Source organism: Crotalus tigris, unplaced genomic scaffold (genome assembly GCF_016545835.1).
Source record: "Crotalus tigris isolate CLP2741 ecotype Arizona unplaced genomic scaffold, ASM1654583v1 scf7180000021401.42387113347:515327, whole genome shotgun sequence".
In the NCBI taxonomy this organism is placed as follows: Eukaryota; Metazoa; Chordata; class Lepidosauria; order Squamata; family Viperidae; genus Crotalus; species Crotalus tigris.
In genome coordinates this window covers 345,580-417,075 of record NW_024098493.1, presented here as the reverse complement: position 1 = coordinate 417,075, position 71,496 = coordinate 345,580, and the positions used below count along the sequence as shown (strand labels likewise).

The window sequence follows — 71,496 nt, the reverse complement described above, 5'->3', positions numbered from 1 at the left end:
GTTTGGGAAACACTGGTCTAGAGAAAAGAAGGAACAGGGGAGACATGACAAGAGTATTGGAGGGGCTGCCCCAAAGAAGAGGGGGTAACGTTATTCACCAGAACACCAGAGGGAAGGATGAGAAACAATGGTTGGAAGCTGATCAAGGAGAGAAGCAATCTGGAATTAAGGAGAAACTTCCTGACAGTGAGGACAATCAACCAGTGGAACAGCTTGCCACCAGAAATCATGGGTGCTCCATCACTGGAAGTTTTTAAAAAGAGACTGGACAGTCACTTGTCTTGAGATGGTATAAGACAGGTCCTCCTGCTTGAGCAGGGGGCTGGACTAGAAGACCTCCAAGGTCCCTTCCAGCTCTTTTCTATTCTGTTCTAAACCCATGGTGGCTTGTTCTGAGCAGCATCAAAGCTGCAGACGTTTCTTCCGCTTCCTGGGCTCAAAATAGATCAAATTGTTCTGATACATTAATTAGCCTTCATGTAGACGATGGCACTGTCTTATTTTTCAGGTCCGTTCAGGAAAACCTCTTCACCATTACAAAACGATGAAAGCAAACATCCATTATTTTGATGAGGACCCTTAAGCTGGTTGCTTTCTCTTTCGAGTGGAAGGAAGAGAGAAATTGCAAAACTATCAAGAACGTTCCAGAACAGCTTCCCTAAAGTCGAGAGATCCGTGGGACTACAGTTCCTGTGACTCACGATGGCACGGGCAAGTGCTTCTGGATTATATTTCGGCTTGGAAAATATTTTAGGTTATAAAGAATAGAATAGAATAGAATAGAATAGAATAGAATAGAATAGAATAGAATAGAATGGAATGGAATGGAATGGAATGGAATGGAATGGAATGGAATGGAATAGAATAGAATAGAATAGAATAGAATAGAATAGAATAGAATAGAATAGAAAATATGGAATGGAACGGAAGAGAACAGAATAGAAAATATGGAATGGAATAGAATAAAATAGAATAGAATAGAATAGAATAGAATAGAATAGAATAGAATAGAATAGAATAGAATAGAATAGAATGGAATAGAATAGAATAGAATGGAATAGAATAAAATAGAATGGAATAGAATAGAATGGAATGGAATAGAATAAAATAGAATGGAATGGAATGGAATAGAATAGAATAGAATAGAATAGAATAGAATAGAATAGAATAGAATAGAATAGAATAGAATAGAATAGATCAGTGATGGCAAACCTTTTAGAGACCGAGTGCCCAAACTGCAACCCAAAACCCACTTATGTATTGTTGTGTTCTGGGTGGGCACGGCCCCTTGGGTGGGCGTGAGCCCTTGGGTGGGTGTGGCCCCTTATGTGGACCTGGCCCATTGGGTGGGTGTGGCCCATTTGGTGGGCATGGCTGCGGTGGTTAACAGCCACCTGGGTGGGACTAAAAAGTTCAATCAATCAATTCCAACTTTGGGAGATCTTTTTTTTTTCCCCACAAGAAGTTGAAATTGATTGATTGATTGAACCCTTTTTTTTTTTTTTTTTTTTTTTTGCACATGGCAGCAGAGGCCTAAAGCGAAAAGATTTTATAAAACCCAGCTGAAGGCCTAGGACTGGGGCGACGGTGCGCGTGCCCACAGAGAGGGCTCTGAGTGCCACCTCTGGCACCCGTGCCATAGGTTCGCCACCACTGGCCTAAGGGCTATCACTGCTATCATGTCCCCCCTTGTCCTTCTCTTCATTAAACTGGACATTCCCGATTCCAGCAACCGTTCCTTATATGTTTTAGCCTCCAGTCCCGATCATCTTTGTTGCTCTTCTCTGTACTCTGTCTCAACATCTTTTTTACATCGTGGTGACCAAAACTGGATGCCGTATTCCAAGTGTGGCCTTACCAAGGCCTTGTAGAGTGGTATTAACACTTCACGGGATCTTGATTCTCTCCCTCTGTGAATGCAGCCCAGCACTGTGTTGGCTTTTTTGGCAGCTGCAGCCCACGGCTGGCTCCTATTTAAGGGATGGTCCACTAGGACTCCAAGATCCCTCTCACAGGGGCTCAGCGGGGGCTTCAAGACCTGCAAGAAGGGACTCGTAAATCAAGAGGCAACCGGGCTTTCTTTGTTTATTTTTTTCCTTGAAGAGCTTTCGCTTTTCATCCAAGAAGCTTCTTTGGTTCTACAAGACAGTCAGAACTGAAGAAGCTTCTTGGATGAGCAGCGAAACGTCTTCACGGGAAAAACGAAGAAAGTTCAGGTGCCTCTGGAAAAAAGCACCTTTGGGACAACCCGTGACCGGGATCAACAGAGCATCTCTGTAGACATTTGGTCATAAATCACTTTTTTTCTTTTTTCTTCCAGGGCCGTCGAAGCTTTGAACGGTCCTTCAATGAACGGTTGTTAGTCGGGGCGATTGCCTACATTCATGTCTCCCTCTTCGTTTTGTTGAAGGGAAAGTCTTCATCGTGGTTCAGTCCAAGCCGGGAATAAACAACACGGCGGCTGCTTTAGAAAGAAGGTTGCAGTTTATTGAAGAGGAGAGCCAGACAGGAAGAAGATGGCTCTGGCGGAAAAGAGGGGAAAAAAGGGCTGAGCGCATGTAGGGAGTGGGTTTTTATACCCTCTGGAGCCTTTTGTTTGGAGTTGTTTCCTGTGCCTGTTTGAGGCAATTTCCTGTGTCATGTATTCTGAGCTGAGTCTGGATGTGCCCCTTTGGCATCTGTGGGTTAATCCTATTATGTCCTGTCTTAGAGTTTGGATGGGGTATGTAGATTTTAGGTGTCTTTGTCTTCTTAATGTTCTAGCTCAGTGGTTCTCAACCGGTGGGTCGGGACCCCATTTGGGGTCGAACGACCATTTCACGGGGGTCGCCAAACAACGCAGTCCGCCATTTTTTTCCCCCTTTTCCTTAGCTGTGCTACTCCCTTTTATTCTATTGGCTTTTGAAAGCCAATAGAATAGACTGTCTTGAATAGAGTCTAATTCTATTGGCTTTCAAAAGCCAATAGGAATTGTCCAGGCTGTCTCTGCCCTGCTGAGCCCGCCAAAAGTCCCATTCTGCAAACGGTGCTGCACCAGTTGAGTAGTCCTCGACTTACGACCGGTTGAGTAGTCCTCGACTTATGACCGGTTGGGGGTCGCAGCATTAAAAAGGTTGAGAACCGCTGTTCTAGCTGAAGGCCTCCATCTGCATTGGTACAGAGCTGGTTTCTGCTTAGGGGAGGGAGACTCGGGGCTATTAAGAAAAACTGGGCATGCTTTTCTGCCTCTTTAAGATCCTTTGAGGAAATATATTTTTCTGCCCTTTTAATATTTCCTTCTCTGGGGAGCTGACGTCCCATAGTTTGCACAATGTTTTGGGGACGCCAGGTTAGCCTGGGATTAATGCGTGTGTGTTAGATGCCAAGGCGCTCGTCTCGTTTGATGCCAGCCTGTCCAAAGGAGAGAAGAAAGAGAATCAAATGTTGATCACAGCCAGTTGAGCAAACAATAAACAAACACTGAGGCTTACAAGCAGCTGTGAGTCAAACATGCTCAAGTGAGGCAGCGCCACGGATTTGGTGCACGCATAGATGATTAATTCCAACATAACAGCAATTAACGTTCGGTTAAAACGATCGGCGTGGGGCCAAAATGATGGCTTGTCAAAGGCCCCTGGCTCAAATTAGTCGGAGTTCAACCGGGCTGTCCCGACACCTTTTGTTCAAATCAGGGGGATGTGTGAGCCCCTCCCTGCCCATCACCTCCCAAATGCAGCTTTATTGACAGTTGCCACCTCTGCAACAAAGAATCAAGTAATGCACCATGCTAGCAACTGGGAGATGGGGAGTTCTAGTTTCGCCTTAGGCATGAAAGCCGGCTGGGTGACTTGGGGCCAATCACCGGGAGATGGTGAGTTCTAGTTCAACCTTAGGCACGAAAGCTGGCTGGGTGATTTTAGACCAATCACTGGGAGACAGTGAGTTCTAGTTCAACCTTAGGAACGAAAACTGGCTGGGTGATTTTAGGCCAATCACTGGGAGACAGTGAGTTCTAGTTCTGCCTTAGGAACGAAAGCCGGCTGGGTGATTTTAGACCAATCACTGGGAGACGGTGAGTTCTAGTTCCACCTTAGGAACGAAAGCCGGCTGGGTGACTTGGGGCCAATCACTGGGAGACGGTGAGTTCTAGTTCGACCTTAGGCACGAAAGCTGACTGGGTGACTTGGGGTCAATCACTGGGAGACGGTGAGTTCTAGTTCTGCCTTAGGAACGAAAGCCGGCTGGGTGATTTTAGACAAATCACTGGGAGACGGTGAGTTCTAGTTCGACCTTAGGCACGAAAGCTGCCTGGGTGACTTGGGGCCAATCACTGGGAGACGGTGAGTTCTAGTTCTGCCTTAGGAACGAAAGCCGGCTGGGTGACTTGGGGTCAATCATCAGGAGACAGTGAGTTCTAGTTCTGCCTTAGGAACGAAAGCCGGCTGGGTGATTTTAGACCAATCACCGGGAGACGGTGAGTTCTAGTTCGACCTTAGGCACGAAAGCTGGCTGGGTGACTTGGGGTCAATCACCAGGAGACAGTGAGTTGTAGTTCCACCTTAGGAACGAAAGCCGGCTGGGTGATTTTAGACCAATCACTGGGAGATGGTGAGTTCTAGTTCGACCTTAGGCATGAAAGCTGACTGGGTGATTTTAGGCCAATCACCAGGAGACGGTGAGTTCTAGTCCTGCCTTAGGCCTGAAAGTTCTTTTGAAGAGTTTCATCTGTCGGTACCATGACAAAATGTCAATGTCTGTTACCCCATCCCGTTTTTGGTTTTTGGTTTTTGCTTTTCTCGCAGTTGTAGATAAAGCCAATTGAGAGAGAAGGCAGACCACATCGTTTATCCAAGTTAAAGTAAAGGAAGAAGATGGCAAAACAGACCGCCAAGGGGCAACGTCAACTCCACTGAACAGGAAACCTGGAGTGAAAACTTTTCATCCGGTCCTTCAAAGGCAGGGTCTGAATTAAACACGGTTCTGGCCCAGAATAGCGAGGGATCAGCCCAGGTTGTTCTGTTCCTTGGCATCCAACCCATATTCAGAAAGATGAATTCGCATTTGTCCGATCCAGGAGAGGCGTCAGGATGGCGGGTTCCTCCCAGTGCGAAGCTTTCTGAGTTGCTGGTTGGAGGAGACGTGGACTTGAGAGTTTTCAAGGTTCTCGTTTTGGTTCCTGACAGGTTTTTATTCTTTCTCTTTTTCCTTTTTTCCTATTTTTAGAGATGCAAGCCGCTGAAAGTCAAGCGGCTATAAATGCAATCAACAAACAAATTTTTGCAATGGATGCTGGGAAAGATGGTCCTTTTTTTCCCAGGCCTTGCTCTCCTTCTGCATTCGCGTTGATTTTAAATATCCCTTCGGCATGAAGAAAGGAGATTTTGTTTCTTTGGCCATGTGTCAACAAGGTAATGTGTTTTCTCCCTCCCTCCCTCCCTCCCTCCCTCTTTCTTTCTTTTTCTTTCTTTCTTTCTTTCTTTCTTTCTTTCTTTCTTTCTTTTCATCTATACCTCCTTTCTCTTTCCTTTCTTTTCCTTCCTTCCTTCCTTCTCCCTCTCTCCTTCTCTCTCTTTTCTTTTCTTTGTTCTTTCCTTCCTCCTTCCCTCCCTCCCTCCCTCCTTTCTTTCTTTCTTTCCTTCCTTCCTTCCTTCCTTCTTTCCTTCCTTCCTTCCTTTCTTTCTTTTATAACTCATGGACTTCAACTCCCAGAATTCCTGAGCCAGCCATGCTGAGGGGAAAGGGAGAGGTTTCCAAGCTGAGCCAAGCTGGCTCAGGAATTCTGGGAGTTGAAGTCCACGAGTCATGAAAGAGCCATAGTTCCCCCATGTTGGCTGAGGAATTCTGGGAGTTGAAGTCCACGAGTCATGAAGGGACCATAGTTCCCCCATGCTGGCTGAGGAATTCTGGGAGTTGAAGTCTGCTAGTCATGAAGGGGCCACAGTTCCCCCATGCTGGCTCAGGAATTCTGGGAGCTGAGGTCCACAAGTCATAAAAGAGCCCAGGTTGCCTACCCCTGCCATAGACTCACTAGATTTTGAGAGACCTGGATTAGAACCTGGATTAGACCTGGATTTCAAAGAAGGGCTTGTTTTGAACTGCCCCTCCATTTTTGACACTGTTAAACATTTGTCCTGCAGGCAGCAAAGGGCTTCCCAAACTGGGGGGGGGGGAACCAAAAAAAACCCCAAAGGATTTTTGAAATCATTTCAAAAGTTCATTAACAAGCAAATTGCTGGCTTGTTTCGGATAATTGGCGAAGCTGAGATGCCAAAGGAGATTTGGGTTGTCTTCACATATGGATTGTTTGTGGAGGAAGTGATGCGTTCGTGGCGTTGGATTGTTTACTGACAAAGTGGAAAGATGTGAATATTAATCAAGGATCAACTCTGCTACAATCTGCCTGGAAGGCAAAGAAGCCTTGATGAGCTAAGAAAACAAGAAATGAAACTTTGGACATTTTCCAGATCAGATTTTTTTGTCTCTGCTCAGGCTGAGAATCTCATTTTGTTCCGCAGATATTTAATAATAGTAGTAGTAATAATAATAATAATAATAATAATAATAATAATAATAATAATAATAATAATAATAATAATGGTAGTACCAATAGTCATAGGCTCCTTGGGTGCAATCCCAAAACAACTGGAGCACCACTTGAACACCACTGGCATTGACAAATTCGCTATTAGTCAATTGCAAAAGGCGGCCTTACTAGGAACTGCTTCCATCCTGCGACGATACCTGTAATACCATCAAACATCCACATCTGCCTATCCCAGGTCCTGGGTAAGGACTCGATAGGTAGACAAAATGCCAAATCCAGTCTGAACATCTGGCTGACTGTGCGATGATCAATAATACATCAGATGGTTGAAGAAGAAAAAATGGCTTTGAAAGAATATCTGAAGAACAATGATGAAGATGCACTGAAATTAGTATATCAGGAAGGCTTACTGACTACTGGAGAGACCAAACTGGCCTACAAGAAAGACCAAATGAAGAACAGAATAGAGGCATGGGAAAACAAAGCACTACATGGGCAGTATATTAAAAAAATAGCTGGGAAAGCAGATATTAACAAGACCTGGCAATGGCTAAGAGCAGGAAAATTGAAGAAAAAGACCGAGGGACTAATTCTGGCTGCACAAGACCAAGCTTTAAGGACAAATGCATACAAAGTCAAAATTGAGAAGACAGCAACAGACAGTAAGTGCCGCCTATGCAAAGAAGCTGAAGAAACAGTGGACCACCTGGTAAGCTGTTGCAAGAAGATCGGCCAGACTGACTACAAGCAGCGGCATGACAAAGTAGCAACAATGGTGCATTGAAAGATCTCCAAGAAATATCATTTGCCTGTAAGCAAAAACTGGTGGGACCATAAAATAGAGAAAATCATAGAAAATGATAAAATTAAACTGCTCTGGGACTTCAGAATTCAAACAGACAAGCACCTGCAACATAACACCCCGACTTAACAACTGTCGATAAGAAAGACAAAAAAGTCTGGATAGTGGACGTGGCAGTGCCTGGAGACAGCAGAATAGACGAGAAAGAACTGGAGAAGATCACAAAATACAAAGACCTACAAATAGAAAAACTGTGGCAAAAGCAAGCAAGGGTAGTACCAATAGTCATAGGCTCCTCGGGTGCAATCCCAAAACAACTGGAGCACCACTTGAACACCATTGGCATTGACAAATTCGCTATTAGTCAATTGCAAAAGGCGGCCTTATTAGGAACTGCTTCCATCCTGCGACGATACCTGTAACACCATCAAACATCCACATCTGCCTATCCCAGGTCCTGGGTAAGGACTCGATAGGTAGACAAAATGCCAAATCCAGTCTGAATATCTGGCTGACTGTGCGATGATCCACAATAATAATAATAAATGTGGAAGGGACCTTGGAGGACGTCTAGTCCAACCTCCTGCTCAGGCAGGAAACCATATACCATTTCAGACATTTTACATTAGAGTTTGCACAAGCCATTATGACTTGCAGTGTTTCAATTAACAACTGCTGTGCTTCGCTTAACAAACAGGGCACATCAATCTCCCACTCCAGTCTACAATTGATCATATTACTTGGTTGGGTAATGAAACGTCTGCAAGAAAACAACACAGCTCAGAGAGCACCAAGGACCCCATAGTCTTCCTCTTCCTCCTCCCTCTTCCTCCTCCCTGTCCAATAGGCAGGACAAGAAACAATGGATGGAAACTAATCAAGGAGAGAAGCAACCTGGAATTAAGGAGGAATTTTCTGACGAGGACAATTAACCAGTGGAACTGCTTGCCACCAGAAGTTGTGGCTGTTCCATCACTGGAGGTTTTTAAGAAGAGATTGGACAGCCACTTGTCCGAAATGGTCTAGGGTCTCCTGCTTGAGCAGGGGGTTGGACCAGATGACCTCTAAGGTCCCTTCCAGCTGGCGAAGAAATATGAAATATAAATAAATCAATGAAATCAGGCATTTAAGAAATCTGAAATATAAATAAATCAATGAAATCGGGCAGTTAAGAAATCTGAAATATAAATAAATCAATGAAATCAGGAGGTTAAGAGATATGAAATATAAATAAACCAATGAAATCAGGAGGTTAAGAAATCTGAAATATAAATAAATCAATGAAATCAATGGTTAAGAGATATGAAATATAAATAAATCAATGAAATCAGGCAGTTAAAAAATCTGAAATATAAATAAATCAATGAAATCAACGGTTAAGAGATATGAAATATAAATGTCAATGAAATCAATGGTTAAGAGATATGAAATATAAATAAACCAATGAAATCAGGCAGTTAAGAAATCTGAAATATAAATAAATCAATGAAATCAACGGTTAAGAGATATGAAATATAAATAAATTAATGAAATCAATGGTTAAGAGATATGAAATATAAATAAACCGATGAAATCAGGAGGTTAAGAAATATGAAATATAAATAAATCAATGAAATCAGGCGGTTAAGAGCTATGAAATATAAATAAATCAATGAAATCAGGAGGTTAAGAAATCTGAAATATAAATAAATCAATAAAATCAGGCAATTAAGAGATACGAAATATAAATAAACAGACTTTTTTGCTGGGGAAAACAAAACCAAAAACCCTCAGGATGGAAGCTGCACCCTTCGCTGGCTTTCTGCTGGCTAATGACTGCTATAAAGTGATTTTTATTTGATTTGACCTTTCTCGCCAGCTTGTCACTTACAGCAAAAATCACGGGGTGACTTGCTGTTTGTGGGCTTATCAAAGCAGCCTCTTGAACAGCCACCCAGCTATCATGATTTACCGAGCATCGGAGGCCTCTTGGTGTGTTTGTGTGTGTGTGTCTGTGTGTTTGTGTGTGTGCCTGCCAGCCAGAGTCTTCCATTTTATTTATTTTTTTTTTGCAAACAGCCCCCCAAAGCCACAAAGTTTTGGCATTCTTCCCAATTTGTGTTCGGAGCGTGCGTCTTTTTTGGAGACATCATTAGGAGAAACCCAACTAGGACTCATTAGTGCTCCCAAGGATGGGTGTTTGTGTGTGTGTGTGTGTGTGTGTGTGTGTGTATTGCATGTGTGCATGTGGGGGCTGGTAGCTGAGGGGATTAATGATTCCCTGTCTTGCTCTGCCCTCTGATCTCTGCCATGAAACGTCTTCGAGCTCCAGCGAAGTCCTAATTGCTGTTTGCTTGAACCCTCAACAAGGGCAAGGAGCGGAGGAGCTGAGCAACTCATTAAGCCAAGCCAGGCTGAAGTTCTGAAGAAGTTCTCCAGGGAAGACGGCGGAGGAAGAGCCCTAAAAGTCAACCTCCTTTATTAGTTGGCACTATGGGTGGCGGCGGAGTGCCTGGAAGTCAACTCTTCACGCCTGGTGGTGACACCGTGGAGACATCCGGGCAGCATAATGGTTGGAACACCCCCACCTGGACTGACGCCCCTGAGATGTTCTGGCCGGGTGCAAAGATGGGAAGAATCAATCAATAAATAAATAAACACATTCCCTGCAGAATCTTGAGTTGTTACACCGACAGGTCCAGCAGAAGAGAAGATCGGCAGTTCCGAGCAGAAGGGTGGGGTCCCAGCTAAAGAAACCCTGGTGATGTTACCTAGTTGGGTAAGGAAAGGTCTTCAAGAGAACAAGCCAGCTCAGAGAGGGCCAAAGACTCCAAAGTTGTCTTCGTCGTTATCCTTGTGGTCCTTCTGCTGTCCACAATCTCAACTAGTGCTAGAAGGAGCTGTATATAAACAGAGAGTGACCCTCCTCCCTTCTACCACTGATGATGTTACCTAGTTGGGTAATGAAAGGAAACATCTGCAAGAAAACCACCCAGCTCAGAGAGCCCCAAGGAGTCCACAGTCCTCCTTCTCTACTTCTTCTTCTTCTTCTTCTTCTTCTTCTTCTTCTTCTTCTTCTTCTTCTTCTTCTTCTTCTTCTTCTTCTTCTTCTTCTTCTTCTTCTTCTTCTCTTTCCTCCTCTCCTCCTCTCCTCCTCCTCTTCTTCTTCTTCTTCTTCTTCTTCTTCTTCTTCTTCTTCTTCTTCTTCTTCTTCTTCTTCTTCTTCTTCTTCTTCTCTCCTCCTCCTCCTCCTCCTCCTCCTCCTCCTCCTCTTCTTCTTCTTCTTCTTCTTCTTCTTCTTCTTCTTCTTCTTCTTCTTCTTCTTCTTCTTCTTCTTCTTCTTCTTCTTCTTCTTCTTCTTCTTCTTCTTCTCCTCCTCTCTCCTCCCCTCCTCCCCTTCTTCTCCTTCTTCTCCTGCTCCTCCTCCTCTTCTTCTTCTTCTTCTTCTTCTTCTTCTTCTCCTCCTCCTCCTCCTCCTCCTCCTTCTCCTCCCCTTCTTCTCCTTCTCCTCCTGCTCCTCCTCCTCTTCTTCTTCTTCTTCTTCTTCTTCTTCTTCTTCTTCTTCTTCTTCTTCTTCTTCTCCTCCTCCCCTTCTTCTTCTCCTTCTCCTCCTGCTCCTCCTCCTCCTCCTCCTCTTCTTCTTCTTCTTCTTCTTCTCCTCCTCCTCCTCCTCCTCCTCCCCTTCTTCTTCTCCTTCTCCTTCTCCTTCTCCTTCTCCTCCTGCTCCTCCTCCTCTTCTTCTTCTTCTTCTTCTTCTTCTTCTTCTTCTTCTTCTTCTTCTTCTTCTTCTTCTTCTCCTTCTCCTTCTCCTTCTTCTCCTCCTCCTCCTCCTCCTCCTCTTCCTCTTCTTCCTCCTCCTCCTCCTTCTCCTCCTCCCTGCATACCCCACATGCTTCTAGCACTGACAAGCAAAGTCAATGAGGGGAAGCCGGATTCGCTTAACGACCGTGTTACTAACTGAACAGCTGCGGTGACTCGCTTAAGAACCGTGGCGAGAAAAGTTGTAAAATGGGGCAAAAGTCGCTTGAGGTGCCTTGCTTAGCCACAGAAATTTGGGGGGGGGGTCAGTTATGGTCATGAGTTGAAGACGACCTGTAGAAACCAGAGAAAATTATAGAGAGGAGGAGGAGGAGGAGGAAAAGGACTGCGGAGTCCTTGGTACTGTCTGAGCTTGGTGGTTTTCTGGCAAACATTTCATGACCCAACTAGGTAACATCATCAGTGCTAGAAGGGGAGGAGGAGGAGGACGACTGTGGGGTCCTTGGTGTCTTCTGAGCTTGCTTGTTTTCTTGCAGAGGTTTCATTACCCAGCTAGTAACGTCATCAGTTGCAGGTGCCACAATTCAACCCAGAGCTACCAATATTCTCTTCTATTGATGGATAAATTATCTATTATTAGATAATTTATTATAATTTCTATTGATGGATAAATGATCTATTATCTATTATTCTAGATTATCTCTCCTTAGTCTAGACCAGGGGTAGACAACCTTGGTCTTTTATGACTTGAGGACTTCAACTCCCAGAATTCCTCAGCCAGCATGGGGGAACTGTGGCCCCTTCATGACTCGTGGTCTTCAACTCCCAGAATTCCTCAGCCAGCATGGGGGAACTATGGCCCCTTCATGACTCATGGACTTCAACTCCCAGAATTCCTCAGCCAGCTTGGGGGAACTGTGGCCCCTTCATGACTTGTGGACTTCAACTCCCAGAATTCCTCAGCCAGCTTGGGGAAACTGTGGCCCCTTCATGACTTGTGGACTTCAACTCCCAGAATTCCTCAGCCAGCTTGGGGGAACTGTGGCCCCTTCATGACTTGTGGACTTCAACTCCCAGAATTTCTCAGCCAGCATGGGGGAACTAGGGCCCCCTCCATGACTCGTGGACTTCAACTCCCAGAATTCCTCAGCCAGCTTGGGGGAACTGTGGCCCCTTCATGACTTGTGGACTTCAACTCCCACAATTCCTCAGCCAGCATGGGGGAACTAGGGCCCCCTCCATGACTTGTGGACTTCAACTCCCAGAATTCCTCAGCCAGCATGGGGGAACTATGGCCCCTTCATGACTTGTGGACTTCAACTCCCAGAATTCCTCAGCCAGCATGGGGGACCTATGGCCCCTTCATGACTTGTGGACTTCAACTCCCAGAATTCCTCAGCCAGCATGGGGGAACTAGGGCCCCCTCATGACTCAGCTTGGAAACCTCTCCCTTTCCCCTCAGCTGGCTGGCTCAGGAATTCTGGGAGTTGAAGTCCACCAGTCATAAAAGAGCCAAGGTTGCCTACCCTTGGCCTAGTCCTTCAGGCCTTCCCCAAATAGGAAAGACAAGAACTTTATTACGGAAATCAAGAGAAACGGTACCTTAAAAGAAAGCAAAAAAAAAAAAAAAAAAAAAGGTGGGGGGAAATACCGAGAAAATTGTCAAAAATACATAGACCTGCAAAAAATAAATAAACGAAAAAAAATCCCGCCCCTCGCCCTAGAATTGATGAGGTTTGATTACTAAATTAAAACTAGACCTCCTGGAAACTGAAAGAGCTCTGGAAAATCTTGCCAACCCCCGAAACCACAGGAGTTGATAAAATATCTAACGATTTAAATGTTTACAAAACGAGGCCGTTAAAAATGTTACGGGCTCTTCGTTAGGTGGGTACAACATTGCCAGCCGTGCCCAAGAAAGTGGAAAATATCAATCTATATTCCGACACCCACCGAGAACAAAGCTTAAGAAGAGAATCTTTGTCCCTTCGGAACGGGGGCCCTCATCCCACCTTTTAGCACGAGAACACTGAAGATTTTTGCACCTCCCAGCCAACAATATACACGACACCTGAAATGCCAGATTGGGACACCTGGAATCGCTTCGACGGCCTCTGACGGACGAGGCAAAAAAGGCAAAGGACAGCTACTTCAACTTGATTGATTACACCAGGCTTTGGAGTGAGACTTCAGTAAGTGATAACCTACTACTTGACAAGATAGAAAAATGTGGGGTAGAAAGCATCACCACCAGATGGATCCATAGCTGGCTGACTGGCCATACTCAGCGAGTGGTCCTCAATGGAACTGCATCTACATGGAGGGAAGTGTGTAGTGGGGTGCCCCAGGGGTCTGTTCTGGGCCCAGGGCTCTTCAACATCTTCATCAATGATTTGGATGAAGGGATAGATGGGGAATTCATCAAATTTGCAGACGACACCAAGCTGGCAGGAATAGCCAACGCTCCAGAAGACAGGCTTAAGATACAGAAGGATCTGGACAGACTTGAACACTGGGCGCTATCTAACAAAATGAAATTCAGTGGTGAAAAAAGCAAGGTTCTCCATTTAGGCAAGAAAAACCAAATGCACAGGTATAGTATAGGGGGTACCTTGCTCAATAGTAGTAACTGTGAGAGGGACCTCGGAGTCCTAGTGGACAATCACCTAAATATGAGCCAGCCGTGTGCTGCAGCTGCCAAAAAGGCCAACACAGTGTTAGGCTGCATTAACAGAGGGAGAGAATCAAGATCAGGTGGAGTGTTAATACCACTTTACAAGGCCTTGGTAAGGCCACACTTGGAATCCTGCATCCAGTTTTGGTCACCACGATATAAAAAAGATGTTGAGACTCTAGAAAGAGTCCAGAGAAGAGCAACAAAGATGATTAGGGGACTGGAGGCTAAAGCATATAAGGAATGGTTGCTGGAATTGGGTATGTCTAGTTTAACGAAGAGAAGGACGAGGGGGGACAGGATAACAACATTCCACTATCTCAGGGGCTGCCCCAAAGAAGAGGGAGTCAAGCTATTTTCCAAGGCGCCTGAAGGCAGGACAAGAAGCAAGCAATGGAAACTCACCAAGGAGAGAAGCAACCTAGAACTAAGGAGAAACTTCCTGACAGAACAATTAACCAGTGGAACAACTTGCCTCCAGAAGTAGTGAATGTTCCAGCACTGGAGGTTTTTAGGAAGAGACTGGACAGCCATTTGTCCGAAATGATCTAGGGTTCCTGCCTGAGCAGGGGGTTGGACTAGATGACCTCCAGTGTCCCTTCTATCTTTACTATTATTATTATTATTAACATCACACACACACATACACACACAAAAAAAATTGTGGCTTTCCGTGCACCAGGGTATCTCAGCCTGCCCTTGTGAACAATTGTTTGGATGATCAGAAAGGGTGAGAATGGAATACAAAAAAGGATGAAATGTTCAGAAAGGAGAAAGACGTGGGGCCCAAAGCCCCCCCCCAGCCAGCCAGATTTCGGGACTAGAGCTCACTGTCTCCTAGTGATTGGTCCACAGTCACCCAGCGGGCAAGAAGATCAGTCAATGAGAATAGAGCCGGAAGGGACCTTGGAGGTCCTCTAGTCCAACCCCCTGCTCAAGCAGGAGACCCCCTACCATTTCAGACAAGTGGCTGTCCAGTCTCTTCTTTAAAATCTCCAGTATTGAAGCACCCATAACCTCTGGTGGCAAGTGGTTCCACTGGTTAATTGTCCTCACAGTGAGGAAGTTTCTCCTTAATTCCAGGTTGCTTCTCTTTTTGATCAGTTTCCAACCATCGTTTCTCGCCCTTCTCTCTGGTGCTTTGGAGAATAGCTTGACCCCCTCTTCTTTGGGGCAGCCCCTCAGATACTGGAATGCTGCTATCATGTCTCCCCTATTTCCAAACCCAAGTCCCGCAGCCGTTCTTCGTATGTTTTTGTCTCCAGACCTTGGATCATCTTAGTTGCTCTTCTTTGCACTTTTTCCAAAGTCTCAACCTCTTTTTTGTAATGTGGGGACCAAAACTGGATGCTGTATTCCAGGTGTAGCTCTTACTAGGGCTTTATAAAGCGGTACTAACACGTCACATGATCTTGATTCTGTGCTTCCGTTTATACAACCCAGGATTGTATTAGCTTTTTTGGCTGCTGCCTCACACGGCTGGCTCATATTTAAAGGATCGTCTTGTTGGGTGCATTAATGTTTAAGCAAACATATTTAAACACTTGCAGCTCTTTAATTAGCTAAGTTGGGGATCAAGACCACATTGAATGGATAGAAAAAAAACTATTTACATTAATTCCTACATGCTTAAGCAGGTCAGATAGGTGTATGCACACAACCTGCAAAATTTTAACCTTGCTTGGTTGACATCCCAGTAAGCAGACAAATTGCAAAGCCTATCATTGTTTTCAACACTATTGATCAATCTAGTGTGAATAAACCTGACATATGTTGGTGGTCATTTGTGTTTCTGTCTGTCTCACTGGGTGCATTAGAGTTCAGCAAACCACTCTATACATTTGTACCTGTTTCCTAAGCTGGGGGATAGTAGGAAAAAAATATTTTTACATTAATGCCTGCATCAGAAAATAGGTTTATATAACCAGCAAGCATGATTACATTGAAGGCAAACAAACACATTTGCAGAGCACCAAATGCACACAAAAGTGAAGTTGAACTTTTTGGTGTGATATGTAAACCAAATCCCTTGGATCGGTTTGTGGGTCAGGGCATGGAAAGAAAGAAAGGAAGGAAGGAAGGAAGGAAGGAAGGAAGGAAGGAAGGAAGGAAGGAAGGAAGGAAGGAAGGGGGAAGGGAGGGAGGGAGAAGAAAGAGAGAAAGGAGAAAAGAGAAAAAAGTGGGAGAAAGAAAGAGAAAGAAAGAAGATGGAAGGAGGGATGGAGAAGAAAGAGAGAAAGGAGAAAAGAAAAAAGAGGGAGAAAGAAAGAAGAAGGCAGGAAGGCAGGAAGGAAGGAAGAGGAAAAAAAGAAAAAGAAAGAAGAGGGAGGGAGAAGAAAGAGAAAGAAACGAGAAAGAAAGAAAGAAAGAAAGCAGGGAGGGAGGGAGGGAGGGAGGGAGGGAAGAAGGAAGGAAGGAAGGAAGGAAGGAAGGAAGGAAGGAAGGAAGGAAGGAAGGAAGAAAAAGGAGGGAGGGAGTGAGTGAGTGAGAAGAAAGAAAGGAGAAAAGAGAAACAAGAGAAAGAAGGAAGGAAGGAAGGAAGGAAGGAAGGAGGGAGGGAGGGAGGGAGGGAGGGAAGGAAGGAAGGAAGGAAGGAAGGAAGGAAGGAAGGAAGGAAGGAAGGAAGGAAAGGAAAATGTGCCCCTCCCTCAAAATCCCTCCCTGCCCTCTCATTCTGAAACTGCCGTTGCCGTGTCCTGCAGACCTGGGGGGGGCACCTCAGAGGTCATCTAGTCCAACCCACTACCCAAGGCAAAAGACCTTATTATGCCATCCTGATCAAGGGATGCAGGGAAGCAGATGCCCTGCCTTGTCTTACTGGATCCTTTCAAAAAAGAGAGTGTACAGACCTAATAAGGTCTCCTGCCTTGGGTCGGGGGTTGGACTAGATGACCTTTGAGGTCCCTGCCACCTCTATGTTCTAATGATTAGGTGTCACAAGGAACAAGGGGCATTGAACATCCTCCTGGATGCCAGAAGCTCCTGAGATGGACAGCAGCTGGACTTGTCCGCCTTCAATACTGGCCATCGACGATGGGAGCTGTAGTCCAGACGAGGCACGTGGGCAAAAAACCAGAGCAGTGTTTAGTTAAAACAACAGGCAGCCAAGATTGCAGATTTATTCTCGCGCCGGCTTTTGTGGGTTTGCAGGATCTTAGTTCAGCGAATGGAAAGAAATAGTGTTCCCCAATGGAGCCGGATGGAAACAAGTTTTTTGTTTTCCAGTTTCAAAATTAAACCTCCGTAGACATTTTTTTTTCAAAATTAAAGTTTTGGGAGTTTAGTTTTGTTCTGTTTCACTATTATGGCTCTTCCCTTTAACTACTTTGTCCTTAATATAACCCATGGAAGACAGGCCAACAAGTTGTAAATAGTTTTAGTGGTTTAAATATTTTGGGGAGGGCCTGTTTCATGGGTAAGAATAGAATAGAATAGAATAGGATAGGATAGGATAGGATAGGATAGGATAGGATAGGATAGGATAGGATAGGATAGATATTGTAAGATAGAATAGAATAGAAATAAGAACAGAACAGAACAGAATAGAATAGAATAGATATTGTAATATAGAATAGAATAGAATAGAATAGAATAGAATAGAATAGAATAGAATAGAATAGAATAGAATAGAATTACAGAATAGTATAAAATTACAGAATAGAATAGAATGGAATGGAATGGAATAGAATAGGATAGAATAGAATAGAATAGAAAATAGAATAGAATAGAATAGAATTACAGAATAGAATAGAATAGATATTGTAATATAGAATAGAATAGAATAGAATAGAATAGAATAGAATATGAAATAGAATAGAATATAGAAAATAGAATAGAATAAAAAATAGAATAGAATAGAATAGAAACTATGGAATGGAATAGAATAGAATAGAATAGAATAGAATAGATATTGTAATATAGAATAGAATAGAATAGAATAGAATAGAATATGGAATAGAATATAGAAAATAGAATAGAATAGAACAGAACAGAACAGAACAGAACAGAATAGAATAGAATAGAATAGAATAGAATAATAGAGTTGGAAGGGACCTTGGAGGTCTTCTAGTCCAGCCCCCTGCTCAAGCAGGGGAATGGTCCTATACCATTTCAGACAGGTGACTGTAGTGATATATTAACCAATATTCAACTAGAGGAGACGATACGTGTATAATGCGGAGGGTTTTGGTGCACCTTTTTAATGCTTTGATCGTTTTGTGGTTTGCGTTATTTTTTTCTTTTCTGTCTCCTTGGATTTTTTTTTTTTTTTGAGTTTTGCATTTTGTATTTTAACTTTGTTTTGAATAAAATAAATATATATTTTTTTTTAAAAAAAAGAAAGAAGCCTGCTCCTTGTCCAAATAAATATCAATATTTTCTTTCACAGTTTTTTCAAAGCCACAGACGGTATAGTGTTGCCCTCTGCAGGTACTCCAGCCACAGGGCTCCAATTATTTTCTAAAAAGAACACAGGGTGTCCTTGACTTATAACCGTAACGGAGCCTTCCCAATGCCCATTATGTTCGTAAGTCGCGTACAGTCGTAAAGCAGATCTTCACGTGACCAACTCAAGTTTACGACCGCTCAATTTTACAACCTCCCAAAGCCCCAGGAAGAGAGGGGTAGTTAAAAAGTTTGATATCGGAATAAATACTTCCCCTTTTTTGCAAACACAGTGGTCGTTAAGTGAACCCATTGTTTGCTAAGGCGTGGGTTTTTTTGACAAAGGCCAGTTTTAGGCCAAAATACCATAAGACGCGGTCACGTGATTGCGGGATGCTGCAAACGGCTGTAAACGTGGGTTGTCTGCCACGTGAATTGTGGCCAGGTGACGGGGCAGGGGGGACGGCCGTCAGAATTTCCTAATTAAGTCTATTGCATCTGAGTAGCACCCACGTAGGAGAGCGTTGCTCTAACCACTTTAGCATTGAAACAAATACAATATAAAAACTGGGAGATTATTTTCCATACATGGATGGAAAGTAATCCAGGAGAGAAGCAACCTGGAACCAAGGAGGAATTTCCTGACAGTGAGAACAATTAACCAGTGGAACAACCTGCCTCCAGAAGCGGTGAATGCTCCAACACTGTAAGTTTTTAAGAGGAGACTGGACAGCCAATGGTATAGGCTTTCCTGCCTGAGCAGGGGGTTGGACTAGATGATCTCCAAGGTCCCTTCCAACTCTGTTATTCTAGTCTAGTCTAGTCTAGTCTAGTCTAGTCTAGTCTAGTCTAGTCTGTCCTTTCTCCTATTCCATTCTATTCTATTCTATTCTATTCTATTCTATTCTAGTCTAGTCTAGTCTAGTCTAGTCTAGTCTAGTCTAGTCTAGTCTATTCATTATTCTATTCTATTCTGTTCTATTCTATTCTAGTCTAGTCTAGTCTAGTCTAGTCTAGTCTGTCCTTTATTCTATTCTATTCTAGTCTAGTCTATTCTAGTCTAGTCTAGTCTAGTCTGTCCTTTCTCTATTCTATTCTAGTCTATTCTAGTCTAGTCTGTCCTCTATTCTATTCTATTCTATTCTAGTCTAGTCTAGTCTAGTCTAGTCTAGTCTAGTCTGTCCTCTATTCTGTTCTGTTCTGTTCTGTTCTGTTCTATTCTATTCTATTCTATATTCTATTCTAGTCTAGTCTAGTCTAGTCTAGTCTGTCTTCTATTCTATTCTATTCTATTTTCTATATTCTATTCTATTCTATTCATTATTCTATTCTATTCTAGTCTAGTCTAGTCTATTTGCTATTCTGTTCTTTATTCTATTCTATTCTTTCTTCTCTTCTCTTCTCTTCTCTTCTCATATGTTGAAGATTACCTTGTCAAGTGAGTTATATTAGAAATGAGTTTATTCTTTCTAGCAAATGATAGATGGCTAATTACAAGCCTTCATTTCAATTATAATACTGTTGTAAGAATTAGAAACTCTGGAGAATTCTTTTGCCTATTTAAAATTTGGCTTAAAGTCTATAGTTACTATGGAGAGTGGCAAAAAGAAAAAAGAAAGAATGTTCTTTTATCTGAACACGGAATTAAATCACAATAGTAATTAGCATCAGAGAAGTCATTTAATCCTTAAGAATCTACCCTTAAATATGACCAAGTGACAATTCCTTAAACATCCAGTTATTTGCTGGTATAATCATGCAAAATAGCTGGGGTCTTACTAATTAGGGGCTATGGAGGCAAACTACAAAGATAAAAATGTAAACAGGCGATATGTGCCTAAAAAACGATCAGTATGAAGCATAATATTCTGGGAAGTTGACTGTCCGGTCTCTTCTTAAAAATCTCCAGTAATGGAGCACCCACAATTTCTGGTGGCAAGCTGTTCCACTGGTCAATTGTCCTCCCTGTCAGGAAGATTCTCCTTAATTCCAGGTTGTCTCTCTCTCTTTGGTTAGTTTCCATCGGTTGCTTCTTGTCCTGCCCTCTGGTGCTTTAGAGAATAATTTGACCCCCCCTGTTCTTTGGGGCAGCTTCTGTTCACAAAATTGTCTTTGCTTGCATTCAGTTGACCTGCTGAATTGTGTTACATGTCCATAATCAGGGGGTTTCTGATAGTTTTATTTTTAAAAAGCCTTCTTCACCACTAGGTGCTCAAATGTTATCCTGGTCTCCCACCTTGTGGTGAGAACAGAAATTAGCACAGCTAATTACAACTTTAGAGATGCAGAATGGAAGGGACCCAAAATAAATCAATTACGGTCATCAGAAGAATCCAAATAGGAAATTTTTTTAATAAAACCAAGCTTTCATCGGAAACGTCCAACATATATATCATAAAGGTAAAAAAGGATATATGCAGCGTTATCTTCATTTTAGATGTCAAAATATATCATAAAGGTAAAAAAGGATATATGCAGCGTTATCTTCATTTTAGATGTCAAAATATATCATAAAGGTAAAAAAGGATATATGCAGCGTTATCTTCATTTTAGATGTCAAAATATATCATAAAGGTAAAAAAGGATATATGCAGCGTTATCTTCATTTTAGATGTCAAAATATATCATAAAGGTAAAAAAGGATATATGCAGCGTTATCTTCATTTTAGATGTCAAAATATATCATAAAGGTAAAAAAGGATATATGCAGTGTTATCTTCATTTTAGATGTCAAAAGAGTCTCTCTCTCTCTCCCCCTCCTCTCTCTCTCTTTCTTTCTGTCTCTCTCTCACTCTTTTTTCTCTCTCTCTCTCTCTCCCCACCCCCCTCTCCGATCTTCTGCTCACCTGACAAGCTGGCTTCAAGCTGTTCTCCAACAAGCTCAGAGGTAGGCAACCTCAGCTTTTTTATGACTCATGCAACTCCCAGAATTCCTGAGTCAGCATAGCTGGGCTAGCTAGCTCTCTCCTGCCCTTCCTGCTTCCTGCTTCCTGCAGAGATGCAGCAAAGGGAGGAGCCCCGCCCAAAAAGCTTTTCAGCATGTCAGAGAACACTGTGAGTCCATTCTCTTTTACACACACAGAGAGAGAGAGAGAGAGAGAGAGAGAGAGAGAAAGAGAGAGAGAGAGAGAGAGAGAAGCGCAAGTGCCTCTCTCTGTCTCTCTCTCTCTCTGCAAATGGCAGAGGAGGCTGGGAGCCACAGAGGAAGACTCAAAGAGCCGCATGTTGCTCTGGAGCCGCAGGTTGCCGACCTTTGTTCTAGTCCAACCCCCTGCTCATGCAGGAAACCTTATGCCATTTCAGACAAACGGTTGTCCAGTCTCTTCTTAAAAGCCTCCAGTGTTGGAGCACCCACAATTTCTGGAGGCAACTTGTGTTCCAGTGGTTAATTGTTCTCACTGTTAGGAAGTTTCTCCTTAGTTCCAGGTTGCTTCCCTCCTTGATGAAGTTTCCATCCGTTGCTTCTTGTGGTGCTTTAGAGAATAGCTTGACTCCCTCTTCTTTGGGGCGGCCCCTGAGATATTCGAAGGCTGCTATCACGTCCCCCCTCTTCCTTCTCCATCCCCAACTCCAGCTACTGTTCCTTATATGTTTGAGCCTCTTCGTTGCTCTTCTCTGTACTCTTTCCAGAGTCTCAACATCTTTTTTACATCGTGGTGACTCAAACTGGACACAATATTCCAAGGAACTATATAGTGGCACTAATACTTCACATATCCCCTCATTTAAAATGTTTACGAAGTTGTTTAAAGACTTTGGGCCAATCACCAGGAGACGGTGAGTTCTAGTCCCGCCTTAGGTATGAAAGCCGGCTGGGTGACTTTGGGCCAATCCCCAGGAGAGGGTGAGTTCTAGTCCCGCCTTCGCCATGAAAGCCGGCTGGGTGACTTTGGGCCAATCCCCAGGAGAGGGTGAGTTCTAGTCCCGCCTTCGCCATGAAAGCCGGCTGGGTGACTTTGGGCCAATCACCAGGAGACGGTGAGTTCTAGTCCCGCCTTAGCCATGGAAGCCGGCTGGGTGACTTTGGGCCAATCACCAGCGGACGGTGAGTTCTAGTCCCGCCTAAGGCATGAAAGCCGGCTGGGTGACTTTGGGCCAATCATCAGGAGACAGGGAGTTCTAGTCCCGCCTTAGGTATGAAAGCTGTCTGAGTGACTTTGGGCCAATCCCCAGGAGACGGTGAGTTCTAGTCCCTCCTTAGGCATGAAAGCCGGCTGGGTGACTTTGGCCCAATCCCCAGGAGACGGTGAGTTCTAGTCCCGCCTAAACATATCCAGCTTCCTCCTTTGAGTTGGCTTGTCAGAATCCAGCTGAGAAAGTCGCAAATGGTGATCACATGACCCTGGGAAACGGTGGTGGTGGTGGTGGTGGTGGTGGTGGTGGTGGTGGTGGATGTAAATATATGTCTGTCCCAGAAGTGTCTGAATTGTGATCACAGAACAGCATTAGTGGTGCAATGATTTTGTAACTGTGAGGACAGTCCTTTTTCAGTCCGATTCCAAATTTCTTAGTGTAAAGCAGCAGTCTCCAAACTTGACAAGTTTAAGACTTGTGGACTTCAACTCCCAGAATTCCCCAGCCAGCCATGCTGGCTGGGGGATTCTGGGAGTTGAAGTCCCCAAGTCTTAAAATTTGCCAAGTTTGGAGAGTGGCTGAGGGATTCTGGGAGTTGAAGTCCACAAGTCTTAAAGCTTGCTAAGTTTTGGAGCCTTGGTCTAAAAAAAAAAAAAACAAAAAACAGGATTTTTTTTTCCAGATTGTGGCACAATGTTTGCATTTAGATGAATTGATTTTGGGGTGGGGGGCTTAAAGAACGAGTTCACACACAATTTTGGCTCCTGGTTCTGCTGTTTTATTCATTTTTTTCCTGGATTTGTACAGCTCTATTTTACAGAATGCATTAATGCAGTTTGATGTAGCCCAAAAACCCTGTCACCGAGATAGGACTGATTGTAACACAAGTGTATAAAATGAGGCCAAATTATCGTATTTCCTTTTTTTCTTAAAAAAAAAAAAAAAGAAAAAAAAGAAAAAAAGAGAGAACAAAACAGACTTTGCTTTATTTTATCCGGAGTTTGCCCGGGGTCACTCTCTCTTTTCATCATCCTTAAAACCACACCGCCCGCCGGGGATTCAGTTTTGTCGAAGAAACGAAAGGCACTGTGAAAAAAACCAAAAAAATAATATTTCCCCCAACAAACATTATACATATATTTATATTTATATTTATATATATATATACAGACTGGAAAAAAAATACACTTTATATTATTTTAAATTCCTTCTGCAGCTTTAGTTTTCGTTTATTTTAATACACGCTTTTTGTTTTTTGTAAATTGTAAACCTTCACTTGCAAAAAAATACAAATACACACTCAAGGCTCTTAGACAAAATATTTGCTCACCAAGACGGATGCAGAAATTTTTTTGTTTGTTTGTTTTGTTTTAAAATATCTTGTTAAGTGCTCCTTTTTTTTTTTTTTTTGCAATGGTGCCTCTCTTCAGCCTCTGCCTGCAGAGACTAAACATAGAGACTTCAATGCATTTATACATATACATATATATATATATGTATATATAATATCTTTTAAAGGCACACACACACATATATATAAATGCATTTTACATATATGTGTGTGTGTGTCATTTATTTATATATATATATTTATATATATACATACACACATATATGTATATATATTTCATATATCTTCATCTATTTACAATTCCGCCATAATTTCCTTCACCTTTGGTTAAAAAGTTTAAAGCCCCCCCCTCCCCTTTCGTATCCGTTATACAATCTCTTTCTCTGTTGTGAAACACACACACACAAACAACTTTGCATAAAAAGATCTACACTTCGCTCTCGTAAAAACGATGTACATTCAATTTCTGCCTGCGGGGAGGGGGGGACGGGTTTTCGACAGTTCCCCCCCCCCACAGACGTTGTAAGAAAGGTCGTTGATCCTCTCTTCCGCTTGCACACACACGCACCGCGCACACATGCCACACAAAGTGCACATACAAGTAGTCCAACTGTGAAGTTTACACAAACCGGGGAACAGAACCGACCGGTGTAAACGGAACGTAAACTGTGTCCCTGTTTTGCACCCCATCTGTCTTTCGCTCCGGGCTTCTAGAGGCACTCGGATGTGTAACGACGACGACAACAACACAAACAGCAAGAACGACGACACGTGGGGTATTTTTTGTTTTTTGTTTGTTTGTTTCGTTTTTTCCTAAAGTGATCGAAGCATCCTTTGGACAACCCCGCCCGCTTTTTCCCCCGGAAGGAGCCTCTTTTGGCTTCATCCGCCGTTTTATGCCACTAGTCCTCAGCACGCCTTGGAGAGTTCCGGGGGCGCGTCGACAGGAGAGAGGCGGTACTGCACCTTGGTGTTCGTGATGGCGCCGTGCTTCTGCCGGAGGTGCAAGCGGAGTTGGCTCTTGTGTCGGAAGTGCAGGTTGCACTTTTCACACTGGAGGGGAAAAAGAGGCAATTGAAGTGGTTATGTTGTTTTAGCAACGGAGAGCAAGAAACAAAAGGCGAATGCTTGGGGGAAAAAAAATTAAAAATCGGTTTTCTTCGCAGGTAGTCCTCAACTTACAAACATTCATTTAGCGACCGTTCAAAATGGTACAACGGCACTGAAGAATGTGACTTACGACCGTTTTTCACACTTAACGACCGTTGCAGCATCTCCATGGTCGCAGGATCAAAATTCAAACACTTGGCAACCGATTCGTATTTATGACGGTTGCAGTGCCCCTCGGGGTCACGTGATCCCCTTTTGCGACCGTCTGGCCAGCAAAGTCACTGGGGAATTCATTTAACGACCGTGTGACTAACTTAACAACCCCAGCGAGAAAGGTCGTAAAGTGGGGCAAAACTCACTTAAGAAATGTCCCCGCTGAGGAGCAGAAATTTTGGGCTCAGCTGCGGTCGTAAGCCGAGGACTAATGTACCTGGCGTGGCCCAGAGCGGGTAAAAAAAAAAATAAATCAAGATGGCGGCCACATTGTACAGGCCAAGATGCCATCTTGACTTTGTGTTCTGCTCGGTAGACAAACCACAAAAGTCGGCTGCCCGGTAGACAAACCACGAAAGACGGCTGTCCAGGGAAACCACGAAAGACGGCTGCCCAGGGAAACCACGAAAGATGGCTGCCCAGGGAAACCATGAAAGATGGCTGCCCAGGGAAACCACTTTATATTGGGTTATAGTCTTAAAGATAATGTCTATAAAATAAATGTTATCATTGGTATATGATGCCAGAGAAATTATCTAGGACAGGGGTCTTCAAAATTGGCCCTTTTATGACTTGTGGACTTCAGCTCCCAGAATTCCTCAGCCAGGCACGCTGGCTGAGGAGTTCTGGGAGTTGAAGTCCGGAAGCCATGAAGGGGCCATAGTTCCCCCACACTGGCTGAGGAATTCTGGGAGTTGAAGTCCGGACGTCATGAAGGAGCCATAGTTCTCCCATTCTGGATGAGGAATTCTGGGAGTTGAAGTCCACGAGTCATGAAGGGGCCATAGTTCCCCCATGCTGGCTGAGGAATTCTGGGAGTTGAAGACCACAAATCATAAAAGGGCCAAGTTTGAAGACCCCTGACATAATGTGAGGGGGAAATAACGCTAACTCAGAAAGAACTAAACTGGTGTTTCTCAACCTCGGCCATTTTAAGAGATGTGGACTTCAACTTCCAGAATTCCTCAGCCAGCATACCTGGCTGAGGAATTCTGGGAGTTGAAGTCCACAAGTCATAAAAGAGCCAAGGTTGAAGACCTCTGATCTAGGATATGTAAAGGCATTCCAAGATGGCTGCCCAGGGAAACCACGAAAGATGGCAGCCCAGGGAGGTTTGTAAACCTGAAGGGTGTTGGTTTTTGTGTGTGTGTGCGCGCGCGCGAACGCTCTCCGCAAACAAGGATGTTGGCTTACATGGTAGGGCTTCTCTCCAGTGTGGATTCGCAAGTGGCTCTTGAGGGTCTGGAGATGTCGGAAACGAGTGCCACATATTTCGCACGGATACGGTTTCTCCCCGGTGTGGATGAGCACGTGCGCCCGGAGGTGGGCCACCTGGGAAAGGCAAGGCAGACGGACTCAGAGGCGCATCCCGTGGCCATTTCTCCCCACCCCTCCAAACTCTCGTGAAAAAAGGGGGCTCCGATTCTCTCTGCCCCCCCCCTCCGTCCTCTTCGTTGAAAGGAAAAAAAAAAACTTTTTGATTTCACCCACTTTGCAGGCTTTTAATGGGTGGGAGCAAAAGGCTGGCGTCACTGGGTCCAGATTTTTTTGCCCTCAGAAAACGATTGAAATTTATGGCCGACAAAGACCCCGGGGGTCCATTCGGCCTGTTGATTTTTTTGGTTTTGTTTTCAGTGTAATTATTTTTTTTATTTATTATTTTTAATGCGTTATTTTACTTTATCCTTTCTTCATCTATCTATCTGTCTGTCTGTCTGTCTGTCCGTCCATCCATTCATCTATATCTGTCTATCTATCTATCATCTATCTATCATCTGTCATCTATCATCTATCTATCTGTACCTATCATCTATCTATCTATCTATCTATCTATCTATCTATCTATCTATCTATCTTTCTATCTATCTATCTATCTACCTACCTACCTGCCTATCTATCATCTATCTATACCTATCATCTATCTATCTATCTATCTATCTATCTATCTATCTATCTATCTATCTATCTATCATCTATCTATCATCTGTCATCTATCTATCATCTATCTATCTGTATCTATCATCTATCAATATCTGTCTATCTATCTACCTACTTATCTATCTATCTATCTATCTATCTATCTATCTATCTATCTATCTGTCATCTATCTATCATCTATCTATCTGTATCTATCATTCATCAATCAATCAATCAATCAATCAATCTGTATCTATTATCTATCTATCTATCTATCTATCTATCTATCTATCTATCTATCCATGACTGTCTGTTCGTTCGTCCATCCAACCATCCATCCATCCATATCTGTCTGTCTATCATCTATCTATCATCTAGCTAGCTATAATCTAGCTAGCTCTCTATAGTATAGGGTTTCCTACCTGAGCAGGGGGTTGGACTAGATGACCTCCAAGGTCCCTTTCATCATCATCATCATCATCATCATCATCATCATCTATCTTCCTGTCTATCTATATCATCTATCTATTCATCTATTATCTTGCTCACATCCCACTCATTCTCAAACTGTTTGACAATTTCCTTCCTTGGCTCTCTGGCATTTGCTAGCCAAGGCTGGGCAAAAAAGTCAAGATGGCTCCTAGGGAAGTGTCATCCCAACAGCGCAGCCCTCTACATTTAAAAAGGCCCAGCTTCCATCGCACCACTGCGGCCGCCATCTTGACTTCTTTGGCCTGGGGAGGCCTCCGCGGCTCCTACTGCATCTCCAGAGGGTGGAGGGGCAACCGTGGACCCCCCCCCCTTCGGCCCCCACAGACACCCACCTGTACGAAGCGAGCTCCGCACGTTTCACATTTATACGGCTTCTCCCCAGAGTGGATCCGCGTATGAGTCTTGAGGTTGGCCGGACGGTTGAACTGCGCCCCGCAGATGCCGCAACGGTAGGGCTTCTCGCCTGTTTTGACCAACCAAAGGGCAGATGCTTAGCGCCTCAAAGTTATTTGTACACAAACAGACAACTCGGCTTTGAATCAGAGGTCTTGCTCAACGTCTGAATCTCTACATCCGTGTTTCTCGACAACTTTAAGAGGGGTGGACTTCAACTCCCAGAATTCCTCAACCAGGCTGGAGAATTCTGGGAGTTGAAGCCCAACCCTCGTAAGGTTGCCGAGCTGCTCGCCAACGTGACATTCCCTTTTCATAACACCTTTTAAAAAGTTTAGGCCAGAGGTCCACAAACTTGGCCCCCTTTAAGACTTGTGGACTTCAACTCCCAGAATTCCAAAGGCTTCTCTCGCTGAGGCTGCTGGGAGTTGAAGTCCTACAGGTGCAAATTGTTTCCCTCCCCCACCCCCCAGCCGTGTTGCCAATGTTTCAACAGGGTCATTTGCGACTCAATTTTGTTCTTTTCAACCCAACATTTGAGGGTCTCGGGGAGGGGGGGGGCACAGATCACAGAGTGCTCTACAAAACACACAACTCAGCTCCCCCCTCCCCCCCCAAAAGGTCATATGCTCCAGGCTGTTTTCCAAGGAAGAAAATGAAATTTCCCAGAATCCCCTGACATGGGGCTATGGAAAGACCCCTCCCTCAATTCCCAGGAGCCGATGCAAACTCCGTCCCTTTCTGGCATGAGTGGAACACACACACACACACACACACACACATCACATGGACTGAAGGAGTGCAATTTGCAAGCCACAACTGTGTAGTCCTCAACTTACAACGATCCGTTTAGTGACCTTCACAATGGCATTGAAAAGAAGTGAGTTATCACTGTTTTTCACACTTACGGCCATTGCAGCATCCCCGAGGGGGTCACGTGATCCAAATTCGGACGCTTGGCAACTGACTCGTATTTATGACGGTCGCAGCGTCTCCAGATCATGTGATCCCCTTTTGCGACCTTCAATGGGGGAAGAGCCAGATTCACTTAACCATGTAGCAGCAGTGATTCACTTAACAACGGTGGCCGGAAAGGTTGTAAAATGGGGCAAAACTCACTTACCAACCATCTCGCGTAATGACGGAAATGTTGGGCCCAATCGTGGTCGTAAGTAGAGAACTACCTGCGCTTGTTACTGGAGTGCCTGCTGCAGGGAGCTTTCTCACATTCGTCTGAAGCTTCCTGACACCACCTACAGGAGTCCTCGACTTACGACGACGATTGGGGCCAGAGTTCGCCATCGTTAAGTTGGGGTGGTTGTAAAGCAAGTCATCCTGTGGCCTGATCCATTTTCATGACATAATTGTAAGTGTGAGGACTGGCCCTAAATCACTTTTTTAGCACCATCACAACTTTGAACGGTCACAAAACGAATGGTCGTAAGTATGAGGACTGCTCCTAAGTCACTCTTTTTCGGTGCCGTCACAACTTTGGTTGCTAAACAAATGGTCGTAAGTGTGAGGACTGTCCCAAAATCACTTTTTTTAGCGCCATCACAACTTTGAAGAGTCACTAAATGAATGGTCGTAAGTATGAGGACTGCTCCTAAGTCACTCTTTTTCGGTGCCGTCACAACTTTGGTCGCTAAACAAATGGTCGTAAGTGTGAGGACTGTCCCTAAATCGCTTTTTAGCGCCGTCCCAACTCTGAGCGGTCACTAAACGAATGGTCGTTAAGTCGAGGACTACTTGCAAATGACCCTTCTTTTGCCATGGCTCTGCTGCCTGGCCCATCCCCGGTGGATTGGGCCAGTTCAAACCACACTCTGCGATCGATGGCACTCCGGAGAGCTGCAATTACGTGTCCCCCAGGTGAGGCTATACCTGTGTGGACGGTTTTGTGACTGGCTAGGTTCCCCTTGTAGCGAAACGAGGCCTGACAACGGTCACACTTGTAGGGTTTGTCACTGTGCGTCTGCAGGGAGTGTTTCTTGTACGCGGCCTCTTCCGAGAATGGGCACTGGCATTCTTTGCAGAAAAAAGACCGGGTTTCTGTCGGAGAGGAAGAGGGGACGCGGGTGAGAATCGCGTGGAACCGCGCCACGCTGGGCCACCCTCAGAACCAACCACGGGGTTGACCCTCGCCTCCCTCGCCGTCAAAAAACAAGCCAGGATTAGCCCTCGTCGAGATTCCCACCGGAGACATGAGATCGATCTTGGTCAATCCTGGTTTGTTTGGGGTGCCCCGAGGGGGGCGCCTCCAACCCGTGGATGGCCCGTTCACAAACCCGGTTAGGCGCGTTGTGAGAATGCAGGAAATGTTTGTACAGCACCTTGTGATCCAACAGAAGGGCGGAGCAGCCTTCAGCCCCCAAATGAATGTTGGGATATAATATTATCTAATATAATACGGCATCTAATAATTATGCTTCAAGCTACAGCAAAATCAGAAACGGGGGAAATACGAAAAGGGTAACATTTCTGAACCTAATTTTACATACAGGTAGTCCTCGACTTACGATCAAAATTTCCGTTGCTAAGCAAGACGGTTGTTAAATGAATTTTGCCCCCTTTTCTGCCAGGATTGTTAAGTGAATCACTGCAGTCTTCAGAAGGTTGTAAAAGAGGATCCCATGACCCCAGAACCATCATAAATATGAGCTGCGTGCCATTTTATGAACTTTTATGCCACGGTGGTTAAGTGAATCACTGAAATTGTGAAAGTCATTAAGTGAATCTGGCTTCCCCCTTGCCTCTGACTGTCGGAAGCCGGCTGGAATGGTCGCAAATGGCGATCACGTCAACCCGGGATGGAGCAACTGTCATCAATACATTCATAGTGCCAAGCTTATGAATTTCGTTCACGTGACCGTGCAGATGACGCAAGGGTCGTAAGTGCGAGGCCTTGTCATAAGCACGAGGTCCAGTCCTAAGTCACTTTTGTCAGTGCCGTTGGAACTTTGTCTCTAAGCAATGGCCATAATTCGAGGATTACCTGTATTAAACTGACCCCGTCTGCAAAAGATGAGCCTCCCCACTCAAGCAGAGTCTATCTTTAAGCGGAATCAAGCCATCCTTTTAACCAACATGACGATCACCCCCAAAAAAGTAACGGAAACTTACCACAACTGGAATCTGAATATTCCGATTGGGTTTCCCCCATTTCTTCTCCAAAGTTGGATCCGGGAGTATGAAGGCACATGTCCGAATGCTGCGGGGACCGAGAACTGCAGGAGCTGCACTTGGACGAATGCAGATACAACGGGGACTGGTCCTCACTGCTCCGAGGAGAACCATCAAGTGACCTACGGAGCAAGAAACTGGGTTAAGACTAACATCCAGTGGCGGGAAATTGCCCTTTGATTCTTCAGGGGCTGAGCTAAACCACGGTTTGTTACTCAGATAATACTCGACTCGGCTATCGCATTTGGCGAAAATGGAGCTTCTTTAAGTTACACAATTTGGCAACCACAAAGGGTCCTCAAGTCTCTTCAGGCAGTCCATGAAGTCAAATACGTAAATATTTTAAAATTTCTCGGTGTAATCCTCGACCTATGACCACAACAAAGCCCAAAATTTCTATGGCTAAGCGAGTTATTGAATTTTGCCCCATTTTACAACCTGTCTTGCCACAATTGTTAAATGAATCACTGTAGTTGTTAAGTGAGTAACGCAGTTGTTAAGTGAATCTGGCTTGTCAAAAGGTCATCATCATATGATCCCAGGACAATGCGACCGTCATAAATAAGTGTCAGTTGCCAAGCATCTGAATTTTGATCACAGGACCGTGGGGATGCTGCAACGGTCATAAGTGTGAGAAACCATCCTAAGCCATTTTTTCAGTGGTGTTGTAACTTTGAACAGTCCATAAATAAATTGTCGTAAGTAAAAAAGACCACACGTAATTTCTAGCGCAGTGAGTATCGATAGATGCAATACACAATAGCCCAGTGTTTCTTAACCTTGACAATTTTAAGGCATGTGGACTTCAACTCCCAGAATTGCACAGCCAGCATTGCTGGCTGTGGAATTCTGGGAGTTGAAGTCCACATGCCTTAAAATTGTCAAGGTTGAGAAACCCTGCTTGACTAGCCAAACTCTTTGGGTTCCTCAACCTTTTTTAAGAAGATAAAGGGGTTCCGCAAATGAGCTACACTATAAACCCAGATGTACAAACCAACATTTGTCCTGTTCCAACTCACCAAGGTTTGTATCCCTGTTAATCAAACTCCTGAAGTATAGATTTAACAACAGGTTGCCGGTTTTAATAGGCTGGCCAATGGCAAGCAATGCAGGGACTCTGCTCAGCCTATGCGCACCCCAAATTAACATGCACCCCAAATTAACCACTTACTAGGAACAGCGTTGTACAGTTGAACCCTAAACCCAGTAAGCAAGGCGAGTTCACACAACTCCTAAATCCACGCACACACAATGGTAAAACTCACTTCGGATCTCCTATGAATATGGGCATTTCTTCCCTAGCTGACCTGGGGACTAGGGTGTTGTGTGAATTACAAGCGCAGCATAATGGAGGAAGTTGTGGCCTGCCATCTCAACACCCCAGCCACACCGAAATTCGTACAGCTCCCAAAAGCTGGAAGACTTTTTTTTTCATGATTTACCCATAGCTAAAATGAATTTAACCAAATCGTTAAGGTGATGAGTACATGTACGTGAAAGTTAAGGATGATTTATTAGGTAAATAAATAGATAGCCTGTGCCTTTTGGGTAATTGTTTCAGAAATATTTCCTTAACCTAAACAGAGAAACAAAATAACAAAGGTGGGCAAAAAAAAAAAAAAAAAAAAAAAAAACGGTGGGGATAGGAGTGACTTTTGACTTCCTGCTGGCTTCCCCATTAAGTTTTCTTTGGGGAACCAGCGGTGCATAGAAAATCTTCCTTCCTTCCTTCCTTCCTTCCTTCCTTCCTTCCTTCCTTCCTTCCTCCCTCCCTCCCTCCCTCCCTCCATTCATCTTCCCTCCCTCCCTCTTTTTCTTCCCTCCCATTTCCTGCCTGCAAATGGTTATTGGTAAAAGAAGCAAGGGATTGCTAGAATGCCTGGGAAATTGTCATGGAACTAAAGCAACAATACCTCCCCCAAATTTCATCCCCTTGAAGTTGTGGGTCCCAGATTTTAAATGCTGCGTAAGCTAGTCCATTTGAGCTACCTGGCTTCAACAACAGTTGCGTTATGACCCACTGTTTCGCCCAGTTAAAAGTCACAAGAGTTTAACAGTGTGTAGATTACATTGACACTCAAGAAAAGCACTTCTGGCGGACACAGGGTTGGGAAGAGATGGCTGAATTAAATTGATTCAGCCTGTCTCGGCCTCAGCAACTCGAAGACATGAGGACTTCACCTTCTAAAAACGGTGGCTGGCTGGGGACTTCTGGGAGCTGAAGTCCACACATCTTCCACCTTGCTAAAGTCGCAAAACGTTGCCCTAACTCAAAATACATTTTAGCACCCCAGGGGCCAGGAAGATCAGACCTGGCGAGAAATTCGGATGAGACCCCACTAGTGAATCCAAATCTACACATACATGAACACCAACACACACACCCGCTGCGGATCGAAGAAGGAAGAGGCCCTCTGCCCCGTACCTGTTAAGAATGTTGTTTAGGCGGCTCGCTTGTGGGATGGTTGAGTCTTCCCCGCTGATGTTGAGCTTGGTTGGGGACTGCGCATCCATGTTCTCGGGTTCCAGAGATTGCTGACATGCCAAGGAGGGCCCGTACTGCCGTGGGGAGAGGGTCCCAGCCTCGGTGTGTTCGGGGCCGTCCTCCTTGGCATTCTGGTTGAGCGAGTTGAGCACGATAAACTTGTACTTTTTCCAGTTGCACGCCTTGGGGTCCGTAGGACTCTTAGCCGACGTCGCGCTCGGACCGATGCAGGCGTTCTTACTGCTGCTGGACTCGGTCGGCGAATTCGGTTGGCAGTCCGACTTCTGGGGGCTCTGAGGGCTGGTCACCACTTTGCGGTTCAAGGGTGCGTTGGTGGGCTCGAAGCACGGGGTCCTCTTGGCTTCGGGAGTGGACCTCTCCTCCACCTTGCTCGTTTTGCTGCACGCAAAGTAGGCGTTGTTGGCAGCCAGGGAGGGTGCAGGATCAGGGCCCGTCGTGGCACCGTAACGGACTTCAGTTTTGTTCTCCTCAGCCGCTTCTTCCTTTGGGGAGTAGACGGCGGGGTGGCAGAGGGCGGGGGAGATATTAGCCACCGCTCTGGTAAACTCGGTGGCGTTGGTCCGTTGCACGTTGCACGGTGCCGCGCTCTCTCTCGAAAAAGGGTGCCCTTTTGAAGCCTCCGAGATGGGCATCCGTGCGTCTCGTAGTTCTTCATCCGAGTACAGGTATCCGCCGATGGGCACGGGGTTGTAGCTAGTGTAGGAGATGGGGGATCCGGACATGCTGCTGTACAAACTGGGCATGAAGGCTCGCCCGTCGCAAACGGAACCGTTCCGAAGTGGTAAGGTGCTTTCCGAGATATCCCGGCTCCTGTAAGCCATCATGTTGGGTTGGCTGAGCATCTGGTTAGCTAAGAAATCTTCCCGGGAACTTTTGGCAGCTGAGACCATTTCCATTTCACTGAAGACAGAAGAAAAATGACGTTACGACACAGGTAGTCCCGGACTTACGTCCACAATTGAGCCCCCCCAAATTTCCGCTGCTGAGCGTGATGGTTGTTACGTGAGTTTTGCCCTGTTCTACGGCCTTTTCTGCCACGGTTGTTAAGTGAATCACTGCCGTTGTTAAGCTAGTAACCCAGTCATTAAGAGAATCTGGCGTCCCCCACTGACATTGCTTGTCAGACGGTCGCAAAAGGGGATCCCGTGACCCCGGGACACTGCGACCGTCGTAAATACGAGTCAGTTGCCAAGTGTCTGAATTTTGATCACGTGACCGTGGGGACGGCGCAAAGGTTGTAAGTATGAAAAACGGTCGTAAGTCACTTTTTTCAGCGCCGTTGTAACTTTGAACGGTCACTAAATGAACTATTGTAAGTTGAGGATTATCTGTACTGTATTTGGACCCCCCCCTTAGTTAAAAACATTCAGCAAACGCCCAGCAGAGGGCAGCACCTGATTGAAGTTGGGTGCTCTCCCAAAGCTAAACTGAGTTAAACTCAGTTTAATGCTCGGATGGGATATTTTGCCCTCTCCGTCGGCAGCTGTGGGATCCCAAGTAGGCTCCCAGCACTTTCTAACACCCAGAATTCCCCTTAGGCCAGTGTTGCTCAATCTTGGCCACCTTGGAGAGGTGTGGACGTCAACTCCCAGAATTCCCCACCGGCTGGGGAATTCTGGGAATTGAAGTCCACGCCTCTTAATATGGCCAAAAGTTGAGACACGATGCCTTAGGTTTCCTAGGAATTCATCCTACCACCTCTTTTTCTCAGAGGTGGACGAAGAAAACACGTCTCTTTTTAGGGGTAGAAAGCTACTGCCTCTGGGAAGGCAGGGGTACCGCGTTCAAATCCCACCTCGCGCTATAAAACCACCCTGTCTCTCACCTGGAGTTCAGGAGCCTCCGGCATGTGTCCACCACATGCTCCATCTGCAGGTAGAGAGCGGTGGCCATCACCGCCAGGATGTTGCTCTCCCGCAAATTGAGGCGAGACGTGTACATAAAATCCAGCAGGATCCCAAATCCTTCCGGGCTGATCTCTGGATCTAAATTCAGGACCGACAGGTTGCACTTCAGCTGGTCGGTGAAGATGCTATAGAAAAGGCCGCTGCGGGGAAGGAAAGGGATAATTCTGGTCAAGACGTTGCAAAAAAAAAGGCGTGGAGACTTTGGAAAAAGGTGCAGAGAAGAGCAACGGAGACGATCAAAGGCCCGGAGACTAAAACAGACGAAGAACGGCTGCGGGATTTGGGTATGGCCAGTCTAGAGAAAAGGAGAAATAGGGGGGGACATGATAGCAGTCTTCCAGTATTCTGCAAGGCTGTTTGGGTGGCTGCAAGGTGGCCATGATGTGGCCGCGATGTGGCCACGATGTGCCTGCAACGTGGCTGTGATGTGGCTGCAACGTGGCCGCAACGTGCCACAGTGAAAACTTTGGGGCATATCGGCATCTCTCACCTGCAGGCCATCAGCACCGTTTTGTGCGCCCGGAATTGCTCCCGGCTCACGATAATGACCACGTCAGTAAGGATATCCCGGCTCCGAAGGCGGTTGAGGTTGAGCAGAACGTCGCTGGCGTGCCGGGTGAACTGGATGCAGCTGTCGGCTGGGGAGGCCATCTTGGTTGTGTTCTGGGGAGGGGCAGGTAGAAGGGGGTGAGCAAGAAGGGGGGGAAGATATTTACTTAATTTTGTTGTGAGTTACACAATTGACAATATATTCTATTCTATTCTACTCTATATTCTATTATGTATTGTATTCTGTATTTCTATTCTGTTCTATATTCTATTCTATTCTATTCTATTCTATTCTACCCTACTCTATTCTTTATTCTATTCTCAATACATATTCTATTCTATTCTATTCTATATTCTATTATGTATTGTATTCTGTATTTCTATTCTGTTCTATATTCTATATTCTATTCTATTCTATTCTATTCTATTCTATTCTATTCTATTCTATTCTATTCTATTCTACCCTACTCTATTCTTTATTCTATTCTCAATACATATTCTATTCTATTCTATTCTATATTCTATTCTATATTCTATAATCTATTCTGTATTCTATTCTGTATTTCTATTCTATTCTTTATTTCTATTCTATTCTGTTCTGTTCTATTTTCTATTCTATTCTAGTTTATTTTATTCAATTCTATTCTTTATTCTCCTCTTCTCTTCTTTTTTCTCTTCTCTTCTCTTTATTCTCTTCCCTTCCCTTCTATTCTATTCTAAATACGAGTCAGTGGCCAAGTGTCTGAATATTGATCATGTGACCACGAGGATTCAGCAATGGTCGTAAATGTGAAAAACGATCCTAAGTCCCTTTTTTTCCAGGGTCGTTGTAATCTGAAACGGTCACTAAATGAATGCTTGTAAGTTGAGGACTGTCTGTAAGGGGGAAAGAGAGTTTAGTCCGTGCCCTCCTGTGCCCACCTGGATACGGTTCCCGGCTGCGTCTAATGAAATATTCTGCAGGGGACGCTGGGCGACGTGACTGGCACAGCATGGAATTTCAAGCACATCCCTCAGGCTTCCACTCACAATCCCAACGACGCTTTCGGACCTGGGCGAATTTAAAAAAAAAAAAAAAAAAGCAGGGAAAAAGAGAAGAAGAAGAAAAAAACAATGGTCAGAAATTAACCAGGTTAAGGCCTCACTCAAAACTTTGGAGAAAGCAGCATCACATCCCCAAGCCGTCACTATCAAGGGCGCCACGCGGTCATTACATGAATCAGATAATAATAATAATAATAATAATAATAATAATAATAAATAAATAAATAAATAAATAAAGTTGGAAGGGACCTTGGAGGTCATCTAGTCCAACCCCCTGCTCTGGCAGGAAACCCTACACCATTTCAGACAAATGGCCATCCCGTCTCTTCCAGTGTTGGAGCATTCACCGCTTCTGGAGGCAGGTTGTTCCACTGGTTAATTGTTCTCGCTGCCAGGAAGTTTCTCCTTAGTTCCAGGTTGCTTCTCTCCTTGATGAGTTTCCATCCGTTGCTTCTTGTCCTGCCTTTCTTAGCCAACTTCCCAACCCAAAAAATTGTTGCTTTGCCCTGTGCTTTTTGAACTCAAGACCGTGTCCTTTTTGTCTTCAATTAATTAATTAATAGGTTCTCCTGATTGAGCAGGGGGCTGGGCTAGAAGACCTCCAAGGTCCCTTTCAGCTTCTATTCTATTCTATTCTATCCTATTCTATCCTATTCTATTCTATTCTATTCTATTCTATTCTATTCTATTCTATTCTATTCTATTCTATTTTTAGTTCTATTTTGATATTCTTTTTGTATATTCTATTCTGTTCTGTTCTATTCTGTTCCACCCAACTTTTTAAATTCATCCACAAGGTGTGAGGTGCTCTCTGGTGGACTGCAATGATGTTTCAGCCCACAAGAGGGCGCTGCTGTATAAATGACTATATAAATTAAATTATCTGTGCTGCCTATTTAAGGAAACGGTGATCAGATGCCCACCAAATGAAAATAAAGGCTCCCTTAGGTTTAACTCGGCATCTGAGGACTTGATGGAAACAGAATAACGTGGAAATAGTATGTCTTTGTATGGATTTTTTCAAATTTCCCAATTTAGTTGATCACCCGGTGGTGCCCCATCCAAAGATTAACCAGATCTGATCTGCCCTAGCTTTTTAATTAGCTAGTTGCTGCCACCAGCTCCCTATTTCAATTGGTAGACATCACCAGGTCGCTGCTGCTGCTGCTGCAGCTATTATTATTATTATTATTATTATTATTATTATTAAGAATACATATTCAAACTGCTGATTATCCAGGTTAATTTAACAATGACCCAGGTCAACTTTCTTTAATTGTAATACCGGCTCAGATTGGACAACTCTGAGATACTCCATGAATGTCTAACTTCTCAACTTTGGGAGTCACCCAAATGAGGTTTTTAAACTCCCAGAATTCTCAGGGAGGTCCATGCTGGCTGGGGAATCCTGGGAATTGCAGTCCACGCGTCTGAAAATTGCTGAGGTCAATAGCTCCCCATGCTGATTATGGAGATGATCACCAGCAATGGATCTTTGTCAATGGCTCTTGATCAAATGTCACTTCATTATGGAGATGATCACCAAAGATGGATCTTTGTCAATGGCTCTTGAACAAGTGTCACTCAAGAAAAATCTTCCTCTCAAATGGCCATTTTAATAGAGTCTAATTCTATTGGCTTTCAAAAGCCAATAAGAATTGTCCAGGCTGTCTCTGCCCTGCTGAGCCCGCCAAAAGTCCCCTTCTGCAAACGGTGCTGCACCAGTTGAGTAGTCCTCGACTTACGACCGGTTGAGTAGTCCTCGACTTACGACCGGTTGGGGGTCGCGGCATTAAAAAGGTTGAGAACCACTGATCTAAACTGATTTGATTTCCCTCCCTTATCCCTTCGCTGGGACCATCTCTGGTCCCACCGAGGCTGAGGAATTCTGGGAGTTGAAGTCCACAAGTCTCAAAATGGCCAGGTTTGAAGACCCCTGTCTTACAGGTGCCTTAGGGGGTCACTGAACCCCACTTTTCCATTACAGCTAGTCCCGGACTCATAAGCGTTGGTTTAGTGACTGTTTCCAAGTTACAACGGCATTGAAAAAAGTGACTTAGGACCGTTTTCACACTTACGACCACTGCAGTATCCCCAAGGTCACCTATCAGCATTCGGACGCTGGGCAACTGATTTATGACGGTTGCGGCGTCTCCCGGGGTCACGTGATCCCCTTTTGCGACCTTCGGACGAGCGAAGTCCATGGGGAAGCCAGATTCCCATAACGACCGGGTTATTAACTTAACAACCGCAGGGGACAACTGCGGCAAGACAGGTCGTAAAACGAACCCAAACGCCATTCCATCAGAATAGAGCTGGAAGGGACCTGGGAGGTCATCTAGTCCGACCCCCCTGCTCAGCCAGGCCACCCTATACCATTTCAGACACATGGTTGTTCAACCTCCAGTGATGGAGCACCCACAACTTCTGGTGGCAAGCCGTTCCACCGGTTAATCGCACTCCTTGTTGAGAGAATATTGGAACGAGGCTGACCGCAGCTGATTTCTCCGATCCCAGCAGAAATAATAACAATAACTATTATTATTGTTGTTGTTGTTGCTGTTGTTATTCCACTGTAGCTCACTATGATGCAATGATGCATGCTCTGGAATAAACTCTGTGAGTCATAAAAGGTGCTAGCAGATTCCTTCGGTCTGGGGGGCTAAAATAAGAGAGAGGGGAGGAGATGAGTGGGTGTCGCTTTTGAAATATTAAGGGGCATAGAAAACTTTTCTGGAAGGATCTGAAGGGATGTCTTGTAGGCCCAGGTTTCTCAAGCTCAGCCATTTTAAGATAGGTGGACTTCAACTCCCAGAAATCCCCAGCCAGCATGAGTGGACTTCAACTCCCAGAATTCCTCAACTAGCATGAATGGACCAACTCCCAGAATCCTCCAGCCAGGAAGAATAGACTTCAACTCCCAGAATTCCTCAGCAAGCCTGATTAGGCCTCAACTCCCATAATTCCTCAGCCAGCACGAGTAGGCCTCAACTCCCAGAATCCTCCAGCCAGGAAGAATAGACTTCAACTCCCATAATTCCTCAGCAAGCCTAAGTAGGCCTCAACTCCCATAATTCCTCAGCAAGCCTAAGTAGGCCTCAACTCCCATAATTCCTCAGCCAGAACGAGTAGGCCTCAACTCCCAGAATCCTCCAGCCAGGAAGAATAGACTTCAACTCCCAGAATTCCTCAGCAAGCCTAAGTAGGCCTCAACTCCCAGAATTCCTCAGCAAGCCTAAGTAGGCCTCAACTCCCATAATTCCTCAGCAAGCCTAAGTAGGCCTCAACTCCCATAATTCCTCAGCAAGCCTAAGTAGGCCTCAACTCCCATAATTCCTCAGCAAGCCTGATTAGGCCTCAACTCCCAGAATTCCTCAGCCAGCATAAGTAGGCCTCAACTCCCAGAATTCCTCAGCCAGCAAGAATAGACTTCAACTCCCCCAAAACTCACAGCAAATATGAGTGGACTTCAACTCCCAGAATCCCACAGCAAGGATGAATGGACTTCAACGTCCAGCATTTCCCAGCCAGCGAGAATAATTTCAACTCCCAGAATTCCCTAGTCAGCATATGGGGACTTCAGCTCCCCAGCTAGTCACCTGTGCAACTCCTGGAGCAAATGTGTCCCACCATGAGGAATGACTTAGCCCATCTCTGACCTCTGGGCCACCACATTCCATCCAGACCCAGGTCACCTTCCAAACAGTCTTCAAGGGCAGCCCCACGTTAACCGCATTGCAGTAATCCATGCACGTGGACAGCCAAGTGTAGCTGATGCTCTACGGCGATTGTCACTAAATGGGTCTCAAAATAACACAAGAGAAGCCAAGGCAAAGAACTAACACCCAGCCCCTTTTGCTCAGGAAGCGCCCACCCCCCCAAAGAGGGTTTGCAACGTTGTGTGTCCAGACCCCTCCTCCATTGGCCACAGCTCATCCTAGACCCACAATTTGCTCAAAAACATTTCAGATCTGGCCTGCTACATTCACTTATTTCTAAACCAGGACCCTGGGCCACGAACAGTTGAGGTTGCATCTCAAAAAAATTAACCGCTATTGATGCTAATCAGCGCAGCTGCTAGTTCCTTCATTGACCTGGTTGAATGGGCTGTGTGAACACAGCCAGGATGGGATCCATTCCAGAGTTGGTCCACAAAGCTTTAGCACTGGGGTCTTCAAACGTAGCCCTTTTATGACTTGTGGACTTCAACTCCCAGAATTCCTCAGCCAGCATAGCACGCTGGCTGAGGAATTCTGGGAGTTGAAGTCCACAAGTCATAAAAGGGCCACGTTTGAAGACCCCTGCTTTAGCACATTCACACATGAATTGCAATCCAAGCTTGTCTCTTGATATCAAAGACCCAAGCGCTTTTAATTCCCAAAGCTTGTCGCTTGTGGGTTGAAAAATTCACCACACCTACACACAGATCGGCTCAAAGCCCTCCTAGAAATATCAGCAGATTTGAGCATAAATCAGAACTGGCGGAAAACCATGAAGAAGAAAAGCTTGCGATGAATTGGACAGTTTTGCAACCTTGACTTGGGTGAACTTCAACTCCCAGATTTTATCATCCTGGAAGTGGAATTTAGGAATAAATAATGTATGTTTTTTTTTAAATTGTGAGCTGTCCATCACTGATCTGAGATGGATGGTTATAGAAATTGGATGGATGGATGGATGGGTGGATAGATAGATAGATAGATAGATAGATAGATGGATAGATAGCTATCCATCTATTATCTATCTATCCAGGATAGATAGATAGATAGATAGATAGATAGATAGATAGATAGATAGATAGATAGATAGATAGATAGATAGATAGATAGATAGATAGATATGGGTGGGTGGGTGGGTGGGTGGGTGGGTGGGTGGATGGATGGATAGATAGATAGATAGATAGATAGATAGATATGGATGGATGAAATGGATAAATAGATGTAGATCAATAGATGGATAGATATAGAAGGATGAATAGCTAGACAGACAGACTGATAGACAATAGATCGATGGAGATGGATGGATGGATTGACAGACAGAAGAATAGATATGTAATGGATGGAGATGAATGGATTGACAGATGGATACGTAGGCAGGTAGGCAGGTAGGTAGATTGGTAGATAGACGGACGGATGGACAGGCAGATGGACGGACGGATGAAATGGATAAATAGATGTAGATGGATAAATGGATAGATATAGAAGGATGAATAACTAGATAGACGGACTGATAGATGATAGATCAATGGAGATGGATGGATGAATGGACAGGCAGATGGATTGATATGTAATGGATGGAAATGAATGGATGGATGGACAGATGGATAGTAGGTAGGTAGATAGATAGATAGATAGATAGATAGATAGATAGATAGATGGATGGATGGATGGATGGATGGATAGATAGATAGATAGATAGATACAGACAGACAGACAGACAGAGGCAGAGATAGAGACAGAGATAAATGGAGAAATAGAGAAATAGAAAGATAGAGAGATTAGATAGAGATGGATGGAGAGAGATAGAAAGATAGAGACAGACAGGGATGGATGGATGGATGGATGGATGGATGGACAGATGGTGCCAACAGCAACCAGCTTCCTGATCAGGATGGGGGCCTGACCAGCGTCCTCCCCTGGCGTAACCCCATCTATTCTACTCTGGGAAATGCGGATTCCTTCCGTGAAGGAATTAAGCCATGGCCTCCATTGGAAGCCAAGGAGCGTAAAGATGGTTTAACCTCCAGTGTTGAGGTGCTCCTCCCAATCCAGCCAAACGAATCCCGGCTTTGGGAGTCGAATTCTGGTGACAGCACCAACGGGAGGAAAGTCAGCCTCACCTCCAGGGCTGAGATTCTCCCGAACTAACCCAAGCAGCGGCAACTGGGTTAAATCGCACCCTGCATAAAATTCTTGAAAATCAGAAACCTCATCCCCTTTGGCTGTTGTGCATTGTGGTTTGCCCCTGGAATCAGACGTGCCGGGCCCTTTGTTCAACTGGTTCAGCCGGAATAGAGCCGGACGGGACCTCGGAGGTCATCTAGTCCAACCCCCTGCTCAAGCAGGAGAGCCTATGCCGTTTCAGACAAGTGGTTGTCTCTTCTAAAAAGCCTTCTTCTAGGAAGGAAGGAAGGAAGGAAGGAAGGAAGGAAGGAAGGAAGGAAGGAAGGAAGGAAGGAAGGAGTTGGAAGGGTCCTTGGAGGTCATCTAGTCCAACCCCTTGCTCAAGCAGGAGACCCTAGACCAGTGTTTCTCAACCTTGACCATTTTAAGGCATGTGGACCAACTCCCAGAATTCCACAGCCTGGAATTCTGGGAGTTGAAGTCCACATGCCTTAAAATGGTCAAGGTTGAGAAACACTGCCCTAGACCATTTCAGACAAAACCCTCCAGTGTTAGAACGCACACTTTCACTCTTGTGCCTTGGGATTGCACAACGAAAGTCCTAGCTGTCCGATATCCAACTCGCCTTCCACATCTATGGCTCCCTGCCCCCAAATCCCATTTCTGGATTTTACTTTGCATTTTGTTATTTTTAATGTCTTGTTTTCCCTGTCGGCTGTTTCCAGGTCCAAAATTAGCAGGCCGCAAATCTAATAATCAATTAACAGAAGAATTACAGGTCAGCCTTTCTGCTGGTTTGAGCATCAGTTCCCTAACTTTTTTTTTTTCCCTTCTGCCTTAAATAAGTGATTTTTTTTTTTTCCCTCTTCATCGCTCCCTCGGCTAATTTAGATCCATCGGTTCCTGCAGGACCTGATAATTAACCGGACAGGGACCTTTCGTTTCCGATTTAGACTTGCAAAGGATCCTGCCAACGGGTTTTTCCCTTGGGCTGTTTGCATAAACTTGTGAAAAAAGCAGTTTGTGTGGTGAGGGAGAAAAGGATGCAGACTCAATTAAGCCCTGCCCTGCTTAGAAAAAAAAAAAATCTAGTTTATTGTCCTTTTTTTTTTTTTAAAGGACTTGGCATTTCTGAAAAAGAAATATGGTTTTTAAGAACAGGCAGATAAATATATAAAAGGATGACCCTCGCCTAATTTTGCACTGCCAGGCGGATTAAATATTTCATGAATTTCCACTCTGGGGATGTTGCAAGGCTGCCGGTATTTTAGGCTGCCTTCGGATGGACTACGAAAACCTGAATGACGATTAAAAATTTAAAAGCCTCAGCACAAGGACACACGGACTGAATTTCGATTTGATGGAGAGAGAGAGAGAGAGAGAGAGAGAGAGAGAGAGAGAGAGAGAGAGAGAAATAAAGAGAGAGATAAAACAGAGAGAGAGAAAGAGAGAGAAAGACACAGAGAAAGAGAAAAAGAGAGAACAAAAGAGAAAGAGAGAAACAGAAAAACAAAGAGAACAAGAGAAAGAAAGAGAGAAAAACAGAATGAGAGAGAATGAGAGAAACAGAAAGAGAATGAGAAACAGAGAAAGAGAAACAGAGAAAAACAGAGAGAATGAGAGGAAGAGAGAAGGAAAGAGAAACAGAAAAAAAGAGAAAAAGAGAGAGAGAAACAAAAACAAAGAGAACAAGAGAAAGAGAACGAGAAAGAGAAAAACAGAGAACGAGAAAAAGATAGAAACAGAGAAACAGAGAAAGAGAAAAACAGTGAGAAAGAGAGAATGAGAGAAAGAATGAGAGAAAAAAGAACGAGAGAAAGAGAAAGAAAACAGAAAAACAGAGAGGAGAGAGAGAGAAAAACACACGAGAAAGAGAGAGAGAGAGAGAGAGATGGAAAGAGAGAAAGAGGAAAGACAAAAGGAACACCTGAACGAGGCTAATCCTGAACTAAACAAAAGTAACACTTTCTCCCCGATCCGGTTCATTTAACAAATTCTGAATTTTGGGGATTTTTTTTTTTTAAAGATCTCGTATACCTTTCTCGATGGACCGACTTGAAACCAAGTTTGTCCTTTGAATAAACCGGCATTAAAAATGCAAGCCAATGCTTCAATCTCTCCTTTGCCTGGAGCTAGGTCCCAGCCTCAGTTTCCCTAGTCCCAGCCTCAGTTTCCCTAGCCAACTAAGAGTTTTACAAGCACTCCTTGTTTAACAATCCGGCTGCTTAGCAAAGTTACAACAGAAAACCTCCACCCCTCCCCAAAGGGTCCTTATGACCTAGATCCAGAGTTGTGACGGCTGCACACCCACATACACACACACACACACACAACCATATGACTGAATTTTCACTGCTTGGCAACCAGTTCCCTTTTATATGTTCCACCGGTTGCAGGGTTCTGCGTTCAAGAGTCCACGATTCATGGTGGATTTTTGCAAGTTTCCAGTCCTTTCCAGCAAAAGAAAATCCCCCAAGGATTACACCGAGTTGCTTTACGAGTTGCCAAAATAAGAAGCATAACATCAGGGGTGTCTCGATTTACGACCGTCATGACATGACAAAAATTCCAGGTTTGTAAGTAGAGGAATCCCTGTAATTTGAGGGGGGGGGGCAGACCGCAGAGAAACCGAAGCCCCTGTGCCTATCAAGAAGGGATTGAGAAGAGGACAAAATCGGCACGATGCTAGTCCAGAATTTCTTGGGAAAGTTAGATGGGCAGGACATAAATGTAATAAATGAGCGATAAATCAAATAAACATCATCGCAACATTTTGCAATTAAAGGATCTCTGAAGGTTTTTTTTTGCTTTTTTTTTATTAATGGCCCATGCTCCACAGCTGGCATCCCTTTCCTGGGGTCACCTGGGGGTGGAGAGGGGGGAGATTATGGGGAGGGGCGGAGGAAATGGGGCCCAAAAAAGCAAAAACCCGAATTTCACCTCTACGCCTAAAAAGCATTTAAAATCGAAAGGGCCCCGAGAGCTGCTTTTCCACACCCGGCCACCAGAGGGCAGCGTTGCTCCGCGCACAAAGCCTGCCGAGTTTGCACAACTCCCGCTTGCCCCCCCGCCTGCCCCCCCAATGTTTGCAGGAGTCTTGAGACTGACCCCCCCCCCGTCCCTTACATTTCACGTGTAGAGCATTCAGACAGGCGACTTTTCAACCGGCGGAGAAAGTGGATCCATTCCTCTCCTGTCCCTTTTCCGCCTGAATGACTCAGACACCCCCCCCCCCAACTGGATGAAGCCGGGGGCGGAGAGCATCCTCCCCAATTGCGGACGGGCTGGCTTGGTGCACCGCTAAAAAGGCGCTTTCCCACGTTCGTTGGGAAGTGGGAGCAGCGCCCGGTTGGGAAATCGCGCTTTCCCGGGGATTCCCCCCATCCTCCCGAGTCAGGAACTTCTCTTTTGGCTTCCCATTTTGGGTGTGTGTGTGTGAACCCAAACACCCCCGTGCTCGTGGAACCCGCTTGGCCTCTCCAGGACAGACGCGCAACCCTCCCGTACACCGAGGGCTTGCAAAAACGGTCGCCGCGGGAGTTGCTCCTAGCCCTTCTCACCCTCTTTGGTCGCATTCAGACAGCCCTAGAAGCCGAGCGAGGATTTCCTCTCCCCCCCCCCCACTACGACTAAGAGGGTCGTGTGAACGCGGCCGTTCGGCCACTTGTTCAGATACAGAAAGGCAGCGAGCATATCTGCGTATCCGAAGCGCTTCGGGACACCTTGCCTCGGAAAGACGCGTGTTGCGCAAATCTGTGCATCGTTTCAACGTCTAGCCCCCGAGCGCAAACCCTGGTTCGGCCCAGTTAACCATGTTTAAGCGGGATCCAGGACTGATTCGAGAGCCTGCAGCGAGCGCCAGGGTTCTGTCCTCCAGGACGCTCCCCGGCGCCCGCCGCAGTGGCCGCTTAACCCGGTTGTCCGCTTCGAAACCCCGGCTCCCGCCGGCTCTTTCTTCTTAATATGGACTCGCAGCGGGCAGAGACGTGGGAACGCGACCCACGGCCCCCGGGAAGTTCGGCCCGGGTCCTCCCTCTGTGTACATTTTCTTGGGTCAACGGCCGGCCCGCCGACCGGGCTTCTTTTGAGAAGCGGCTGCGTTCACACGACCCTGCTACACCGGCTCCTTTCAGACTTCAGGGTCTCGCGGGCCAGGGTCAGCAGCCGGCTTTACCCTTGGCCGCGTCATCCCCGCTCGGCTGGGTCGCTGACGCGGACCGTGCAAAGGGGGAATCCTCCAGGCATCAAACCCAGCGTCGTGTGAACGCAACCGCTCATCCAGAAACACTTGGGGGAGAAACCGGCGTATACAAGACACGCGGATTTAGTCTCGGGCTGATTCACACGAACTAGGGAAACCTTCGCCAACAACTGCAAGGGCCCTCGAATACCCCGCTGCCCGTTTGCGCATTCTAAACCTTTCCCGTCTCGCCCGCCTTGCTTGCTGGTTCCGCTCCCAAATGCGCGCAAACGGGCAGCAATTGTGCAACCTCCCCCCCCCCCCAAAAAAACCCCAGCGAGATTACATTTTTATACGGTTTATACAATTTAATCCACCCATCCCAAAAAAAATTTAAAAAAAAAAATTCCTCCCCCCCGGCCGTAGCGCTTCTTCGGGCGGGTCGCGGCTCCGCAACCCCGGAGGAGGCGAGCCGAGGCCCGGACCGAGTAGGCGAGCCCCGGCCCGGAGGAGGCAGTCGAGTCGGCTTCCCCGCCCCGGCGCCTCTCCCAACTGGGCGGGCGGGCGAGCCGAGGGCCGCGGGCAGGTGCCTGGGCGACAAGGCGGCCGGAAAAGACGCCGCTCGGCCAGGCGAGAGGCGCCCGGCTCGCCGCGGCCCGGACGGGCCTGCCCGGCTGCGAGAAGGGCCGCGGCCGGGCGGGAGATGCGCTGCCGCGGATCCCCGCCAGCTTTGCAAGCCGCGGCGCTTTGCAATCCATCAATTTTCCCCACCCCCCCCCCGTGCAAAACAATTATTCAAAATAATAATAATAATAATGCCCGCTCGGGTCTCTGTGCCAGCCCGGCTGGGGACCCCCCCACACAAACACACACACACACACACACACACACCCCAATTGCCCGTCCCGGGAGCTCCGGGGGCAGCCAGGCTGCGATGCTCCGCCGCCTCCCCCCCCCCCCAAAAGCAGCTGCCCAGCCAGGCGAGCAGCGAGGCCGAAATGACGCGACGCAATTGACACAAGGTGGAATTGACAAGCCGACCAGGTAAACCCCTCCAAAGACCCAGACCTGGACCCAGACCCAGCTCCAGGTCCGGCCGGCCTCTCGTTCCCTGCCTGCCTCCCTCCCTCCCTCCCTCCCTGCCCGGCCGCCCGCTGAGCCGGAGAGACACGGCCGGGGCTGCCTTCCTTGCTCCTGCCTGCCTTCCACCTGCCGCGCCGGGGGGGGGGGAGGCGGAAGGCTCGGGCAAGGCGGCTCCAGGAGGGAAGCAAGGGCGGGGGTGGGGGGGTAGGAGGTCGGCTTGGAAGGCAATCCCGGCCGGGGGACAGAGGTGACTGGAGCGAGCAAGGCAGCAGGCAGCCAGGATCTGCCGGCTGGGGCAGCGGAAGGCAGCCCCGGGGAAAGAAGGAAGGCAGCCCCGGGGAAGGAAGGAAGGCAGCGCGCAGCAAGCCCTCCTGCTGCTGCTGCTGCTGCTGCTGCTTGCTGCCGCCACCCTTCTCTCCCTCCTTTCCCCGCGCGCATCCTAAGCGGCGGCGCAAGCATTCTCCCCCCCCCCTCCTCCTCCAGCGCGCCCGGCTGGTCGGCCGCCCGTCGCAGTGCGAAGCGGAGCGCGAGAGCGAATCACCTGGTCGGCGCGCTTTCCTAGAAACTCCTTGCATCACCACTTCTAAGAACCCCAGTTCTAAGAATCAACACCGCTCAATTCTCGGAATTTGAGCTGGGGGACGTACCACGCCGGGCGGCCCGGGGAGGGCGCGGGGGTGGCGGGGCGCCCTAAGAGCCCGTCTAGCCCGCCCGGAGGCTCCCCGGAGCCTCTTCCCGGCTCCTGACGGAGACCTCAGGCGACGAGCGAGTGGGAAAGACCCCTCCCGAGGCCGGGTCCGGGGTCCGCGCGGAGATCCAAGCGTCCGGGACACCCCCGCCGCCGTTGGTACGTTCCTCTCCGGCGAGGTCACGTGCCGCTTTCCCTCCCGTGACGTCAGGGCTCGGCCTGAATACAATGTTGCAGAGTTCCATTCCCTCCTCCCCTTCTCTCTCTCTCTCTCTTTTTTTTTTTCTTCTCCCCCCCCCCCTCCTCGGAATTCTGAGAACTCATTTGCGTTTTCGGTGACATAATAGAAATCCGTCCAGCCGGGCTAATTCCTCCGGGCGGGAAGGGGGGGGGCGACTCTCACACTAACCCCCCCCTCCCCATAAACTCCCACCCCCCCTTTTTTTAAAGACCCCCCCTCTCCTCCCTCCGGGCCGGGGAATGGTGGGAAAGGGGGGGGAGGGGGTGTCTTAGGCAGGTTTCAATGTTTGGCGGCGGGGGGGGAAAGGGGGGGGCTGAAAAGGGAAAGTTTTGCTTTGCGTTCAGACAAACAAATGCAGCCGCCGCCCGGAGAGACAGCAGCGACGGGGAGGGGGGGGGTCGCCCCGAAGCGAGGGTGAAGAAAAACCAAATCCGGATTGCGCTGCAAAAGAAAAACGGGGGCAAAAAAAGAAGAAGGAAGAAAAAAAAGAGAGAGAAAGCGCAGCGGCTTCACACGTTCAAAGAAACCCGGGACCTCCCCGTCTGGCTCGCGCCGCCCGAACGGAGCAGCAAGAAGCCTGGAATTGTTACATTTGGGGGTGACTTCGGGACCTGCGTGTCGGGAGCCTTTTAGAGACGGACGGACCGGCCCTTGGGGCAGACTTTCGCTTTCCTTAGCCTCGAGGGTCGTGGGAACGGGGAGATGAGAGAAAGAAGCGGGCATTTTGCTCCCGTAGGAGGACGGTCCTGCTCGGCGGAGCCCGTCGGAGAGCGAAGCCCACCCCGGGAGAAGAGGCGGCGGGAGACCCCCGCCTGGCTGGGGGACTTCCGAAGGATTCGCGTGTCTTCTTCGCTGGCACCCCGAAGGGACAGGCGGCGCCGCCGTACCCCGTTTTCTTCTTTTTCTGCAGGGGAGTCTAGAAGCGGGGAGGGGACGCAAGAGCGAAGCAGGCCCCCGCAGCGACCTTTCTGGAGCTTCTCCCCCCCCCCTCGCCCAGCCAGCGTTTGCATGGGGCGCCGGGTGAGGAAGAGGAAGGCAGGCAAGGGCGCCCGGGGCACGGATGGATGGCCTCTACGGTGTTGGGAGGACGGCGACCCCCTTAAGGTAAAGCCAAAGGGCTGTTCAAACACTTTGGGGGTGTGCGTGTGTGTGTGGGAGAACTGACCCTCGTTTTGCAACGTGAGGATGGGTGTATTCCTGGAGCGCGCCCCTTGGCAGAGGGCCAGCCGGAGGGGGCAAGTCGGGGGTCGGCGGAGGAGAGGGGGGGCACCCCTTTTCCTCGCTTCTTCTTCTCTCTCTCTCTCTCTCACACACACACACACACACACACACACACCGGGGCCCTAGAAGTGAGCTGACCGCGTCCTCGTTTGCCCCCTGACTCGAGCTAGGCTGCACGTCGGAATCCGGACCCTTTTCGGGCTTGTTTGTTTATTTAGAGACGGTCAACAGCCTCATTGTTGCCAGATGGTGGGAAGAGCTAAAAATAACCCGGCGACTTCCCTTCCCCTGCCCGGCAGGAGGGGGGGAGGGGCGCCCGCAATAGGGACTAGCGCCGGAGTCCCGTCCGAGGAAGGGGGTCTCTTGGGGGGAGGGGTTGAAAACCCCCCACCCCCGACAGTCCGCAGCCGTCGCCCCGCATGGCTCGAAGTGGGGGGGGGGCGTAGTGGGGCGGGGGGGGGGGAAAGGAAGGGCTCGTGTACTCTTAGGCCCAGATGAGAATTCTTCCCCCTTGCAGGAGCCGCGGCTGCTGCCTTCGCTAGCCGGGCGTTTGTGGAGAAAAGGCCGCTGCGGAAGGCGGATAAAAATAAAGCGGGTGATTCAGGGAGCGAATTTCCCTGAGATTTGCTGAGCGGGTGAATTTAGGGAGAACTCCTAGGATAAAATAAAGAGAGAGAGAGATCACACACACACACACACACACACCCAAAACACACACTGGAGAATCTCTCCTAATATTAAGTTGTTGTAGGAGTTCGCCATACATGCACCCTCTCAGCAAAATTAAGAGTTCTTCCTAAATTTATATATATTCCTCTATCTATCTATCTATCTATCTATCTATCTATCTATCTATCTATCTATCTATCTATCTATCTATCTAGTCTGTATGTGTGTGTACATACATACATGTGTACATGCATACATGTACATATACATATATTGGTATGTAAGTGTTTTTTTATGATGCACCCGGTCAGCCCAAATATGGGAAGAAGAAATATTGGGGTGTGTGTGTGTGTGTGTATACATATGCATGTATGTGTGTGTGTATGTATATACATATACATACACACACACACATACAAATATACATATATATTGATATATGAATATGTAGAAGATAAGATATATATCATATATCTATATATAAGATATATATCATATATCTAGATGACCTCCAAGGTCCCTTCCAACTTTACTATTATTATTATTATATCTATCTATATTATATATATATCTAATATATATATCTAGGGTTTTTTTATTCGGGTTTTCTCCCATGTCAAATTGGAAGTGTCTTGCCAAGACACTTCCAATTTGACACGGGAGAAAACCCAAATAACCAAAGACCTACATACAAACACCCGCAAAAACCTCAGAACACACACACACACACACACACACACACACACACACACACATATATATATATATATATATATATATATATATATATATATCTTAGGATGGCTAAAAATATAGAGAGTTTATAAAATTATATATATGTTACATTTATATATAGGTATATATAAAAACAGATCAAATACACACACACACATATATTACATACTATATATAGTATAAATATATAGCAAGCACACATATATATAGCAAGCGCACACACACATATATATTTATATATGAAAAGTATATAAGAGATTCTCCTAAATATAATATACGTATTTTATTATACATATATATATATATATACGGTATATATAATAGATACTCCTAAAATGTGTACATAGGGAGGTATCTGTGTGTATAGGAAGTTCATGTAAATATATTTATCATATCAGTTTATCATCTATCTGTGTTTGTGTGTATATAATGGGTTTTTTTTATTAGAGTTGTATATCTGATTGCATGATGTCTGTAGATGCCATACGTTAAGTAAAATTATCTATCAACTCTGCATCCATCCACCCATCTATCATCTCTCTATCATCTCTGTCTCTCTCTCACCTATATTATCTGTCTATTTATCAACTATTATCTCTCTCTCTCTTCTCTCTGTATCTCTGGCTGGATCAATTTTTACATGAACCCCATTAATTGTTTTTTGCCCTAAGCAGCCTTAGATAGCTAGAAAAGGCTTTCTGTCGACTTTTTCTGATTTTTTTTCCCCAAAAGGGCCTTTTTATTCAACTGCGTGTCTCTAAAGCTCTTTTCTTTTTAACTTCAGCCAGACACCTTGTTTTTCTCTCCACTTGGGCCCCAATGAACAAAATGGGTATAATGGCATCACATTTTGCGCTTCCCAAAAGCTTTTCCTTCCATTCTTAACCGTAAAACCTCCAGATAAGCCGACTCAACTGCTACGAAAACAAGCCGAAGGGAAAAAGCCAAAATGTCGTAATTTCATAACGCCGAAATGAGACACGGCCTGCTTTCTTAAAGATTTTATTTTACCCACAGATAAAACATCTGCCCGTTTTTAATAATCAGAAAAGTATTACAAAGTAGGGTTCCTGAATTAACTGTCCTTTGAAAGCAAACGTTGGTGAAAAGCAATGAGTATTATTATTATTATTATTATTATTATTATTATTATTATTATTATTATTATTATTATTATTATTATTATTATTCAGAAAAGCTCTAGAGATGGTAAGAAACAGGGCCCCAAAACTCTGAATTTTGGGCTTCCCCACTGCCAAGCTACAGGAAATTGTCAGTCAGGGTGACTCAAGAAATCGCGTCTGTGTTTTTTTTCTTTATCCGTCTTCATCTTTCCGGGCTTGTTTGAGGCCTTGTCTGGAGCACAGTGGGGACCTGTTAAGCCTCGGATGAGGCACCACTAGGAAATCCCACAGCCGCTGGCTAGAGAAGGGTTTGAAACGATATCCCAGAGAAAGGGAGACAGAAATATTATCTCTTTCTGCCTTGGTGCCAGGAAGTTTGCCCAGTCACTAGCTGTGCCCAGCTCAGATTGCAGAACTCTGCAATTTGCAGAATTCTTGGACGCCCGTCCCTAGAAAGCCCTGGCTGATGTGTAATTTCACATTTGCAATGCTGCTATTTCTATTTAATTAATTTGTATCCCACTCGTTATTATTTTCTCAAAGAACTCAAGGCAGCAAAGATATTCCCACACAACTTCCTCCTCCTTTTCGCCTGATAACAACAACAACGACAACAACAACAACAACTTTTGTTGGGCTGGAAGAGAAGAACTGGCTCCAAAATCACCCAGCCGGCTTTAATGCCTAATGTGGAACTAGGACTCCCAGTCTCCTGGTAATTGGCCCAAAGTCACCCAGCCGGCTGTTGTGCCTAAGACAGGACTACAATTCACCGTCTCCTGGTGATTGGCCCAAAGTCACCCAGCCAGCTTTCATGCCTAAGGCGGGACTAGAACTCACCGTCTCCTGGTGATTGGCCCAAAATCACCCAGCTGGCTGTTGTGCCTAAGGTGGGACTAGAATTCACCATCTCCTGGTGATTGGCCCAAAGTCACCCAGCCAGGTTTCATGCCTAAGGCGGGACTAGAACTCACCGTCTCCTAGTGATTGGCCCAAAGTCACCCAGCTGGATTTCATGTCTAAGGTGGGACTAGAACTCACCGTCTCCTGGTGATTGGCCCAAAGTCACCCAGCTGGCTTTCATGCCTAAGGCGGGACTAGAACTCACCGTCTCCTGGTGATTGCCCCAAAATCATCCAGCCAGATTTCATGGCTAAGGCGGGACTAGAACTCACCATCTCCTGGTGATTGGCCCAAAGTCATCCAGCCGGCTTTCATGGCTAAGGCGGGATTTGAACTCATGATCCCCTGCTTTTTAGACTGATGCCATAACCACTAGACCAAACTGGCTCATTTTGCACCTGCTTTTTTCACACACACCCCCTCCCTTCCCAGCCCCTGGACTTTCCCTTCTCATGGGACCCGTTTAATGTTGGGACGGAAGGCCTTCCAACTAGACCCGAGAAGCAATTCCTAAGAAGACCAGAGGGGGCCCCAGAGAGCAAGAGAAAACATTCCACCCTGATTTATGGATCCTTTGGATCCAATCAATCTCCACCCAATGGCAGCTTTTGCATTCTTTGCAGTAAATTCAGCAAAGAGATCTGAGATCCTGGCGGGTGATTCCAACTCTATATTAAGCTCCTAAAAAAAATGCTCGGAGGAGCCAGTCATTTGCCTGGAGCTCCAGAGGGGTAGAAACGTGGAGTTTAGTAAAAATCACAAAAATAGGTTTTTGCAAACGCCGGGCCCCCTCCAGATAAAAAGCTTTTCTTCCCATTCTTAACCCTAATCCTCCAGATAAGCCAACTTACCGTTACTGCGTGCACTTTGGTCATGAAAACAAGCCGAAGGGGGCAAAAAGCCAACATGTCATCATTCGCTACGCCAAAGTGAAAAAATACTGCCTGCTTTTTAAATTTTAATTTTATCCATAGACAAAATGTCGGCCTATTTTTTATAATTAAAAACATACATACATACATACATACATACATACATACATACATACATACATACATATATTCCTATGAAATGCAACGGAATAATTATGAGAAGGGCACAAATTATGATGGTTGCAGTAGATAGATAGATAGATAGATAGATAGATAGATAGATAGATAGATAGATAGATAGATAGATAGACAGAAAGTTTTTTCCAGATAGACCGGTCTGATTAATGCACCTTGGTATTTTTGACTGCTATACTGCAGTTCTACTTATAATCACTTTTTAACTCTTTGTCAACAAAAAAGAAATTTATATATATAAAAAAATACCAGTCAAAAATACCAAGGTGCATTAATCAGACCGGTCTATCTGGAAAAAACTTTCTATCTATCTATCTATCTATCTATCTATCTATCTATCTATCTATCTATCTATCTATCTATCCACTTAACGACCGGGTAACTCACTTAACAACCGCAGTGATTTCCTTGGGAACTGCAGCAAGGATGGTCGTAAAATGGAGCAAAACTCACTTCACTGTCCTAGCAATGGAAATTTTGATCTCAGTTGTGGTCATAAGAAGAGGACTACCTATATTTCAGGTAGCCGTTTCTCTGAAATGGTATATAGGATTTCCTGCCTGAGCAAGGGGTTGGACTAGATGACTTCCAAGGTCCCTTCCAACTTTATTATTATTGTTGTTGCTGCTGCTGCTGTTGTTATATTCCAGTTAAAATATTAAAAACATTTGAAAACAATTAAAAACAGTAAAAAAATAAATAAAACAACGGGAAAAAACCCCTTAAAAACGTCTGATTCGATTCTTGCTATCTGTCTGTCTGTCTGTCTGTCTATATATCTATATCTGTATCTGTCTATCTATCTATCTATCTATCTATCTATCTATCTATCTATCTATCTATCATCAGTCCTGTGAAACGCAAGAGAATAATTATATATATGTATAAAATCAATCCTGTAAAATGCAAGGGAATAATTAAGAGAAGGGCACAAATTTCGCCCACCTTGTAAGTGAAGATTGCTAATAATTTGCCACGCAGAGCTTACATTTTCCGTTTTCAATCACCTCCTTCCGAACTAAAAGCTTTGCAAATGCTCTAAAACAATATTTTAGATTGGACGAGCACCTCACTGCTGCCCAATTTGTAGGATGACTGTGTTGTGTTTGATTTCATATGATTTATTTCAAGTTTCCTATTTCTTAAAACACCCCCCCCCCGGTCAGGCAAGGGCCTCTGGGCGGCGTACCACGGAATCAATATACAAACGGCAACCAATATTCCCATTGAAATATTAAAATTAATTTAAGGTTTAAAAATTGCCTTTAAACTGTATTTTTTTTTTAAAAAAAAAAATTCGTTTCTACTTGTTTATTATAAATTGCCCAGAGGGCTTTGGCTGTGGACGAAGTGAAGATAGCGGTTAGCCTGGTGAGCAGGGCTTAAATTAGTATCCTTGTTTTCAAGAATCTCCTTCTAAAATTCAAGCTTTGCAAATGCTTAAATGCGCCACTCTCTTCATGGAGGGTCCGCAAATGCTCACTTCCGTTGACCCTCTTTTGCAGACCCTCGTGATGATGAAATGTGGCTCTTCAAAATCCTTCTCAAAATAAAATGCACTTCAGAAGACCCAGGAGAGAGTAAAAATAAACAGCTGGCAGAAAACCCTTGGAGAGAAGGAAAAAAATAAATTAAAAAAAAACCAGAGGCCAAATTATCCAGGGGATGGGATAATAAGTCACATAAACTGCCAGTATTTTTTTGAATATGTATATGTGTGTGGTGTGTGTATATATATATATATATATATATATATATATATATATATATATATATATATATATACATATACATATATATATACATATACATATACATATACATATACATACATACATACATACATACATACATATATATATATATAAAGGATCTTGGTTTTGACCTTCGGGATCCGTTATAGATTTGCAAAAAAGTGATTTATTTATTTTTGTTCACTATGCAGCTGAATGTAGAAATAATTTCCCTGGGTGCAAAGAGCAGGCTGGTGCAAGAGATTCTGACATGCAATCATGGAGATGGGGTTACTGGTGGAACAAGGTGCCTTATTTTTTTGTGCAGGTTTGTGACAGGTTGGGTTGGGGTCCTTGTGAGGATGGATGGCTTGTATATCCCAGGGCCCCCTTACCACGATATAAAAAAAGATGTTGAGACTCTGGAAAGAGTACAGAGAAGAGCAACAAAGATGATCAGGGGACTGGAGGCTAAAACATATAAGGAATGGCTGCTGGAATTGGGTATGTCTAGTTTAACGAAGAGAAGGACGAGGGGGGACATGATAGCCTGTATTCCAGTATCTCAGGGGCTGCCCCAAAGAAGAGGGAGTCAAGCTATTCTCCAAAGCACCAGAAGGCAGGACAAGAAGCAATGGATTGGAAACTAACCAAGTGACTATTGGTACTACCCTTGTTTGCTTTTGCCACAGTCTTTCTATTTCTATTTGTAGGTCTTTGTATTTTGTTATCTTCTCCAGCTATTATTATTATTATTATTATTATTATTATTATTATTATTATTATTATTTGCAGGCACTTCTGTTTGGTGCCCTTTGGCTCGAAGTGGCCCATAAATTAAGAAATATTGTAATGTTGGCTTTTGGGCTGAGCTGCCCTTGCCTTCAGCTAACAACTCCCCCCCCCACCAAATAAAATAAAATACTTTCACTTCTGACCTTTCCATATTTATTCTCCTCTATTATGTGTATAATAATGTATAATAATAATAATAATAATAATATGAATTATTCTTAGTAAGAAGTAGAATATGAAAGAAGAAAAATGTAAATAAGAAACAACGGGGCAATAAGGAGAAATATTCTAAAGAAGAATAAGGGGGGAAATGTAAATAATAGAAGATTACCGTTACGTAATCGCTGTTAAAAAAAAGGGGGGAGAATTATATACCGTGTGTGTGTGTGTGTGTGTGTGTGTGTTATGTTTTGCTTTGCTTTGTTTTGTTTTGTTGGTTAAAAATAAAATAAAATAAAATAAAATAAATCCCCAGCTGTTTTCCATTTGAATCCAGCCTCTTCTTTCTGACCCAACAAAAAAGCAATTTTTTCTCTTCTGCCAGGTTGCCTCCCCACAGAATTGGGAAGTTCGCTGTCAGATTTTTCTTTGAAACAAACAAACAAACAAAAAAGCTATGCAAGGGCCACGTGGAAGGTGAAATCGAGGCTGCTTTAATTCTGCAGCAGCTTCCAAAACGGGATTAACAAGAGTTGGAAGGGACCTTGGAGGTCATCTAGTCCAACCCCTCCGCCCCTCGAGTGGAAAACCCCATAATATTTCAGGCAAACCGTTCCACGGGTTCATTCTTCTCACTGTTGGGAGATTTCTCCTCAGTTCCAGGTGGCTCCTCTCCTTGATTAAGTTTCAGTTATAATTCAGTTAAGCTGCTAGTCCTTAGTGGGGTTCCTCAAATGCAAGTCTTGATGGCCTCAGCCTGCAGTTTGAGAAGGCTAGAAATGTTTTTTTTTTTTTTTAGATCAAATATCGCCCCCTCGGCGCCTTTGGGCAAATCAAACTTTGGTCACACAAAGTTGCAAAAGCCACGCAGCCTTGCAAGGTTGTGTAATAAAATAATAGACAAGTTTGATGAGCCAAATCCTTGCACGGGTAAATAGAATCGGGACCCCCCCAAATACAATGTTTTTGCCTACTTTAATACCTTACCAATTGGCATAACTTTACATTTCTGTATTAAACCTAAAATATTTACCGTATTGCTGGACCGTTCCTGAAAACCTAGGTAAAGTTTTTTGGGGGGAATGATCAAAAAGCCAGATCATCCGATTTAAAAACCATAATTTTGGTTGCTAAGGGAAGCACCGTCCCCGAATCTGATGCAGCTGCAATTTAAAGCTGACATGCACGGGGCAAAACTTGGATCGATGCAACCTGTAGCAAACGGTTCTGCTCGGTGCAAAAATAAAATAAAATAAAAAATCCCATTTGCAGATCGCGGTTTGCTCCAGACCAGCAAAGAGGTGTGTAGCTGTTGGGTTTAAATCAGGGGGAGTCAACCTTGGCTCTTTTATGACTCGTGGACTTCAGCTCAGGAATTCTGGGAATTGAAGTCCACGAGTCATAAAAGAGCCAAGGTTGCCTACCCCTGGACTTTAAATCTTCATTTTGCATTGAATCAGAGGCTGCGGGACGATCAGCCGTTTAGGAGCCAGCAGCAAAGAATAGCAGAACAACAGAACATAAGAGAGTGGGAAGGGACCCCCGGAGGTCCTCTAGCCCAACCCCCTGCTCAAGTGGGAGACCCTGCCACTTTCAGACAAATGGCTGCCGAGTCTCTTCTTAAAAAAGCTCCAGTGTTGGAGCACCCACGACTTCTGGAGACAAAGTGATTTAAGATAGATAAGCCCCCCCCCCTCTCTCTCTCTCTCACACACACACACACACACCCGCTGGAGCCAAAGGGGTGTGATTTTTTTTTTCCACAAGCCAGGATTTGGGGTGGGCTCCGGGTTCTGTCCTCTTTGAAGGCCAAAGCTGGCTTCTCCCAAAAGAGGGGTGCAAAGCCACTGGCGTCACTTGATTGCCTGGCCGGGCGTGAAATACAGAATCCCATCAGCTGTTGGGGCTAACAGCCGTGGCAGGCTGCCCGACCCTCAAACGACAACAACACAACAACACCAGGGTGTCGCTGGCTGCTGCCAAGCCACCTCCTCGCCACTGTCAAATCAGAGGTTTTGGAGACGAGGGGCTGGGTCACAAAGAGCTGGGTCACTGCAAGCTGCTATGTTGGAGGACTTGGGGAATTTTTGGCATCCCTCACTCTCTTTCCTCTCCCTTTCCCTCTTTCTCTTTCCCTCCCTCTCTCCCTCTCTCTTTCTCTCTCTTTCCTCTCCCTTTCCCTCTTTCTCTTTCCCTCCCTCTCTCCCCCCCTCTCTCTCCTCCCTCTCTCTCCTTCTCCCTCCCCCCTCTCTTTCCCTCTCCCTCCCTCTTTCTCTTTCCTTCCCTCTCCCCTTTCCCTCTTTCCCTTTCCTCTCTCTTTCCCTCTTTCTCTTTCCCTCCCTCTCTTTCTCCTTCTCCCTCTCCCTTTCCTCTCCCTCTCCCTCCTTTTTCCTCTCCCTCTCCCCTTTCCCTCTGTCTCTTTCTCTCTCCTTCTCCCTCTCTCTCCCTCTCCCTCCCCCTCCCTCCCCTCCCTCCCCCTCTCTCTTTCCACTACCTCTCCCTCTTTCCTCTCCCTCTCCCCTTTCCCTCTTTCTCTTTCCCTCCCTCTCTTTCTCCTTCTCCCTCTCTCTTTCCTCTCCCTCTCCCTCCTTTTTCCTCTCCCTCTCCCCTTTCCCTCTGTCTTTCTCTTTCCCTCCCTCTCTCTTTCTCTCTCCTTCTCCCTCTCTCTCCCTCTCCCTCCCCTCCCTCCCCCTCTCTCTTTCCACTACCTCTCCCTCTTTCCTCTTTCTCTTTCCCTCCCTCTTTCTCTCTCTCTCCCTCCCTCTTTCTCCTTCCCTCTCCCCTTTCCCTCTTTCTCTTTCCCTCCCTCTCTTTCTCTCTCCTTCTCCCTCTCTCTTTCTCTTTCTCCCTCTCCCTCCTTCTTTTTCCTCTCCCTCTCCCCTTTCCCTTTCCCTCTTTCTCTTTCCCTCCCTCTCTCCCTCTCTCTTTCTCTTTCTCCCTCTCTCTCTCCCTCTTTCTCTTTCCTCTCTCTCTCTCCCTCCCTCCCTCTCTCTCTTTCTCCCTCCCTCTCTCTCTTTCTCTGTCTTTCCCACTCCCTCCCTCCCTTTTTCTCTTTCTTCTCCCACTCCCTCCCTCTCTCTTTCCTCTCCCTCTCCCCCCTTCCCTCCTTCTCTTTCCTCTCCCTCCCTCCCTCCCCCTCTTTCTCTTTCCTCCCTCTCCCCTTTCCCTCGCTTTCCCTCCCTCTCTCTCTCCCTCCCTGTCTCTCTCTCTCTTTCCATTTCCCTCCCTCCCTCCCTCCCCCCCTCTGTGTGTGTGTGTGTGTGTGTGCAGGCCCTGAATTTGCAGGGCGGAGGGAGAAGCTTTGCCCTTGGGCACCGTCTGCCGCTCTCTTCCAAGGACTGGCAGAGGGAGCCGCCCCCCCCCCTGCTCAGATCAGAGGCTGGGGGGGGGGGGCAAGTGAGTTGCACAAGCAGGGTTGGTGGAGAAACATCTCCTGATGTGGATCTGTTAATCTGTGGGTTCCTTTCTTCTTCTTTTTTCTTTTCTTTTCTCTTTCCTTTCCTTCCTTCCTTCCTCTCCCTCCTTTTTTCCTTTCCTTTCCTTTCTTCCTTCTCCCTCCGTCTCTCCTTTTTTCCTCTTTTCCCTTTCTGTCCCTCTTCTCTTCCTTCTCTTCCTTCCTTCTTTTTCTTTCTTTCTTCCCTTTGATCTCACCTCCTTCCCAACTTTCCCTTACTTCCAGCTTTCCTCCCCTCCTTTTCTTATTTATCTTTCAGTCCTACTTTTTTTTTTTGCGGGGGGGGGGGACTTCAATAAAGTGATTTCTCTCTCTCTCTTTTTAAATGCAATTTGCCTGACATGTCATCACTCGGTCTGTCTTCTTGGTAGGGCACAAGTCAGGACTTAAAATGGCAGTTTTTCCTTCCTTGGCAAACTTTCAGTGGCGCATCACCCGCCCTTTACACCGAGAAAAGGTCTTTTAATCAGCGAGGAACACACTCAATTAAAACTATTATAGGGAGCAAAACATGCCCCGTTCTGGGCGAGCTGCGATTTGCATTCTGTTGATGGACGTTCTGTACATTTCCACCAAGCTTTATACACCAAATTGGGTTGTGTACATAGCACTCCGCACACAAACGCACACACGCACACACACACACACTCTCTCTCACCCACTTCTGCTGTATTCTCAGCTCTTGATCCTTGCTATCCGAAGAGGCCAGTCAGCTACGCCTGCCCTGAGCCGCAAATCACAGTTTACAACTCAACGAGAGCTTTTCAAACATTGAACCTCGTTCTATTTATTTCTCCAAGAGTTAGAACGATTAATCCTTGTCTTCAGATATTGCGGGTGCCTCAACACAGGAGGTTTTTAAAGAAGAGACCGGACAGCCATTGGTCTGGAAAGGTATAGGGTCTCCTGCTTGAATGGGGCTGGACTAGAAGACCTTCGGGGTCCCTTCCGAGTCTGTGAGCCTGTTACGGCCAACCTCAAAGTTTTGTCCTTCTCCTCTAGAAATACGAGCGCTTTTTGCAAAGCTGTTTTGCTAACTCACCCCATGCAATGTTATTCAAACCACATGGAGTTTGCACATGGGATGCAACTCTTTTCTTAACCCCGTCAACGTCAATTAAGCCATCACAGGGGTGTGTTTCACACTCGGCTGCTTTCATAATGCATGTTTCCTTGAGGTTCTAAATTAAATCTGGTTTCCTTCCTTCCTTCATTCCTTCCTTCCTTCCTTCCTTCCTTCCCTCCCTCCCTCCCTCCCCCCTCCTCCCCTCCCTCCCTCCCTCCCTCCCTCCCTCCCTCCCTCCCTTCTTTCTTTCTTTCTTTCTTTCTTTCTTTCTTTCTTTCTTTCTTTCTTTTCTCCCTTCAGACAGGAAGCATCGTAAATTTTTTCCTCTCCAAGAGGTCAAACTTAGCTCCATTCTCTGGTGGGATGGAGAGTGAACTAGCACCCCCAGTTGGCTTTAGCACAGTGGTTCTCAACCTTTTTAATGCCGTGACCCCCCAACCGGTCGTAAGTCGAGGACTACTCAACCGGTCGTAAGTCGAGGACTACTCAACTGGTGCAGCACCGTTTGCAGAATGGGACTTTTGGCGGGCTCAGCGGGGCAGAGACAGCCTGGACAATTCCTATTGGCTTTTGAAAGCCAATAGAATGAGACTGTATTCAAGAGAGTCTATTCTATTGGCTTTCAAAAGCCAATAGAATAAAAGGGAGCAGCACAGCTAAGGAAAAGGGGGGGGGGAATGGCGGACTGCGTTGTTTGGCGACCCCTGTGAAATGGTCGTTCGACCCCAAATGGGGTCCTGACCCACAGGTTGAGAACCGCTGCTTTAGCAGTTGGTGCGCATTTCACACGTTGGGGGATAAGTCACACTCACCTAAACATCAGCCAGAGGCCACAGGAGGTGTTAAAAAGGTTTTATCTTTCTTGTCACCGGAGTGGTTTCACTGCTTGTTTGCTTTAGGGCTCCTAAACATCACGGAGAGGGGGGGGGGCTTGTAATTTTTAAAAAGCACGGAGGGTTTTTTAAAAAAAATTATTATATTATCCTTTTATTGTCCTCCAGCTCTCCGCCTCTTTGCTCTCCCTCTCGCTGTCTTTGACCTTGGCTAACAAGCAGCGAGATGAACTCTGCACGTGAGCCCTTGCAACCTCCGCAAAAACAAACGGGTTTTGATGATGTGTCATAAAAGCGGTGTGTGCGCCTTCGGTGTGTTCGAGACGGTAGCTTTGCCAAATTAGCAGGCCAGGATTTAAGATGCACCGCAAGGCTTTTTGCCTCTGGGTTATTGTGGTCCTCCGGACGAGAGAGAGCCCGAGTCTTCAAATTTGGGGATGGCGGTTGAATTTTTTACACCTTACTTTATCCTGCGGTCTCCTAAAGCACAGGTTCCCCAACCTTTTGGACACCAGGGACCGGTGCCTTGGAGAAAGGTTTTTGCCATGGACCGGAAAGTGCGTGGTTTTGTGTGCTGCTTGCATCCCACGGATGGGGCTTTGCTTGTTTCTGCGGACCGGTTGCTAGCATGCTGCAGGCCGGTATTGGGCCACAGACCGGGGATTGGGGACCCTTTTTCTAGTCCAATCCTCTGTTCAAGCAGGAGACTCTAAGTCAGAAGTCCTCAACGTTTCGGGCACCAGGGACCGGTGCCTTGGAGAAAGCTTTTTCCAGGGACCAAAGGGGACGTGGTTTTGTGTGGTGCCTGCATCCCACGGATGGGGCTTTGCTTGTTTCTGCTGACCAGTTGCTGGCATGCTGCGGGCCGGTATTGGGCCACAGACCGGGGGTTGGAGACCCCTGTCCTAAAGAGGCTTCCTGTACCCCTCGACTTACCCCACTTCGTTTAGTGACAGTTTGAAGGCACTGGAGAGAAAAAAAAAGAGAAAGATTATGACCATTTTTCCCACTTAGGACCGTTGCAGCGTCCCGGGGGGGGGGTCACTTGGTCCCCCTGGGCGACCTTCCGACGATGGGGAAGCTAGATTCGCTTGACGACTGCGTTCCTCGCTTAACACCTGCAGTGATTCCCTTAAGAACCGTGACAAGAAACGTCGTAAAACGGGGCAGAACTCCTTTAATGAATGTCACGCTTAGTGACAGAAATCTTGGGCTCCTTGAATATAAATGTACAGGGGGAGGGTTTTTTTAAATAAAATAAAATAAAATAAAATAGCCCCTTCCCCTGTACATTTATCGCTATGAAGAATCTTTAGGATGCTTACTTAAATAAGTAAGATTATTTAATTGTACTCAAATTGCGTATTAATTCAACAACATTTTGGATCAGACTATCACCCTGCTTGACTGTAGTAATAATAATAATAATAATAATAATAATAATAATAATAATAATAATAATAGTAACAACAACAACCATCAAACATCCACATCTGCCTATCCCAGGTCCTGGGTAAGGACTCGATAGGTAGACAAAATGCCAAATCCAGTCTGAACATCTGGCTGACTGTGCGATGATCCATAATAATAATAATAATAACAATAACAACAACAATAATGTTGGAAGGTACCTTGGAGGTCATCTAGTCCAACCCCCTGCTCAGGCAGGAAGCCCTATACCATTTCAGACAAATGTACTGTCACCAGTACATGCAAACAAGATTTTGCTGGATTTTTGACCATGTTGTTAGGGTGCTGAGCAGGAGACACTGAAGATTTAAAATTTGGGATAAGAGTTGGCATTTTTTAATCTTATTTTATCATGCCGTCTTCTAAGAATGCTTCGTACATATGAATATTTGGAAGGGGGTATTTTGTTCTAATGGCATTTGGACTGTGTGTTAATTAAACAGTATTTTAGACCCGGCTATCACCTTACTGCTGCCTGTTTTGTAAGATGACTTTGTATTATGCTTGATTTGGTATTATTTATTTTCATTTCCTATTTCTTCACCCTCCATCTCTCTCAGAGAGGGGCCCTGGACAGCATATCATGTAATATATATACATACATGTTTATATTATATATATATGTTTTCTGAGGTTATATATATACACACACATAAACACAACATATAACACTCATGTTAAAATATTAAAATTAAGCTTCAAAATTTTATTTAAATCATATTTATAGCTATTAATTTGGTACACAGAGCTTACATTTCCCGTTTTCCATCACCTCCTTCTAAAATTGAGCTTTGCAAAGGCTCAAATGCTCTAAAACAATATTTTAGATTTGACGAGCACCTCGCTGCTGCCCGTTTTGTAAGATGACTCTGAACTGTATTTGATTTGATATTACTGATTTATTTTGTATTTCCTTAACTCCCCGTCGCTGAGAGAGAGGCCTCTGGGCAGCCTAGCTTGGAGTCAATAGACAAACAACAACATTCCCATTAAAATATTAAAATTAATTTAGGCTTCCAAATTGTATTTAAATTCTGTTTTTTTGTTTGTTTGTTTGTTTGTTTTTGTTGTGTTTGTGGTAAACTGTCCAGAGAGCTTCGGCTCTAGTTGATACTGTTTGTTTAAATAATGTCAATAATAAAATATGTATTGTGCCTACATGTGTATTCACACACATATTTTTAATGCATTTTCTTTGAGCTCTGCTCTGCTTAGAGCAATCAAATGGCTGCTTGGGCAGTTCTGAACAAAGACATATATAAATTCTAACTTTGTTTTGAATCTGTTTGCATTGCCTATGTTCTCGAGTGAGTTGGGAATTATTTTTGTTAGAACTTGGCTAACTTACACACACACACACACACACACACACACACATATAGTCAAGTTAGCCAAGTTCTAACAAAAATAATTCCCAACTATTCTATATTTATTTATTAAATTGGCATTCAGATTTTCAAAATGTGCTCATGACGGTTGTTGATTTTATATATATATATAAGTATATATAGTCAAAATCAACAGCCATTATGAACACATTTTGAAAATCTGGATGCCAATTTAATAAATAAATATAGAACGCCATGGACAACAGCTTCAGAAATCAAATCAGTCAATAAAAATATTGCGTGGAAATTCAGCACCAACCTCTGACCTCCACCATACCAAGAAAGGACACCCCTCCCCCGCCCACATCTTTACAAATTTGGGATTAAGATAAATTAGAATTTCCATTCTCTTGCATTGAATTTTCCCTCTGTGGCCGCTACACAAAGGTTACAAATACAAAAAAGCACAAATAAATGCAAAAAGCAAATAAAATGCAGTATTTAATTTTTTAAATTTCTATGTATATGTTTTCTGAGGTTTTCGCGGGTGTTTGTATGTAGGTCTTTGGTTATTTGGGTTTTCTTCTGCGTCAAATTGGAAGTGTCTTGGCGACGTTTTGACGAAGTCCCATTCATCATCTTCAGGCTGGTGTTTTCGGCTTTATGCTTCTAGGAGTAACGACAAAACGACAAAACGTCGCCAAGACACTTCCAATTTGACACGGGAAAAAACCCGAATAACCGAAGACATATATCTTTCTTTCTTTAACCCAGCTGGCTCTGACTTTTGCTGGACTACCACATACCCCAAATGGAGCTAAAGAAGTATTTTAGCAGACCACAGTGCAAAATAATAATAATAATAATGTCTAGAAGGAATCAGCCCTTGGAAGCTGCATTAGCTCCTGAAAAGTCAAGGTGATCCTTAAACAGGTATGTCTGGCTTTTCAAGGGCCCGTCCAGATATCCCTCCCTCCCTGCAAGGGATAAAACTCGCTCAACCGAGTCGGTTGCCTTGTTTTGCTAAGGTAGCCTCCAGGCTTAAAACTTTCATTTTCAGCTTGGAAATCCTTCTGTTTAAACTTGGCTACCTCAACAGCCAGTGAGGAACACGATGTTCCCGGGACTCAAACCAGTGTATTAACTCATTGAATGCACATCGGAACAAGCGCGGCTGGGTTCACACAACCGGTTGAACCCCAAACAAGCCAACTTGGGCTTGTGGGCAGGCAGCTCCTTTAAAAAAAAAAAAAAATCTGCTTAAGCTGGTTGTTGAAGTACAGCTGCTGGGATGATTTAATATTGTTTTGTTTTGTTTTGTTTTGCAAGGCCAGCTTGAAAAAGAACTTCCATGGTTAAGGGGGATTTGAAGGAAATAACCACTGGCTGGAAGTCAGGCAATAGATGCATTTAATAAATGATGGTTCGTTGTACAGTCAGCCCGACGTTTAAAGTGGATAGTCTTTCCCAAGGATCTGGAATAGGCAGGTGTTCTTGTTTCATAATATTCAAGGCCTCACAGAATGGAAGCTGTTCGGAGTCCAGCTGACTTTTGCAATTGACCGATGCTGATTTTGTCAATGCCAATGGTGTTCAAATGGTTATATTGTTGTTGTTGTTGTTGTTGCTTACACAGTCAGCCAGATGTTCAAACTGGATTTGCCCTTATCGAGTCCTTGCCAAGGATGGCAATAGGCAGATGTGGATGTTTAATGGTGTTAACGGATGGAAGCTATTCTCAATCAAGCTGCCTTCTGCAATTGACCAATGGTGATTTTGGTCAATGTCCATGGTTGTTATTATGGTTAGACCAGATTTGGCATATTTAATCCACCTATCGAGTCCTCCCCAAGGAGCTGGGATGGGCAGATGTGGATATTGGATGCTGTTAAAGGTCTCCATGGCCGAATGGAAGCTGTTCCAAGTCAATCTGCCTTTTGCAATTGACAGATACGGATTTGTGTCAGTGACCAATGGTTGTTATTATGATTTATTGCACAATCAGCCAATTATTTCAATTAGACGTGGCATGTTACCCATCTATCAAGTCCTTCCCAAGGACCTTGGATGGAGAGGCAGATGTGTTTGATGTTGTTGAAAGTCCCCTTGCAGGATGTTGGGAGTGAAGCTGCCTTCTGCAATTGACTGATGGCGATTTTTGTCAATGCCGATAGCTATTATTATTATTATGGTTCTGTTGCACAATCAGCCAGATATTTAGACCAGATTTGGCATTTTTATCCACCTCTCAAGTCCTTCCCAAGGACCTGGGATAGGCAGAGGTTGATGGGATGGATGGAAATTGCACCATATAAAGCTGCCTTTTGCAATTGACTGATGGTGAACTTGTCAACGTCACTGGTGTTTTGGGATTGCAGCCAAGGCACCTTAATTGCTATTGGTGCTATCTTTGCTTTCTTTTGACACAATCCTTTTATTTCTATTTGCAGGCCTTTTTGTATTTCTTTATCTTCTTCTGTTCTTTCTCTTCGCCTCTGCCCTCTCCAGCTACAGCTAGTCCTTGACTTATAACAGTTCGTTTAGTGACTGTTCGAAGTTACCACGGCACTGAAAAACGTGGCTTAACGACCGTTTTTCACACTTACGACCGTTGCAACATCCCCGTGGTCATGTGATCAAAATTCAGACGCTCGGGCAACCGGTTCGTATTTACGACGGTCGCAGCGTCCCCGGGGTGTCATGTGATCCCCTTTTGTGACCTTCTGGCCAGCAAAATTGATGGGGAAGAGCCCGATTCGTTTAATGACCGTGTTGCTCACTGAAACAACTGCAGTGATTCACTTAACAACCGTGGGCAGAAACGTTGTAGAAGTGGGACAAACCTCACTTAACAACTTAGCGACATAAATCCTGGTGGGCTCAGTTGTGGTCGTAAGCCGAGGACCACCTAATACTGCCACGTCATTATTATTATCTTTTATTATTACCCTATTGAAAATCAGACACGGGACATTTGATAGGAAAGTGTGAAGTTTTATCACCCTTCTATTGAGATATTTGCTTATCTCTAGCAAGGCTGTGTTACTGGAAAACCAATTCACCCTCTTCTCTTCCTTTTCTCGACAGAAACTCGGAATCAGAATCAGAAGAGAGCTGGAAGGGACCTTGGAGGTCTTCTAGTCCAGCCCCCTGCTCAAGCAGGAGACCCTATAGTAAGGGTAGGCAACCTTGGCTCTTTTATGACTCCCAGAATTCATGGCTCAGCTTGGAAACCTCTCCCTTTCCCCTCAGCACAGCTGGCTGAGGAATTCTGGGAGTTGAAGTCCACCAGTCATAAAGCGGCCTAGGCCTAGAGCAGGGTTAGATAACCTTGGCTCTTTTATGACTTCAACTCCCAGAATTCCTCAGCCAGCATGGGGGAACTATGGCCCCTTCATGACTTGTGGACTTCAACTCCCAGAATTCCTCAGCCAGCATGGGGGAACTATGGCCCCTTCATGACTTGCGGACTTCAACTCCCAGAATTCCTCAGCCAGCATGGAGGAACTATGGCCCCCTCATGACTTGTGGACTTCAACTCCCAGAATTCCTCAGCCAGCATGGGGGAACTATGGTCCTTTCATGACTTGTGGACTTCAACTCCCAGAATTCCTCAGCCAGCATGGCTCAGCTTGGCAACCTCTCCCTTTCCCCTCAGCATGGCTGGCTCAGGAATTCTGGGAGTTGAAGTCCACCAGTCATAAAAGAGCCAAGGTGGCCTACCTCTGTCCTATACCATTTCAGACAAGTGGCTGTCAGTCTCTTATTAAACCCCCCCCCCTCTCTCTCTCTCCATTTGTGAAATTATGGTGTCATGGTTCCGACAGATGAAACTCTTCATTGGATGTTTTTTGCATTGACAGATGGATGGGATGCTCAGCTCGGACCAGTTTTCTCCTTTTTACGGAGAGAAAGTGAAGGCCACCCAAAAACAACAACCACCCTTTCTTGCAAAAGTGAAAGACATCCCCGTACATTGCATTGACAGGTTGATGCGTTTTGATGTTTGCCTGGGAGTGTAAGGCCCACTGTCCCAATTATTTTTATTTTATTTTTTTCCAGAATGCCATCGCAGACAACGGGGGAGACCTGAGTTTTCATTTCCCTGCAGACCTTCTACAATGAAGGAGCTGACTTAACGTACCTGTTGTTTAACGACCCGTGAACAATTTTTTTCTTTCACATATATGAAAGAAAAGGAGGACGAGAAATGATGGATGGAAACTCGTCAAGGAGAGAAGCAACCTGGAACTAAGGAGAAACTTCCTGACAGTTAGAACAGTTCACCAGTGGAACAGCTTGCCACCAGAAGTTGTGGGTGCTCCAACGCTGGAGGTTTTCAAGAAGAGACTGGGCAGCCTTTTGTCTGCAATGGGATAGACTCTTTTGCTTGACCAGGGGGTTGGACTAGAAGACCTCCAAGGTCCCTTCCAACTCTGTTCTTCTATGTAAGATCGGTGCCGTGCAAAACCTGTCATTAAATGGCCGTTCGGGTGAAGGTTTTCAAACTCTGCAAAAATTGCAAACCCATTTTTTTTTATGAAAAAATAAAATAAAATTGCTAGGAACCTTCCCCAGAAATAAGCCTACTGAATGCTCCAATACTGGAAGTTCTTAAAATGAGACTGGACAGCCATTTGTCTGAAATGGTATAGGGTTTGCTGCGTGAGCAGGGGGTTGGACTAGATGACCTTCAAGGTCCCTTCCAACTTCTATTCTATTTTATTCCATATTTTCTATTCTATTCTATTCTATTCTATTCTATTCTATTCTATTCTATTCTATTCTATTCTATTCCATTTCATTCCATTCCATTCCATTCCATATTTTCTATTCTATTCTATTCTATTCTATTCTATTCTATTCTATTCTATTCTATTCTATTCTATTCTATTCCATTCCATTCCATTCCATTCCATATTTTCTATTCTATTCTATTCTATTCTATTCTATTCTATTCTATTCTATTCTATTCTATTCTATTCTATTCCATTCCATTCCATTCCATTCCATTCCTATTCCATTCCATTCTATTCTATTCTATTCTATTCTATTCTAGTCCGTATTTTCTATTCTATTCTGTAAACCAGGACAAACCATGGTTTAGTATGATTTCCTGGGTTTTATGGTTGGGCAAGGAGGAAAGATGTTCCTTTTTAATAAGGCGGTAAGGATGCACCTTTAATATTGTGATGTATTTTTTTAAGAATGTAATTTTAACGCAGAGGTGTCCAGAAGATATTGTCTTAATTGTTCATTTATTAGCTATTTTTTTAATTCAATCCCATCTAAACATCTGGCTGACTGGCTGACAGACTACAATGATAATAAAAATGAAATAATCAGTAATGAATAAAATATAATAAAAATTAAAAACATAAAATAGTAATGAGACCTTTAACAACAACATCTGCCTCGAAAGGTAAGGACAGAAACGTAAAATTCAGTCTGAACATCTGACGGATTGTAACCAACTATAATAATTTATGCATTTATTCAGCGTTTTTGTGCATATTTTCATGCATATTTATGGTGCAACAAACACGGATGTACAAGCTATATTAACCTAATAATAAAAATAACAAATAAATAAATAACACTCTTATTTTACTAAAAAAATATACTTAGCTTGGAACTGCTTATATTCTTAAAACTACCTTAATAATTCTTAGGTCCTTGGTAAGGGCTGGAACTATTCAATTTCCATCTGTCCTAGACTGTGAATCTAACTGGAAGATTATATCAACAACAACAAAAATAGTAACAATAATGAATTTATGTGCCACCCAACTCCAAGCAATTGTGACCCCTTATTTTACAAGTTTTTCTGTTCCTAGATCTTGAATTTAGAAAATCCTTCATTTTGTACAATCGTGCAAATGCTAGTACTGACCAAACGCCACGACGAAACCAGAATTGGGCTTTAGGCACGAGGAATTGGAAAAGGAACTGAAGAAATTAATATTGTATACGCTAACAGCTGTAAGATTATTGTGTGCAAAACACTTAGAAAAGCAATGGAAAGTCTGCTGTGGAAGTCTGGAT

At 45.1% G+C, this 71,496-nt stretch overlaps 1 protein-coding gene and 1 long non-coding RNA gene across 6 annotated transcripts; one reads left to right on the top strand and one right to left on the bottom strand.

Annotated features, from left to right (window-relative positions):
- Window positions 1-22,949: 22,949 nt before the first annotated feature.
- Window positions 22,950-48,600, bottom strand: BCL6 (BCL6 transcription repressor). 5 transcript variants are annotated; one of them, XM_039318486.1, is made up of 11 exons: window positions 40,311-40,335; window positions 36,737-36,866; window positions 35,757-35,929; window positions 35,185-35,406; window positions 33,279-34,259; window positions 30,794-30,975; window positions 29,555-29,722; window positions 27,610-27,740; window positions 26,063-26,200; window positions 24,512-24,598; window positions 22,950-23,280 (listed from the first exon to the last, which is right to left on the bottom strand). In XM_039318486.1, exons 3-11 carry the CDS (start codon window positions 35,915-35,917, stop codon window positions 23,254-23,256), a joined length of 2,097 nt encoding a protein of 698 aa, XP_039174420.1. In that variant the 5' UTR covers window positions 35,918-35,929; window positions 36,737-36,866; window positions 40,311-40,335; the 3' UTR covers window positions 22,950-23,253. The 5 variants fall into 5 exon arrangements, with proteins under 5 accessions (XP_039174420.1, XP_039174422.1, XP_039174423.1 ...); XM_039318488.1 differs by lacking the exon at window positions 40,311-40,335 and adding an exon at window positions 48,507-48,600 and having other exon boundaries at window positions 22,950-24,598; XM_039318489.1 differs by lacking the exon at window positions 40,311-40,335 and adding an exon at window positions 40,459-41,069 and having other exon boundaries at window positions 22,950-24,598.
- A 593-nt stretch (window positions 48,601-49,193) lies between these two features.
- On the top strand, window positions 49,194-70,024 carry LOC120296639. Its single transcript, XR_005553542.1, has 2 exons — window positions 49,194-49,998; window positions 69,514-70,024. It is a non-coding gene; the product is annotated as an uncharacterized LOC120296639 (long non-coding RNA).
- The last annotated feature ends 1,472 nt before the right edge of the window (window positions 70,025-71,496 follow it).

Bases quoted from the DNA above. Each gene is read 5' to 3' on its own strand.
- BCL6 (XM_039318488.1), bottom strand. From the start codon at position 35,917: ATGGCCTCCCCAGCCGACAGCTGCATCCAGTTCACCCGGCACGCCAGC. The intron at 35,407-35,756 runs GTGAGAGATGCC...CCTTCCCCGCAG, and splicing joins ACGGTGCTGATGGCCTGCAG to CGGCCTTTTCTATAGCATCT. The intron at 26,201-27,609 runs GTGGGTGTCTGT...TGCCTTTCCCAG, and splicing joins GCGGAGCTCGCTTCGTACAG to GTGGCCCACCTCCGGGCGCA.